Raw genomic sequence first — 72,089 nt, 5'->3', positions numbered from 1 at the left:
AGTAAAAATCCCAACAGAGAAATAAAACTATAAAAATGGAAATAAAAAAACTCAAAAATACAGTAATGGAATTGAAAATTCACTAGATGTGTTCAATAACAGGTGGAGATGGCAAAAAATATATAGTGAACTTGAAGATAGATGAAATTAAAATTATACAATCCAAGGGAGAGAGAGAAAAAAATAATGAAAAATAGAGACTTAGAGAATTCTGGAACAAAATGAAGAGGGGGGAGAAGAGGGAGAAAATTATTAGGAGATATAATTGCCAAAAGCTTCCCAAAGTTGTTGAAAAAAATTAATTTTCATTTCCAAGATGCTCAGTGAAAGTAAGCAAGTACAAAAGCACACACACACACACACACACACACACACACACACAAAACTATACCCAGGCACCTTCAATATTCAGGTTGCTTAATGCCAAAGGTGAAGTGTAAATCTTGGTAATAGAGAAAAATCTTTTCATTACACACAGGGAAACAAAAACACAACTAATAACTAATTTTCCCACAGACATCATGGAGACTAGAAGACATTAGAACAACATATTCAAAGTGCTTGAAGTAAAAAAACAAACAAACAACATAGAATTAAAAACATAAAAGCAAAAATCCTATTAGCCAAGAATTCTATTTCAGCAAAAATAACTTCCAAAAATTCAGAGAAAATAAATACATTTTTAGGTAAACAAAAATTTACAGAATTTCGCCAGCAAACCTGCATTACAAGAAATGTTAACAAAAGTTCTTTAGGTTGAAGAGAAATGACAACAGAGGCCAACTCCAATTTATAGAATTTAATAGATATACAAATCTATATATACATATTTTTTTCTCTTAACATGTTTCAAAGACATATGACTATTTGAAGCAAAAATTATAAAAATGTATTTTTGGGGCTAATAATGTTTATATATAATCTATATATATGATACATATATGAAAAGTATATACATACACATATACATATATAACACAACTATATCACTAAAAATATGGAATGATAAATAGAAATATATCATGGGAAGTTAATACATTTTACCTGAGGTGATTCAAAATTTACTCAGAAAAGACTATGATAGAATAAAATGCATGATGTAATCACCAGAGCACCTATTTAAAAAAAATAGTGCAAAAACATATATCTTACATGATAATATGGGAATGAAAATAGGATAAAAATATGAACACAAAAGAATGCAGGAAAGGAGGAAGAAAAATCAAGCATAACTACTTGAAACCAATAGTAACATGGTAGACTCAAGTGCAAACATATCAATAATTACTTCAAATATAAACACACTAAATATTTCTATTAAAAAGTAAAAATTTGAGGCTGGATACAAGAAAGAACTATGTACTATCTATAAGATATATGCATTAAATACAAAGATACAAACAGGTTGAAAATTAGTGGGTGGGAAATGGTATACAATGTAATTATAAAACAAAAAATCCTGATGTGAAATTGAATTAGTAAATTCATTTTTGAGATTGAATTAGCAAACCAAAAATCTCACATAAAAGTCCAGGACTTGATTGCTTCAATGATGAATTTTCATCTATCATTTAAGAATTAAAATTGATCACTCACAAACTCATCTAAAAATTAAAACAGGAACAAACACTTCCTTTTTTTATGATGCCAGTATTCCCCTGATATTAAAACTAGATGAAGCTAGCACAAGAAAACTACAGACCAATAGTCTTTATGAATACAGACACAAAAATCCTTAATAAAATACTAACAAACAATATGCATCATTGTATAAAAGAGTGTGATATAAATTGATTGTGTGTATACACCACAATCAAGTGGGGTTTGTCCCAGGTTGCAAAGGTGGTTAAATATGCAAAAAGAAATCCATAAAATGCACCATATTTATAGAATAAAGTACAGAAACCACATGAGTTTCTCAATAAATGTAGGAAAACATTTGACAAAATCCAACACTTTTTCATAATAACAAAAAACTAAACACCTAGAAATGGAAAGGACTTTCTCTACCTGATAAAGAGTGTCTATGCTATCCCACAGGTAATATCATACTTAATAGTGAAAGACTGGATGTTTACCCCTTAAGATCAGGAAGAAGACAAAGGTGTCCATTCTCACCACTTCTATTCAACATCGTACTAGAGGTTCTAGGCAGGGCAATTCAGCAAGAAAAATAAATAAAATATATCCAAATTGGAAAGGAGGAATTAAAACTATCTCTATTTTAAGATGTTATTTTGCATAAAAAAAAGCTACGGAATCCACATATGTGCAAAAAATTGGAGCTAATAAGTGAGTTTAGTAAGTTGCAGGAAACAAGATCAATATACAAAAATAAACTGTATTTCTATTCATTAGCAATAAGCAGTCTGAAAATGAAATTAAAAAAGAATTCCATTCATAATATTAAAAAGAATAAAATACTTCAGAGCACATCCAATCAAAGTGGTGCAAGACTTGCATGTTGAAAACTACAAAACATTATTAAAAGTACTTTAAGAAAACTTAATGGAAGGACATGTTCATGGATTGGAAGATTTAATATTGTTAAGATGGCTTTACTCCCCTAATTTATCTCCAGAGTCAATGTAATCCGTGTAAAAATCCCAGCTGTGTATTTGGGAGAAATTGATAAGCAGATACTAAATTTCACATGGAGCTATAAGGAATTCATACCTTCACATATTTCTCAAATGATTTTTTTCAAACGTGCCATGACAATTCAATTAAGAAATAATAGTCCTTTCAAGAAATGGTGCTGGGTCTACTGGAAAGCCACATCTCAGTGTAAAATGGAACTTATATACAAAAACTCACATACCTCACATCACACACAAAAACTTATTCAAAGTGGACCAACAATCCAAATGTAAGAGCTAAAACTATAAAAGTATCTGAGAAAAATATGCACATAAATCTTTGTGACTTTGGGGTGCCTGGGTGGCTCAATCAGTTAAGCATCTGACTTTGGCTCAGGTCATGATCTCACTGTTGATGGGCTCAAGCTCCACATCAGGCTCTGTGCTGACAGCTTAGAGCCTGGAGTCTGCTTCAGATTCTGTGTCTCCCTCTCTTTCTGCCTCTCCTCTGCTCTCTTTCTCTCTCTTTCTCTCTCTCTCTCAAAAATAAATATTAAATTTTTTAAAAAAATTTTTGTGACTTTTTTAAGGTAATGGTTTCTTAGATATGACACCAAAAACACAAGCAACAAAAGAAAAAAATGGATAATTTTTACTTTAAAAATATTTTCGTGTTGTAAAGGTAACTAACAAAGAAGTGAGAAGATGATCCACAGAATGGGAGAATATAATTGCAAATTATATCTCTGATAAGAGATAAGAGACTCTGATAAGAGTCTAATAACCAGCATATAGAAATAACTCCTACAGGGGCACCTGGGTGCGTTTGACTTTGGCTCAGGTCATGATCTCACAGTTCGTGGCTTTGAGCCCCATGTCAGGCTGTGTGCTGATAGGTCAGAGCCTGCAGCCTGCTTCAAATTCTGTGTCTCCCTCTCTCTCTGCCCTCCCCTGCTCATACTCTGTCTGTCTCTTTCTCTCTCAAAAATAAATAAAACATAAAAAAAGAAAGAATTCCTACAACTCAACAGTAATAAAGTAAAAAAACTCAGTTAACAAAATGTCAAGGAACTTGAACAGACCTTTTTTCAAAAAAAGATATGCAAATGACCATTTAGTCAATCCATGAATAGATGCTCAATATCATTAGTCATTAGGGAAATGCAAATTAAGACTACAATGTGATAATACCACTTCATCCCCATAAGTATAATTACGGTGATAAAGACAGGCAATAAGAAATGTGGCAAGGATGTAGAGAAATTTGAACCCGCAAATATTACTGGTGTGAATTTAAAATGATGCAGCTGGTTTGGAAAATAAGTTGGCAGTTTCTCAACAAAAGTAAACATAGATCTACCATATAATCCAACAATTCCACTTAGATATATACTCAAGAGAATTAAAAACATATGTTTGCACAAAAACTGGTACATACATGTTCCTAGCAGCATTATTCATAATAGTAAAAAATCAGAAACAGCCCTTAATGTCTGTTAACTGATAAATAGATAAAGAAAATGTGATATATTTATACAATGGAATATTATCCAGGCATGAAAGTGAATGAAAACCTTATTCAGGCCACAATTTGGAAAAACCTTGAAAGCATTATGCTAATTGAAATAAGCCACACAAAATGCCACATGTCATGTGATTCCATTTATATGAAATATCCAGAATTGGGACATGTCATTCTTTTTTTTTTTCTCATTGTAGACTGTAAGACTGTAAACTTCTGAACCTGCTGATGGTCATTTTGATGGTCAAAGTACATCTGAGTATCAAACTGAGTCTTGACAATATTTTGGGAAGTTCTGATTCCAGCTATTCTTAAAGCAAGATATTGCTTGTAAGATACTCTAGTCATATGAACCAATCAATTCCTTTCCTTAAATTTATTTTTAAATGTATTGCTGTCATTTACAAAGGTTAACACAAAAATAAAGTTAATTCATCCAGTTTTGACATTTGCCACAGTTGTAAATTGTCACATTTTGCAGAAATGACCTAAATCACATTGATAAAATAATCTTCCCTCCTACTACCTGACAACTATGATGAAGAATTTATAAGCCTACAGAAAAAAAAAAAAACAGAATTGGGGAATCATGTGACATATAAATCCTTTTGAATATTTTAAAATTCATAAAAATAAAATTGGAAGTATACTAAACAATATATCAATGGTATTTTTTACTGTGTAGTAAAGAATTTGTCATTGCCCAAAGTGAGGTCTGGCCTTAGTCCCTGTCTCCTAGGAAGTAACCTCTAAAACCTTGGAATTTTATGAGTGATAGTAATGTCTTTGGTATTAATGGTGGATCACTTGGCCACACCTTATAGTTTATGCTAATGAAATGACTTATGGTGAGCTCCTCAAACCATGTGGTATCAGCTTGATCTCTGTGGACAGGAGGAAGTTGCTGGAGATTGAGTTTAACCACACAGGCAATCAATCAATCAATCAATTATGCCTATACAATGAAACTCAAAATCTCTGGACACAAAGCTTATGTGAGCTTCCCTGTCTGTCAATACTTCATATATATTGTGACACGTGGATAATGACAGAGTAATGCATTCTGAAAACAATGGAAGCTTTGCATTTGGAAACCTCCCATACCCTGCCCTGAGTCCCTTCCTGTGCCGGGGACCAGCTCCAGCAACCAGGGGTTCCCGAAGGAAGAACGGCGTCGGTGAAAATAAAATAAAACTAAAATAAAAAACTGGAAAATAAAAAAATAAAATAAAAAACTAAAACTAAAATAAAAATGGACACAGACAACAGCAGTGTGTTGAACTGGCCAATTTATTGCAGTAAACATGGCATTATATATGCTAGTGATTTCCTTGTATTACGTCAACTATGCTTTTCTAACATTACCTAATTTTGAAAATGTTCCTATGTATAAACGACCTTTAAGAAATAACATGGTGATTTTCCCCTAACTTTCCTGCATACCCTTTGATTAAAGATTAATTTCTTACATTATTCCATTATGCACCTGCGTTTATCTATAATCTACAAAGCATTTGCTTTGCTGTTCTCGTGAAAGGCCCTCCATTTCTCAACACCTCAAGTGGAACAGTTACAGGGACATGACCTCCTAACCACATGAGGCCAAAAGAACAGTGTGTTTGCCACTGTCCGAGGTGCCAGAAAGGGGCTGAAAAGGCCTTAGAAACCCATGCCTCATACATTCTGAGAGAGACAATGCACTTAGGAACCAATAAACCATTCTGTACCTTAACCAACTAGGTTCAGTCATCATCTGGAATGCCTCCAGGGATCCAGGTGGGCCTAGGGGTTGAAGTCACCTGTGCCCAGAGATACACTCCTTCGTTGCCCTAGTGAGGCTTTCAAAATCCATATGTCTCTCCTTTACAGGCCCTCTTTGCTGGCAAATCCTTCCTGTAAGTAGAGGAGTCTCCATAGGGGATGGCAAGAGTTAAACATAAGGCCGCACAATTTCTTTCAGAACCTTATTTTCTTCCCTAATGGTTCTTTTCCCAGGGGGCGGGCCGAGGGCAATTGCCCAACAGACAATACCCCAGGTAGTTTTAAGGCCGAATTACCTAAAAGTGGGGGAGTACAAGAAGCTTCACTGTCTGCGGGCCTCCCTGCAGTCACCAATCTGTCCACAGCCCGGGCCCTGCCACTCAGGCTGCGATAGCTCGGCTTCCAGCATTCCTGGATCTGTGCCCCTTTTTCATAATAAACCATAACTGTGAGTGTAATAGCTTTCAAGGAGTTCTATGAGTCTTTGCAGTGAATTAACAAACGAGAAAATTTTTTGGGAACTCCCAACAACTTGCAGTTTTCAAAAGTAAGGCAGTCTTGGGGACTGTGCCATCTAAGTTTATAATTAGACCATCGCTCCCTTGCAGTTGGTATCAGAAATCATGGGCAGATTAGGCAATCTGAGAGACTATGCCCACAAATTTCAGATTTTGGCTACCTCTGCTATGCACAGTTAATAATAAATGATTCTACATAGTTAATTTATATCTATCATTACTTACTTTCTGCTAATGTAAAGAATTACCTTCCTCAGAGGTCACTAAATTTACCATGAAGCTAATAAATCTTATGTTTCCAGGCTCCTCATTTTTAGGCAAAACTTCCAAATCTTGGAAGGGGCCACAGCAATGTGTTTGTTCACATAATTATACTTTTTTTTTTAGGATTTGTACAAGCAGGCTATTTATTTGCATTTGATTCAGAGTGCTGTGCATTTTATATCCAATTTCATATTTATAATTTTTTTGTTCTTTTTCTAAAACAGGCAATTCCAAACCTCAGGCCAGTAAAATTTGGCTCTACCCCTTGTCTTTCTTCAAAGTTATTAGACACTTGTAGATTCATTTTGCTTTTGTAGATAATATTCCTACTAAGTGACAATTTGATGTGTGTGTACACATTTCCCTGCAACTAAATGTTATGTGCATTTCTTATTTTAAGATTCTTAAAACTCATTGTGGTTGCTTCCTTGTATCAAGATGCCATTATGATCCTAAAGAAAATTTGCATATATCTCAATTCCTTTCTTGCAAACTAAAGCAGCTCCAAGTTCAGGTTTCAAGTTCTTTCCTTTATGGCTGCACTTTAAAACCCTTTATCTTCCTCCAATAACCATTTGCAACTTTTTTCTCAATTCCACATTCCCTTCTTTTAAATTATCTTCAACAAAAGTGACTAACATAACTCAAACCAAATCCTTGTGGCTGTAGAAGTTATACCAAAGTAAATCCTTGCATGGTAGCATTTTACTTAAGGAAACTTTGTGGTTAGTGAGGGATATTACATACAGAACGCTTCCAAGATTTCTTTTGGACAGCCCTAATTTCATCTTATTTCATTCTTTTACAGAAAGGGTAATTATTATTTTTTTTTACTTAAAAAAAATTAATATGAATTTTTTTTGTCAAATTGGTTTCCATACAACACCCAGTGCTCATCCCAAAATGTGCTCTCCTCAATACCCATCACCAACCCTCCCCTCCGTCCCACCCCCCATCAACCCTCAGTTTGTTCTCAGTTTTTAAGAGTCTCTTATCCTTTGGCTCCCTCCCTCTCTAACCTCTTTTTTTTTCTTCCCCTCCCCCATAGACTTCTGTTAAGTTTCTCAGGATCCACGTAAGAGTGAAACCATATGGTATCTGTCTTTCTCTGGATTACTTATTTCACTTAACATAACACTCTCCAGTTCCATCCACGTTGCTACAAAAGGCCAGATTTCATTCTTTCTCATTGCCATTGTATATATAAACCACAATTTCTTTATCCATTCGTAGTATTCCATTGTGTATATAAACCATAATTTCTTTATCTATTCGTCAGTTGATGGACATTTAGGCTCTTTCCATAATTTGGCTATTGTTGAGAGTGCTGCTATAAACATTGGGGTACAAGTGCCCCTATGCATCAAGCACTCCTGTATCCCTTGGGTAAATTCCTAGCAGTGCTACTGCTGGGTCATAGGGAGGGTCTAGTTTTAATTTTTTGAGGAACTTCCACACTGTTTTCCAGAGCGGCTGCATCAGTTTGCATTCCCACCAACAGTGGAAGAGGGTTCCCGTTTCTCCACATCCTTTCTGTCATCTATACTCTCCTGATTTGGTCATTTTAGCCACTCTGACTGGAGTGAGGTGATATCTGAGTGTGGTTTTGATTTGTATTTCCCTGATAAGGAGCGACGTTGAACATCTTTTCATGTGCCTGTTGGCCATCTGGATGGCTTCCTTAGAGAAGTGTCTCTATTCATGTTTTCTGCCCATTTCTTCACTGGGTTATTTGTTTTTCGGGTGTGGAATTTGGTGAGCTCTTTATAGATTTTGGATACTAGCCCTTTGTCCGATATGTCATTTGCAAATATCTTTTCCCATTCCGTTGGTTGCCTATTAGTTTTGTTGATTGTTTCCTTTGCTGTGCAGAAGCTTTTTATCTTCATGAGGCCTCAATAGTTCATTTTTGCTTTTAATTCCCTTGCCTTTGGGGATGGGTAAGAAATTGGGGTCAAGTAAGAAATTGCTGGGGCTAAGGTCAGAGAGGTCTTTTCCTGCTTTCTCCTCTAGGGTTTTGATGGTTTCCTGTCTCACATTCAGGTCCTTTATCCATTTCAAGTTTATTTTTGTGAATGGTGTAAGAAAGTGGTCTAGTTTCAACCTTCTGCATGTTGCTGTCCAGTTCTCCCAGCACCATTTGTTAAAGAGACTTTTTTCCATTGGATATTCTTTCCTGCTTTGTCAAAGATTAGTTGGCCATACGTTTGTGGGTCTAATTCTGGAATTTCTATTCTATTCCATTGGTCTATGTGTCTGTTTTTGTGCCAATACCATGCTGTCTTGATGATGACAGCTTTGGAGTAGAGGCTAAAGTCTGGGATTGTGATGCCTCCTATTTGGTCTTCTTCTTCAAAATTACTTTGACTATTCGGGGCCTTTTGTGGTTCCATATGAATTTTAGGATTGCTTGTTCTAGCTTTGAGAAGAATGCTGGTGCAATTTTGATTGGGATTGCATTGAATGTGTAGATAGCTTCGGGTAGTATTGATATTTTAACAATATTTATTCTTCCAATCCATGAGAATGGAATGTTTTTCCATTTCTTTATATCTTCTTCAGTTTCCTTCATAAGCTTTCTATAGTATTCAGCATACAGATCTTTTACATCTTTGGTTAGATTTATTCCTAGGTATTTTATGCTTCTTGGTGCAATTGTGAATGGGATCAGTTTCTTTATTTGTCTTTCTGTTGCCTCGTTATTAGTGTATAAGAATGCAACTGATGTCTGTACATTGATTTTGTATCTTGCAACTTTGCTAAAGTCATGTATCAGTTCTAGCAGACTTTTGGTGGAGTCTATCAGATTTTCCATGTATAATATCATGTCATCTGCAAAAAGTGAAAGCTTAACTTCATCTTTGCCAATTTTGATGCCTTTGATTTCCTTTTGTTGTCTGATTGCTGATGCTAGCACTTCCAACAATATGTTAAACAACAGCGGTGAGAGTGGACATCCCTGTCACGTTCCTGATCTCACGGAGAAAGCTCTCAGTTTTTCCCCATTGAGGATAATATCAGCTGTGGGCTTTTCATAAATGGCTTTTATGATGTTTAAGTATGTGCCTTCTATCCCGACTTTCTCGAGGGTTTTTGTTAAGAAAGGATGCTGAATTTTGTCAAATGCTTTCTCTGCATCGATTGACAGATCATATGGTTCTTATATTTTCTTTTCTTAATGTGATGTATCACATTGATTGTTTTGTGAATGTTGAACCAGCCCTGCAGCCCAGGAATGAATCCCACTTGATCATGGTGAATAATTCTTTTATATGCTGTTGAATTCGATTTGCTAGTATCTGAGAATTTTTTGCATCCATATTCATCAAGGATATTGGCCTGTAGTTCTCTTTTTTTACTGGGTCTCTGTCTGGTTTAGGAATCAAAGCAATGCTGGCTTCATAGAATGAATCTGGAAGTTTTCCTTCGCTTTCTATTTTTTGGAATAGCTTGAGAAGGATGGGTATTATTTCTGCTTTAAATGTCTGGTAGAATTCCCCTGGGAAGCTATCTGGTCCTGGATTCTTATTTGTTGGGAGATTTTTGATAACTGATTCAATTTCTTCACTGGTTATGGGTCTGTGCAAGCTTTCTATTTCTTCCTTTTGAGTTTTGGGAGTGTGTGGGTGTTTAGGAATTTGTCCATTTCTTCTAGGTTGTCCAGTTTGTTGGCATATAATTTTTCATAGTATTCCCTGAGAATTGCTTGTATTTCTGAGGGATTGGTTGTAATAATTCCATTTTCATTCATGATTTTATCTATTTTGGTCATCTCACTTTTGTTTTTGAGAAGCCTGGCTAGAAGTTTATCAGTTTTTTTTAGTTTTTCAAAAAAAAACAACTTTGGTTTCATTGATCTGGTTTACAGTTTTTTTTAGATTCTTTATTGTTTATTTCTGCTCTGTTCTTTATTATTTCTCTTCTTCTTCTGGGTTCGGGGTGTCTTTGCTGTTCTGCTTCTAGTTCCTTTAGGTGTGCTGTTAGATTTTGTATTTGGGATTTTTCTTGTTTCTCGAGATAGGCCTGGACTGCAATGTATTTTCCTTCAGGACTGCCTTCGCTGCATCCCAAAGCTTTTGGATTGTTGTATTTTCATTTTCATTTGTGTCCATATATTTTTAAATTTCTTCTCTAATTGCCTGGTTGACCATTCATTCTTTAGTAGGGTGTTCTTCAACCTCCATGCTTTTGGAGATTTTCCAGACTTTTTCCTGTGGTTGATTTCAAGCTTCATAGCATTGTGGTCTGAAAGTATGCATGGTATGATCCTAATTCTTGTGTACTTATGAAGGGCTGTTTTGTGACCCAGTATATGATCTATCTTGGAGAATGGTCCATGTGCTGTTGAGAAGAAAGTATATTCTGTTGCTTTGGGATGCAGAGTTCTAAATATATCTGTCAAGTCCATCTGATCCAATGTATCATTCAGGGCCCTTGTTTCTTTATTGACCGTGTGTCTAGATGATCTATCCATTGTTGTAAGTGGAGTATTAAAGTCCCCTGCAATTACCACATTCTTATCAATAAGGTTGCTTCTGTTTGTGATTAATTTTTGTCTATATTTGTGGGCTCCTATATTCGGTCCATAGACATTTATAATTGTTAGCTCTTCCTGATGGATAGACCCTGTAGTTATTATAAAATGCCCTTTTTCATCTCTGTTACAGCCTTAAATTTAAAGTCTAGTTTGTCTGCTATAAGTATGGCTACTCCAGCTTTCTTTTGGCTTCCAGTAGCATGATAAATAGTTCTCCATCCCCTCACTTTCAATCTGAAGGTGTCTTCAAGTCTAAAATGAGTCTCTTCCAGACAGCAAATAGATGGGTCTTGTTTTTTTATCCATTCTTGTACCCTATGTCTTTTGGTTGGCACATTTAGTCCATTTACATTCAGTGTTATTATAGAAAGATATGGGTTTAGAGTCATTGTGTTGTCTGTATGTTTCATGCTTGTAGTGATGTCTCTGGTACCTTTTCTCACAGGATCCCCCTTAGGATCTCTTGTAGGGCTGGTTTAGTGGTGACGAATTCCTTCAGTTTTTGTTTGGGAAGACCTTTATCTCTCTTTCTATTCTAAATGACAGGCGTGCTGGATCAAGGATTCTCAGCTGCATATTTTTTTCTGTTCAGCACATTGATGATTTCCTGCCATTCCTTTCTGGCCTGCCAAGTTTCAGTGGATAGATCCATCACTAGTCTTATTGGTCTCCCTTTATATGTTAGAGCATGTGTATACCTAGCTGCTTTCAGAATTTTCTCTTTATCCTTGTATTTTGCCAGTTTCACTATGATATGTCATGCACAAGATCAAGTTACGTCTGAAGGGAGTTCTCTGTGCCTCTTGGATTTCAATGCCCTTTTCCTTCCCCAGATCAGGGAAGTTCTCAGCTATGATTTTTTCAAGTAAACCTTTAGCACCTTTCCCTCTCTCTTCCTCCTCTGGAATCCCAATTATGCATATGTTATTACATTTAATTGTGTCACTTAGTTCTCTAGTTCTCCCCTCATACTCCTGAATTTTTTTATCTGTCTTTTTCTCAGCTTCCTCTTTTTCCATAATTGTATCTTCTAATTCACCTATTCTCTCCTCTCCCTCTTCAATCCAAGCTGTGGTCGCCTCCATTTTATTTTGCAGCTCATTTATAGCATTTTTTAGCTCCTCCTGACTGTTTCTTAGCCCCTTGATCTCTGTACGAATAGATTCTCTGTGGTCCTCTATACTTTTTCAAGCCCAGCAATTAATTTTATGACTATTATATTAATTTTTTTAATGTTTATTTATTTTTGAGACAGAGAGAGACAGAGCATGAACAGGGGAGGTGCAGAGAGAGAGGGAGACACAGAATATGAAACAGGCTCCAGGCTTTGAGTTGTCAGCACAGAGCCCAACACGGGGCTCGAACTCACGGACTGTGAGATCATGACCTGAGCTGAAGTTGGACTCTTAACCGACTGAGCCACCCAGGCGCCCCTAAAATTCATTTTCTGTTACATTGCTTAAATCGTTTTTGATCAGTTCGTTAGCTGTCGCTACTTCCTGGAGTTTCTTTTGAGGAGAATTCTTCCATTTCCTCATTTTGGATAGTCCCTGGAGTGACATGGAACTGCAGGTTCTTCCTCTGTGCTGTCTGGAGTAACTTGCATTGGTGGGCGGGGCCACAGTCAGACTTCATGTCTGCCCCCAGCCCACCGCTGGGGCCACAGTCAGGCTGGTGTGTACCTTATCTTTCCCTCTCCCAGAGACAGGACTTACTGTGGAGTGGCATGGTCCCTGTCTGGGCTACTTGCACACTGCTAGGCTTGTGGTGCTGCTTCGATGGGATCTGGCCTATTAGCCAGGGTGGATCCGCAAGGTGCACAGGGGCGGGAGGGGCAGACTCAGCTCACTTTGCCTTCGGTGGTCTGCTTCTGGAGGGGCCCTGTGGCATTGGGAGTGAGGCAGACCCGTGGGAGGGATGGATCCACAGAAATACAGCATTGGGTGTTTGCATGGTGCAAGCAAATTCCATGACAGGAACTGGGTCCCTTTGGGATTTTGGCTGGGTGAGGGGCAAGGGAGATGGCGCTGGTGAGGGCCTTTGCTCCCTGCCAAGCTGAGCTCTGTCCTCATGGGCTCAACAATTCTCCCTCCCATTGTCCTCTAACCCTCCCGCTCTCAGAGCAGAGCTGTTGACTTATAGCATTCCAGATATTCTTTCCTGCTGGCTGTCAGAACACATTCCATCTGGCCCCTCCGCTTTTGCAAGCCAGACTCGGGGGCTCTGCCTTGCCAAGCGGGCTGCCACTCCACTGCCCCGTTCCCTCCCGCCAGTCCGTGTAGTGCGCACCACCTCTCCACCCTTCCTACCCTCTTCCATGGGCCTTTTGTCTACCCTTGGCTTGGGAGAGTCTGTTCTGCTAGTCTTCTGGTGGTTTTCTGGGTTATTTAGGAAGATATGGGTGGAATTTAAGTGGTCAGCAGGACGCAGTGAACCCAGCATCCTCCTACACCACCATCTTCCTCCAAAATCTCATTAATTATTTTGTTTTTATGCATTTGCAAGAATATTCACATAAATACATTTGTGAATTGGAGGAAAATCTTCTATTAGATTCTATGACCTAATTTATACTTGAAAATGAAGTCATTTTTTTAAATATAGCATCATCTTAACAACTCTTTTGTTTGTAAATGATGTTCTACATAAATGATTTTTTTCAGCAGATACACACACACACACACACACACACTCACAAATTGTCATTTTATAAGCATGGTATCCACAAGAAAGAAAAGTGGGTTTATAAGTATCTTATATACTTAGCTCCTAATATATGTCAAAATTATGTTATTTGTTATAACTGAAGTGAACTATATTTCTTTGACTTAATTCTTTGAGAAGAAATACTTCTAAAATATATAGCATAGCTATATGTCCTCTTAAATAAATGTTACTGAACATAATTTAACTTTCAGGTTAATCAGGCTTATCAAATTGAATACCAGTGATTGCATTATGCTATGCATAATACTGTATTGCTTTCAGAGTCAATTCTTATATATGAGCTTCTCTGGCTCAATGATAATGCTGTCGTTTCTGAGTCTATCTCTCTTTTGTTTCTCAGTCTCTCTTTCTCCCTTCCTCTCTCTCCCCCTTTCTTCCAGTGCTTAGTTCTAACAATACCACCTCCACACACACTTCTTATTTGTTACTTCTAAATTTTATGGTCCAATAAATAGGTTTTGTTCAAATTCTGTACAAAATAAAAGTAAACAGCTCTAAGGACCTAAGGGTGGGTCCTCTCATAAAAGCAATGCACATTTTGGCAAGAACTTTATTATATGTAATTGGTCTTCACAGAAAGATCTTTTTGTGTTTTCCTGATCTTTTATCTATATTTCATGTTCTTAGAGCTGCCAAAAATAATTCTTTACATAAGAGATAAATTCCTGGATAGAAAAATATCCTATATAAGTAGATTACTTGCCAATGCAGTTATATACATTCTTTTTTCTCACAATGAAAGAATAAGCCTATAAATTATCTAATACAAACTTTGGAGATTCGATTAATATACTTGATCTCAAATGTTAAATTTTTATAAAAGAGATGTGACTAGTCATGTGTAGACAAATCAAGAAGTTGACTGTGAGGGCTAAAGAGTTTGGGATGATACAAAAGTTTAATTCAGGTGAATTAGGCAAATCATAATGGTAAGACTAAAAAGTGGGATTCAGTAAGTGAACATTAATATTACTATATCTTGTAGTTTACAGTAGTAATTCTTAACTTTTTTTCTTCCTTAGGATTTCTAAAGGACTTGTCACATTCTTGTGACAATATCTTTACTAGATATTCTATTTGGGATAAAAAACAGTAAGTAAAGACAAAATATATTGGGAGTTGGAGGAGCCAGTTATGGGAAGGTATCACAAAAAGCACAATAAACAAGTATATGGCTGTTATGCAGATTTAAGTGGCTGAGTTCTTCATTCATAAGTTTCTAGAAATTTAGTTACCTAAATAGTCTGGCACAGAGAGGAAGACAGCCTTATAAGTGGAGATTTCCCTTATAAATGTAAATTTCCCAGCAAAGGGCAACTTCTCTGTTTCTCAAAAGTAATCAACCCAAAATAATACTTTGGCCAAAAATAATACCTTGGGGGTGGTGTATTGTGCTCCCCTTTACACCCAGTTCAAACTGGTTTAAATAATAATGCCTATGTACTTGAAGATTCCAGTGTAGCTTTAGTTAAGGATTGATCTTGCAGCTGTATGAAGTCCCAAAGGACCCTATTAGTATCTCTGCTGTCTTCTTTGGTATAGTTTGCCATCATAAGACTTGCTTTCCTTACAGTCCCAGAATGGCTGTCAACAGCATCCAGACATGCATTTCTCCTTTGTTATATCCAGCAGAAAAAAAAAGTGAGTACCTTTGCCCCAGTATTCCCAGAAAAACTCCTGAGATTCACTTTAGTTACATTGACTTTGATAGGGAAAAATTATGTTATAAGATGGCCGACAGGACTGATAGGGGAATTCCAGTCCCTACCCAATGACTCTTCTTCAGCGTTCTTCTTCCTGTCCTGCTTGCTTCTCACGCCAAATTGCCATTAATGCAGAAGTAACAGACTATAAATTGTCCCCCATACTTATGCTCGGGGTTCAGACCTCTGGAGAATGATCTCTTCTGAGTCCACTGGTGTGAAATACAGCTCCTGCCTTCCAAGATCTCTGAGTGCTGATTGGTTCTTCTGCTGGGTGATTCAGACCAGGTTCTGCAACAACTTCACTTACATTTTCACTGTTGAACCAATCTGTGTGGCTAGGGGGAAGGAATGAACTTATTGTTTTCATATTTAGCTTTTCTTTCTAAAAGTATCAAACTCAAATGCCTGTGTAAACCAGGAAAGGGATATAAATGAAAATAAGGAACTGATAAACATTTTAGCATATTGGAGAGTCCATGTCCCATACAAAGGGCTCAGGTCCTACTCAGATTCAGGCAATTGATGCCATGTTAGAAGGAACCAATATTGATACATATTTTGTATCAATATTTGTCTAGATTTTTATGTAAAGTTCAGTGACTTGTTCACATTGATATCTAATTCCAAACTTTATATATACTATACCACAGGCATGCAAAAAACATATATGGGCTAAATCAAGATTCAGGATTTAAATTTCTGCCCTCAAGAACAGAATGCAAAGATCTGATGGTACAAGGATTTTGGTCCAATGGATGAGTGTCTTTCTTATTGTTTATTAATTATTTGGCATTTTTGTTTTCTATTTTAGTCTTTGAGGGTTTACTTAATAGCAGTCCTTCCCTAAGGGACAGATCCTATCTTAATGCACTAACTAAATTAAATTTCTAAACCTACAAGGGTAAGAATTAAACCCAGGAAATAACAAAATCACTAAAGCCATTGTTATCTTTCCAGGGTCATGAAAACCAGCTGTGTAGCTTTCCCAGGGTCACTGAGTTACTTATACCAATTTGTTTGGTTTATAATGTCTTTCTTTAAAAACAAAACAAAACAAGACAACTTTACCATGAAAGATTCCCAACAAATCTCCTTTTCACAATGTGTTATTTTTGATACAGTTCTTCCTCAACTGATGGGGTTATGTCCTGATAAACCCATCCTAAATTGAAACTATTCTCAGTAGAAAATGCACTTAATACACCTAACTTACCGAACATTGTAGCTTAGCCTAGACTGCCTTAAAAGTGTTCAGAACACTTACATAGCCTACATTTGGGCAAAATCATCTAACACAAAGCCTATTTTATACATAAAATGTTATAAAATGTTGACTGTTTCATATAATTTATTAAATACTGTACTGAACATGAGAAACAGAATGAATGTGAGTGTATTGGTTCTGTACTCTTATGATCATGTGGCTGATTGGGATCTGTGGATCATTGCCACTGCCCAGCATCATAAGAGAATATTTTACCTCTTTTTCTGATTTTCTGAGCCTGGGAAAAGATCAAGATTCAAAACTCAAAATACAATTTCTACTGAATACGTATTGCTTTTGCACCATTGTAAAGTCAAAAATGTATACTTAAAACCACTGTAAGTTGGTGATTGTCTGTTGTATGTATAGGAGAAGAAAAATAATTTTCCTTATAAACTTCTAGGTTCTTGGCTGAGACAACACGTCCCAAGTAATAAAAAGGTTAACAGAAAAAACAGAAACTGTATGCACATAAGTATGTATGGAGATCCACTAAGATATAAGACTCAAAAAGGCAATTGAAGATTATACACCATTCTAAAGTAAGAAAAGTAATAGAGTTCTGGAGCTTCAAAGGGAGAAAGACAATTGTCAGGAATGCCAGAAAAGAAAGTGTATGGTAAACAAAGTTTGCACAAAATAATCCTTATGCCAAAGGCATATTTTGGGTTGGCATATTCTACTGCCCTTAATATGATTTTATTCATAAAAATTATTTACTTCTCACTTCTGAAAAGATACCAATTGCATAAAATAAGGTATTTCTCTATATTTAATTAATTTTTCCTATATAAAACATGGAAATGTGTTATTTGGAAATATTTTGGTTACAAGTATCAGAAACCCAATACAAACTAACCTAAGGGGAGGGGGAAATAATATATCTTCTTATGTATCTGTGAAGTTGAAGAAGGATTTTAATAACTCCAGGCACAACTAGATCTAGGTGTGACTCTTTTCATGCACTACTTCTGTTTTCTTTCATTCTCATACAGCAACCCTTCACAGGCTTGGCAGGATGACCATCAGACACCCAAGACTTGCATGCAGTAATTTAAACTGAAACACCTTGACCAGCCTAGTTTGAATCATGTGCTCATCCTTGGACCAGTCACTGGGACCAGAGAGATAGTATTCTCACTGGCCAGACTTGGGACATAAGACCACTACTGCATCACAAGACCACCCCTATGCCCAGGGCAATATCAAAACCATATGGACTGTGTCTCCCCATAGGAAAGAAGAGCCTAAATGTCCATCAACTGATGAATGGATAAAGAAATTGTGGTTTATATACACAATGGGATACTACATGGCAATGAGAAAGAATGAAATATGGCCTTTTGTAGCAACGTGGATGGAACTCGAGAGTGTTATGCTAAGTGAAATAAGTCATACAGAGAAAGACAGATACCATATGTTTTCACTCTTATGTGGATCCTGAGAAACTTAACAGAAGACAATGGGGGAGGGGAAGGAAGAAAAAAAGGGGGAGGGAGCCAAACCATAAGAGACTCTTAAAACCTGAGAATAAACTGAGGGTTGATGGGGGGTGGGAGGGAGGGGAAAGTGGGTGATGGGCATTGAGGAGGGCACTTGTTGGGAGAAGCACTGAGTGTTGTATGGAAACCAATTTGACAATAAATTTTATATTAAAAAAAAAAGATTCTACTCTTAAGTGAAGGAGGCAAAAGGTGTTGGACAGACAAAAGCAACAGAGTTTCATTATACTAACTCACAGCCTTAGGAATTAATCGTTCATCTAGTTTTGATAGAAACACTATTTGGCTGATGAAAAGGACATTCAAATATGTTCTATATTAAACCCAAATTAAAACTCAGTGAAAGAGAATCTTCTATGAGATTGTGAAATTCCTTGGAAAGTATAGTGCTACTTTATTTTATAAAACATAGAAGAGATCCAGTAATGATTCAGGCCATCCATCAAGTGGTATATTTTAAGCCCTTACTCTGCATTTCTGTTTCTCAGTCTAGTCTGGCTTGAGTCTTAAATTATGCTACTTATGCCACATTTGTTAACTTAATAATTCTCTCAGTCAGGAAATTTTTAGCTTATTAAACAGAATTCTAAGCTCATGCAAGTCCAAATTGAGCTATCAGGAAGATATAAAAGGACAAGGAGGAAAGTACAGGTGGTATATATAATGTGGGAAACAAAGGCAGAAGGAAATGGCAGACAAAATTAAATTTCCTTATAACCTGCAATCCATTGGCAAATACTTGAGGCAAGCAGAGTAAAACGTTTCTCCAGGAACTCCCTACTGTCTTTTTTTTTTTTTAACATGAAATGTATTGTCAAATTGGTTTCATACAACACCCAGTGCTCATTCCAACAGGTGTCCTCCTCAATACCCATCACCCACCCTCCCCTCCCTCCCACCCCCCATCAACCTTCAGTTTGTTCTCAGTTTTTAAGAGTCCCTTATTGTTTGGCTCCCTCCCTCTCTAACCTCTTTTTTTTTTTTCTTCCCCTCCCCCATGGTCTTCTGTTAAGTTTCTCAGGATCCACATAGGAGTGAAACCATATGGTATCTGTCTTTCTCTGTATGGCTTATTTCACTTAGCATAACACTCTCCAGTTCCATCCATGTGGCTACAAAGGGCCATATTTCATTCTTTCTCATTGCCACATAGTACTCCATTGTGTATATAAACCACAATTTCTTTATCCATTCATCAGTTGATGGACATTTAGGCTTTTTCCACAATTTGGCTATTGTTGGCAGTGCTGCTATAAACATTGGGGTACCAGTGCCCCTATGCATCAGTACTCCTGTATCCCTTGGGTAAATTCCTAGCAGTGCTACTGCTGGGTCATAGGGTAGGTCTATTTTTAACTTTTTGAGGAACCTCCACACTGTTTTCCAGAGTGGCTGCACCAGTTTGCATTCCCACCAACAGTGCAAGAGGATTCCTGTTTCTCCACATCCTCGCCAGCATCTATAGTCTCTTGATTTGTTCATTTTAGCCACTCTGACTGGCTACTGTCTTAATGCTAATGTTTTGTTAGAGGGAAAAACAACCTTAGCTTGACAATAGCTAGGCCTCCAGTTTCCTGAGTCTTCTTTAAGATATGAAAATCTCCTTGGAATCTTCTCCTGGATTTTACCTCCCCAAACTCCATAGTATATAACCAGTCTCTCTTCATGGTCCTGGGGCAGCTCTTTCTCCCCTCCCCATGGGGGGTCCTGTCCCCGTGTTTTAATAAAATCACCTTTTTGCACCAAAGACATCTACAAGAATTCTTTCTTGGCCATCAGCTTCAGACCCTGTGAACCCCACTATCACCCAAAAGCCCTCAGCATATATGAATTGTTATTTAAATCTGAATAAAAGTTTGAGCATCTAAAGTTGCAAACTGTTATTCTGCAATGACATTCCTTTATAGTAAGTGGGCTCTGTCAGTAAATCACTCAAAGGTTAATGTTTCTGAATTGTCAGAAAGAAGAAGGTAGCATTGCTCCAATATCCTGGTATTCTCAGGTCTCATTTATCAGTGTGGGATTTGGAAGCAGCAATTTAGAGTCACTAATGTGGGGAAGGAAAGCAGAATGTGTCACCTCAAAATAAGCCTTTTTGGCATGAGCATTATTTTTGGGCTGATTATTTTTGAGAAGCTGCAGATACAGGAGAATCTCTGAAAATAGAGTAGCAGCTACACTTTGCTAGGGAAATTTACATTTAGAAGGGAAATCTCCATTTGTAAGATTGTCTCTCTCTACCAGGAAGAGAAAGAAGAGTATAAATCACAAAAGAATTTTATGAGTGGATAAGGCACCAACTTAAGTCTGCATAATAACCTTACCCTTGTCTACTTGCTTTTCCTAGTAACCTCTCATAGCTGGCCTCCCTCTATCCCAACATTTTTTTTTTGTCTTTAGCTAGTAATTGTATTTAAGTTGGCAGATTGGGCCATTTGGGGCAGTTACAGTTTTCCTGGCTCCCATTTTTACAGGAGGTGTATATGTTATTACATTTCTGTTTGTTTTTCATTTGTTAATTTGTCTTTTATAATGGGGGGTGGGTCTCAGCCAAGAACCTAAAAGTGAAGAGGGAAAATTATTTTTCTTACTCTACAGAGTGACTAACGTGGTGAACCGAAATTCACTGATGGTGTTCCTCTTCCTTCAAAGAGCTCAGCACTCAGATGCTCCAGTGTCTAAAATTCTAACTGCATAATTATTTTATTTGACTTAAGCTTTTTTCTTTCTCCACAGTGCTCTTTTAAAATGATCACCATCCTTCAGATCTAACATATTAAGACATTCCATATATGATGCTGTTTATTAGACCCCTTTTTCATCTTACAGGAAGGACTTATATATTCTGAGATGTCTGGGATTCTGGACCTGAGGATGGAACAGAATGGTTGCCAAAGAAAAATTTTACAACTGTCAGTTTGGCCAGAGTGTGACCCTGCTGCCAATCAATTTCTCAGCTCCTCAAAATGGATGTCTCTCAGCTCCAGTGTAGATTCTTCTATAATGTTCTTAAGGTATTAAGGCCACTAGACCTACAGGCTTTCACATAGGGGAGTGGGAGTCTAGGCTGTAATTTTGGAAAGGACATAGAAGTCATGACAGGCACACTGGCCTGGGTAACTCCCAGGAGGTGGAGGGGAGGAAAAATAATTTTTCCTCTATCCTTCTAGGGTCTTGGCTGAGATATCTCTGTAATAAAAGATAGATTAATAAAAGAAAGAACAAGGGCTCCTGGGTGGCTCAGTGAGTTAAGCATCCAACTCTTGATTTCAGCCAAGGTCATGATCTCAGGGTTCCTGAGATCAAGCTTTGTAATGGGCTCAGCGCTGACAGAAAGAAGCTTGCTTGGGATCCTTTCCCTCTCTCTCTCCATCCCTCCCTTGTTTGTGCTCTCTCTCTCTCTCTCTTTCAAAATAAATAAACATTTAAAAATTAAGCATAAAAACAACAAAAGTTTGATAACATGTATACTTCCTGTATATACAAGGGGCAAGACCCAGGAACAGCAAGTAAAACCCCCCAAAATGGCCCAAGCTACCCCTTTAATATCATCTTTATCTAAAGACAAGAAGAAATATCAGGGTGGGTGGGAAAGCAGTTATGGGAGGTTATAGGGATAAGTGCAGTAAACAAGCATAAGGTTTATTATGTAGATTTAAATTGTGCCTTCTCCATTGGTAAAATTCTCTTGTGATTTATAGTCATACTGCTCTTCCTGGTAGAGAGAGGAAGACACCCTTACAAATGGAGATTTCCCTTATAAATGTAAATTCCGCTAACAAAAGCTCAACTTCTACTCTGTTTTCAGAGATTCTCCTGTGCCCTCAAGGCTCAAAAATAATCAGCTCAAAATAATCCTTATGTTAGAGAGACACATTTTTCAGGTGGCATACTGTGTTCCCCTTCAGAAGACTGTGCATGAACAAAGACATAAACGTTAGAGTGATGATCAGGCCTCTTTTGGGGAGGGGAAGATGAGAGGATATCCCTTGGGGCAAAAGGTGCACACAGTATGCAGAGCAGAAATGCTTTGGTTGAGTTACATGGAATGAGAATTTGGTCAATTACATTCTCTAAATGTCTAATTATCCCTCCTTGTTCTTACTTAGCAAATTCCTCCTCCTCTTTTTAGTATATGATTCAAACATTTTGTAAACTGCTACCACACCCCTGCTTAGTGATCATTTAGTAAAGCCACATTTTAAATTCCTTTCACCTTTTCTTGTAAATCAGTCCCTTTCTTCCTTGAATTTTTTGTTCTTTCTTGCTGGATTCTTTTTCTCTCTCTCCCTTTCTTTCTTTCATGCTTGCTTTCTTGCTTTGCTTTCCTCTTTCTGATATGTTTTCTTTCTTTCTTTCTTTCTTTCTTTCTTTCTTTCTTTCTTTCCTTCCTTCTTTCTTTCCTTCCTCTTTCTGATATTGAAATGCTCCAATTAAATGCAGTGCTTATCTCCCAGGCTACAGCCTCACTCTTTTGGTCTGGGGCAGATTACCTCCTTCAGCTAAATTCTTCTTTTACTTTTTCTTTCTGATTTTCTATATCTACACAGTTGCCATAGAGGTGGCTTTCACTTTCTTCAATAACTGCTATAATATAGCCCTGGTCATCAATGTTATTGTGCAGCTGTTGGAGAAGTGAATAAAGTACTCCAAAGATGGCCGATGTGTCTAAAACAAACTGTGGTCTCTAGCATAGAGACCTGTCCTCCAGGTTCTCCTTCCTTTATTTGCTGAGCGCACAACCCCCACCCCCAAATATGGAGGCTTACAACTATAAATTATCCTTCCTGCTCGCATTAAGGGCTCAGATCTTTGGAGAAATGGTCTTCTCTGAGCCCGATGGTGTTAAACAAATCTCTGATCCACCAAGATCTCTGAGTGCCGCTTGGTTTTTCCGCCAGCTTTTCAGCCTGATTCAGTAAGAAATTTGGTTCCCTGACTGGGAAACACAAATGCGCTGGCCCATTGTTGCCACCGGTTTGGGAGAATGGCACGGCGGTGACAGAGTGAGGGATCACAAGGGAGAAGGCCTGCCTGCCTGAATTTCGACAGTCTCCTGCTCAGTTGACTCAGGCCAGCCCCCGCTGTGCCATTCCCGCTGGACTCCAGTAGACTTGGCAGGTGAGGACCTGGACCCGACATCAGAACTGGTAAGGCTGGGGCCCAATCTAGTCAGGCCCACTTGCAAGAATGAAAGGGGGACTTGATCACTCCCCGAGACTTCAGAAGTCTCACAGGTAGGAATTCTGTGGGAGGGAATGTAATAACCTCTGGTGTGTATGCGAGTGTGAATGTGTGACTTGGTGTAGCTTGCCTGCCGAGTTTGATTCTGTGGCTGGATGGGCAGGCACCCAAGGGTCCATAGAGTCTGAGTGGGTCCATCTGCAATTCCATGATGAATGGTGTTCGGTCTGTGGCAATATCAGAGTGTTTTCTGATCATGGATTGCAGGGCTGGGACCTGTGGGGCTGAGCGTTGCCTGGGTTCCTTCAGGAAACGGCCAGGCAGACATCTGGCTGGTCTCCTCATTGGAGGGGGTGCCCCTGTCCCTCTGTCTCTGCGACTCTGCCTCAGGGAAGGATTGTGGGGTTGGGATGGAACAAGGAGAACCAGGCAAAGGTTTTAGCCACTTTATCCGGAGACTCACCCAGGGAGCCAAAGAAAAGACCCACTGCTCCCCAAGTGTTCTGCCTCCCCATGACTCATTAGGCTCCCTCCCCCATCCCCTGAGCTTGAAAGTCCTCCCTGTCTGTCTTGCCTCTGCAGCCACCATGGCACCTGCCACAGCAGCCGCCCATCTCTCCTCCCCTTCCAGGCCAGAGAACCCTCCCCACAAGGCCAAGTGGCAGACGGTGCCCTCGGCCAGGCGCAGGTGCTCTCCAGAAGTGGGTCCACATCCACAGATATCAAGAGGCCCTCTGGGGATCAGAACAGGGGCTGAGAAGGACATAAATATGAATCTACTGCAAGGGGAAAGGACATTAAGAAGAATAGGTGTCCCAACCAGGGAAAGTCCCAAAAACCCAGCCGAAATCAGGAGGAACCTCGAGAAGGGGACCTTATTGGTCTAGCCAAGATAGAACCAGACTAAAAGGGGGCACTGACTCTCTCTCCCTGTTCCTCTGCTTAATACATGTGAGGGTTCTCCCTCATTTCCCAGGTTAACGGCTAGAATTAGAACTAACTGTGGTTAGTCTACCTCAGGACAGGGACTTTAAGGAATATTCCCAAGCAGTTGCTGCTTCTGCCTTCCCCTCCCTCCTCATGTTTCTGCACCAACTTGGGTGTGGTTCTATACCATCCTCTGTGTCTCAGGCACGATTGCTTCCTCCTCCCACCCTCCAAGTCAAGGAGCAAAATGCACCCCCCCATTGGACCACCCACTTCAGATATCTCCACTGGTGCCCCAAATGAATATTGACAATGGGGAAAAATTGAATGACTTTTAGGTGGACGCAGGTGAAACATATTTGATGTTTAAACTAATTTAAGTTTATTGGACCTGTCTTTAAAGTTATGGACAAAGGTCAAATAAGCTCATGTTATCTCTGTTGCAATTTGTTAATGATAGTTAATTTTGTCTGTCTCAAAGTTTTCATGGGTAATTGTTAAGATAGCTTCCAAGGTCCTTGGTAACCTGAAACTTTCCAAATAGGCTGGAATGCTAAAGCTTTGATTATTGAACATAGGTTTGTGTTTCCAAATTCTTATTGCTGAGAAATTAAGGCCATTCGGACCTATTGGAAAACATGCTTTGTACTTAGTTGGTTCATGAATTTACCATCTAAAAAAATTCTGATGTAAATACCTCTCAATTGGTTACTAAGTCTTCAATTGGAGACTAAGGTTTCCTAAGAGTTAAAATTCTGCTAAATGTACTTAAGACTGATGAAAATAAAGAAAGCAACTCTGTATGTAGGAAAATAGGAGGTATATAAGAAAGATATAAGGAATGGAAATACAGTTTCGTTGAGGGTAGAAGAAGGTAATTTTGTCCTAAATGAGACAGGTTATTTGGAAAGAAAAGGCTTTGGGACAAAATTTAGAAGCAAAAGAAAGTTGTAGAAGGTTGAGATGAATGGAATCTTAAAAGTACACTAGTATAAGGTTGAAATCCTGCTTTTTTCTCTGCTCAAATGACAGTTTTCTTGACTGTTGAACTCCTCTTGATAAGACAATGCAAACAAAGGTTTATCCTCCGGGAAAATCAAAGTTTTAGGTGTCATCTCTATCAGGTCTTTGATTACTTAGTTAAAACTTCTGAATGTTAAAGGAGCTAGGTTTTGATAACAACTGTATAATGCTATACATTCACCTTTGGGATCTTTTATTGCCACTTTGGTTGAATACATAAAATTGTAAGATTTTTAATGATCTGTAATCCTATTTAGGATGCACTTATGACTTATGGGGTTTTAACAAACTTCTCAGGATTTAAATGGTAAATGAAGTCTTTTTGACCAATTAGGTCCTTTTATTTGGGATGTTAAGTTATTTGGAAAAGCTGTCATACGATAGTAAACCTTAGATTGTATTGCACAGGTAAATGTTGTAACTGCCTCAATATATGCAATTCCTAAAATTTTAATGTTTTGATATAAGGTCATCACTTAATATTCTGATTACTTGAGATGTTATGTGTCACAGAAATAACTGAATTTCTTTGTCAATTGCATCATAATGAACTCTCATCAGATCTTTAACGATGTCTATTTCTGAGATTTTGTCATTTATAATTGTTCTTATTCTCTCACAAAATGTGTTTCGTCTTCAAAGAGATTTATAAAAAGGACTTTGGGGACAAATACAGATATTTGACATCTTTACAATTAATACTAAAATGGGTAAGAATTTCCAGAACTAAAAAGCTGCATTCAAATTGAACAAGAATTAGGAACATGGGATTAAATGAACTGAGGAAGATTATAGTTTTGTGATTCTTGTTGAAAATATTGCTGGTTCCCTAATGTTTCCTCTTCCAGATTAAGGTAACTTTCTCTTAAGATATCGATGACATACAAAAATGTCATAAAGTATGCATTTGTAAACTGAAGCATTTATCTTTTCTCTCTACATTATTCCCCTGAAATTCAAAACTCTCAATGAGTATTCTTTCTTTCGTGGCAATTACAATTGTTTGCATAAATTCAATAAGAATCTATTCATCTTGTAACAGGTGACCATTGGAAATACCGGTTATTTTACCAAGGCTTTGACTGGAATGTCATATTTGAGGATGACATTCATAGACTCAGATATGACCAGACAGCTTTAAGGAATTAGGGTTGGCTTTATAAAACGTGGAGCCATAAAGCCTCTTGGAAATGTTGGCTTGGTGCCTTGCTTACAGAGTTCCCAGCAGCCTCACCAGGTAAGTAAAGGAGGTCACTTCCTGGCAGGTGCGGGAACCTCACGATATCTTGGGGACCTCATGAAGAGGAATTTGCCCAATTCTACAAGTATTGCAGGCCTTTCTGATGGCAAATATTTGCTTTGGCTTCTGGCCTGGAGAGGCTACTAAAAGTTCAACCCAGAGATTCCTTATAAAAGGTTCCAGCAAAGCAAACTTTAAAAGATCTTCATGATCAATCGCTATTCTTACTGAGCTTATATAAATAATTAGGCCAGATTTGTTAAGACTGGATTTGTTCTACAAATACATTGGTCTCAATTTGTCTATCTCTGGAAAGAGGGGTTTTAGAGAGAACAACTATGTTTCAACAATGAACTGTTATGATTGTTAAATTCTAGTTACGATTGCCTTTAAATGTTTGTCGTTTGCCTAAACTAGATACTTGAGGTAAACGTCAGAAAATTGTCACAGTATTTCATGTATAGGCAATCTTCTGTGCTTGTTATTCTATGGGGATAATAATAAGACCCCACGGGCATATGATTATTTAAACAACTGGAAAACAGGATGGATCTTTAAATATGCAAACCATATCTTCCCTAAACCTGATCTGACAGTTCCCAGAAACCCGCCCCTTTCGAAGACTTGGAGGTGGACTTTACAGACATACAACCAAATAGAGGATTCAGTTTCAGGTATCACCCCATGCGTCCATAACTCCAGAGTTAAGAAGGCCAACTCAGAGTAACCCTCAACCTGGCAAAGTGATCCAGATCCATTCAACCCGCTTAAACTGATCTTCAAAAAGACACTGGCCCCTGAGATCTCCAGCCCTGCTCCACACCCCGGAAGCTGGCTGGCCTGCACATAGCAGAAGCTTGAGGATTCAACATATGGACCGAGCCCAGGGATTTGGATGCAACTCTGCCAGCCCTTGTCCTTTACTGGTGTCATAGCCCGGATCTTACTTCTTGTGCTTGGGCTGATAGAGACTGCACCAACAAGCTGGACATGGGACAAAAGATGCATGCCGGGTCTCACATACCTCCTCTGGATGGGAGGATTATTAAGTATTGCCTGTATATTATGATAACCTCTTTCACCCTCACAACTGCCGCTTACCCACTTTTTCCCCAGGATTGTTATATGACAATAAGGGGTGTCAAGGGCATTCAATGCCAAAGGCTAGCCTTATGGCATTTCCCTGGTATGTAATAATTTGTTTTTCTCTTGCTGTTTTTAAAATTCTTTCTTCATCTATAACTTTTCCATTTTAATGGTAATGTGTCTTGGTTTGGATCTTTGGGCTCATCTTATTTGGAGCTCTCTAGACTTCTTGGATTTGTATGTCTGTTTTCTTCACTAGATTGGGAAATTCTCAGTCATTATTTCCTCAAGTAACTTTTCTGGACCTTCTCTCTTCTCCTTCTGGGACTCCTATAATGTAAATGGATATTCTGCTTGATGTCTTAAAGGTCTCTTAAGTTATCTTCATTTTTTTTAAGTTATTTTTTTTTTCTTTTTGCTGCTCCATGTGTCTGGGTGAGTTCTGGGTGAACTCTGGGTCTTCCAGAGCTCTGATATTCAGTTTTATTCAGTCTGCCATTCAGCCCCCATGGTATACTTGTTCAGTTTAGTTTTTGTATTCTTCAACTCTATAACTTCTGTTTGGAACTTTCCTACATTTTCTTTTTTTTATTTAGAGAGAGAGAGAGAGAGAGAGAAAGAGAGAGAGAGAGAGTAGTAGAGAGGGGCAGAGGGAGAAAGAGACAGAATTCCCAGCAGGTTCCATGCCTAATGTGGCACAGAGCCCTATGTAGGGCTTAATACCACAACCCTGAGATCATGACTTAGGCCAAAACCAAGAGTCGTAAGATGCTTAACTGACTGAGCCACACGGGCACCCCTCCCATATTTTGTATCTTTTTCTTGCGGATCTCATTATGTTTATCCTTTTTTCTTCCAAGTTCAGTGAACATCTTTATGACCATTACTTTGAACTCTTTATTAGGTAGAATTCTTATCTCCATTTCATTAATTTTTTTTTCTGATGTTTTGTCTTGTTCTTTCATTTGGAATATATTCCTGGCTCCTCATATTTTCTGACTCTTTATGTTTGTTTCTATGTATTAGGCAAACCAATGATCTCCCCAGTATTCAAGGTATGGCCTTGTGTACAAGATGTCATTTGGACCCCAGAAGTTCAATCCCCTCTGAGCTAGGTGCTCAAGAAAAATCCTTTGTGTAGGCTGAGACAGAGCTGCATCTGTAGCATGGGGTTGGATGGGCTTGGCACCTGGCCCAGTTGCATAGTGTGGCTCCAGTGTGGAGGTCAATGGGGCTCTCAGCCAGCCTGGGTATAACATGTATCTTTGCATGGGGATTGGTAGGGATGTTGCCTGGGCAACTACAACATTTGATTCAACTGGGGCATAGTAGTGGGCTGGGCTGTAACCTGGCCTGGCTGTGATGCATGGTGGTGATATGGGGGCAGGTAGGGTTTTCAGGTATGTGTGTCCACCCCAGCTCTAGTAGGTTAGAGGGATAGTTTTAAATGGCACCCACCAGTATCAATATTAGCAAGGTAGAATGAGTTTGCAAATATTTTGCTCTCCAGAGTCTCCATCCCTGGAGAAAATCCCAATAGTTTCCTGTCTCTCTAACAGGCACTTTAATATTAATAAGTGTCTCCTTCACATATAGTTTAGATGCTTCTCAAATAAGGTTTTTGCCTGAGTCCTAAGGAAGTGATTCTGTGTGCAGGCCCTTTAAAATTAGGTTCTCTATTCCCTACCATTCTATAGTTTTCTACATAATTCTGGTCGTTTTCAAAGTCTGGCATTTAGACAGCTCATTCCTCTCATGCAGGATCCAAGGGTTGGGGTGCTTGATGTGGAGCACAAACCCCTCACTCCTCAGGGAAAAGTTCAATATTTTTTAGGTCCTTCCCAATTGTGGCTTTCTATATCTGGGGTGGGTTTGTTTATTTGGCAAGATGATGTCTGTGCCTCTCCTACCCATCTTGATGTGGCCCTTTTTGTTCTTTGTTATAGAGGCTAGATTCACCCAACATTCTGTTCTTTTTCAGGAGGAATTATTCCATATGTTAGTTGTATATTTGTTATATTTATGGGAAGGAGTGAGTTCAGTATCTTCCTATGCCACCATCTTGAAACCATCTCATGAATGTATTTTTGTTTCATGACATTTTTAGCTTATCCAAAAAGAAAGATTTAACATAAATGACCAACAATAAAGAAATGCTTAAATTATTATACACCTATATGACAGAATATGATGTGGCCATTATAACAAGTGCTTTAAGAGAATATTTAATAGCAGAAATTCTTCATAAAATAGTTGAATAAAAATAGCAGAATACACAACTATAAGAGTATGAACTAAGTTTAAAATATATAACTAAGAAAAGATAAACATTAATGTTAACAAGTATCTGTGGTGGTAGTTTTATTTGATCCTTTATGCATGTCTCTATTTCCCAAATATCCTACAATAAACATATATTTGTTTTGCAATTAGAAAACAAACATTTTTTTAAAGTCTTAGTTAAAAACTTCTGCTTATTTTCAGATGAGTAACATATGCTAATATTTATCATTTACTTTTATTTTTCTGGAGAAAACAAAAATTATTTTGTCATAAGGCCAAGAGTGACAGAATTCTTCATTTTAACTCTCTTTCAAAGTATATGACCCTTATACTTTAGAGTTCTGTAAACCTAAACTTGAGATCTCCCATTTCACATTGTTTTCCTTTTCTTTGTAAAGAAATCCATTGTGTGTATAATTGTTAAATGTTAATGTTTGTATAACCATTTATTCATTTATTCACTCAACATCATCTTATTGAGGAATACAAGCATAACAATACCTTAGTGTGGGGGAATAAATTAGAGGAGTGAAAACTAAAGATTGGAGAACTGTTAGGCAAGGAAAGATGCATGCTTCCAACAGGGTAGTTAACATGAGAATGTGAAGAAATGAATAGAGTCAAGAGAGGTCCTGAGAGTATAAAAAACAGAATTTGATGACTTCTTGTGTGTAGTTATAGCTAATAAGTACCAGTAGTGTGCTAATGTAGATTGTACAACCTTAAAGAAAACACACCTCCTCATTCTTCAAACCTCCAACACAACCTCACTCCTTACCCTTAACTGATGGTCCAGGAAAACAGAAACAATCCAAAGAGAACTTAATCACAATTCACCTCCAAATTTACCATCTCTCTATACCCTATACTATATATTCTTGTTTTCTTCCTTTTAAAATTGAAGGCCTGTCCACCTTTTCACGTGTGTCCTGAATTCCATCCTTTTTCACCTCCTCAAGGACTTCACTCTCACAATTTCCCAGCTATTCTGCATCATCAAAATTAACCCCTCTAATGGATTGTTTTAATTAGCATACAGATATTCTGTTATTCTCTCATCTTAAACATTCCAAGGGTACCTGGGTGACTCAGTTTGTTGAACATCTGACTCTTGATTTCAGCTCAGGTCATGATCCCAGAGTCATGGGATCAAGCCCATGTCAAGATCCATACTGAGCATGGAGCCTGCTTGAGATTCTCTCTCTCTCTCTCTCTCTCTCTCTCTCTCACTGTCTGTATCTCTTAAAAAAATTAATTAATTAATTAATTAATTAATTAAAAATTCCTTGAGCTCAACACTATTTCCAGCCATCATCCCATATCTTTGCTAAAATTTTAAAAAGCAAGAAGAAGGAAAAGAAAAAAAGAAAAGGAAAGGAAAAGAAAGGAAAGGAAAGAAAAAGACAGGAAAAAAAGCCAGAGAGTCACTTACTTTGATATGTACATTCCCTCTCCTTTTGTGACATGCAACCTGCACTGAGCTCACATGCTTAGAGGAGCTAAATGCTTGTCTTAATGCTCTGTTTTGCCATCCTGAAATTCTTGATAACTTTTGAACAAGAGAACTCACATTTTTTTTTCACTAGACTCAGAACATTTTATAGCTGGTTCTATCCAAAGACCATTTTGAGTTCTTATTTTTCTGCTTATCAATAGCATTTGGCTCAATTGACCACATACTTCCAGAAACCTTTTCTTCACATGGCTTCATGAATACCATGCTGTTGGTTCTCCTATATCTCAGGGACTCTTTGCTGGTTTGTTCTTGTCTTCTTCACTTCTAAAATGTAGAGTATTCCAGAGCTCAGATATCAGTGTTTTCATCTCTATCTACATTCCTTTTCTGAGTGGTTTTATTTATTTCCATGACATTAAGTACTATTTAAATACAAATGTCCTTCATGCAAATTTATATCTCCAGGCTAGAACTCTTTCTTGAACTTTAACCTATAAGCAAATTGTCCACTCAATATCTATACTTGAATGTTCAATAGCTAACGTGACTGGGACAGTCTTGATTTATATCTTTATAAATAGGTCTGTCTTTCACACTAATAGTATAATGGTTTGGATATACAATATTGTAGTTGCCCTACCTGTAGACATCTCAGATTGAACTTGTCTAAAAAATGAAATCCTGGTGCTCTTTCCCATGCCTCCCACACTTTTCTTCATCTCAGTAAACAACCTCACTATTCATGTAGTTTCTCAGAAACAGTTTTGGACTTACTGTATAGTTAATAAAGACTTCATGGCTCCTTACTTTTATGAGTCCTCCTAAGACTCTAACAGCAGGCCTTAACAATGTTTTCACACAGTCATATGGTTTTGTGAAATGTATGAAGATAGAAATCATTCTAATGCTGAGAAGCAAATTTGAAAAGATGCCTTGGAACATTTCTGTAAACAAGTAAAAATTTAGACTTCTGATTTGTCTAAATACAAAAAGTACTCCTTCTGTCATCTTTAAATTTATTTTTGAACTACAGAGAGAAAATTCAGATTAAAAATTAAGAAAATATGAAGCAAAATTGATAGAGGAGTGATGAAATCAATAGAAAGTATTCTGACATTGAGAAGTGAATGGAAACATTTTTTTCCAGATTATGCTCAAACCAGTACTTCATTAAGAGGAAAAGATAAATGTTGGATAGAAGTAATGAATAGGTTCTTGGATTAAGAATCCAAAGGTTGAAGATAAGGAAATCATGTGAATATATCAGGAAAATATTTAACCAATTGAGCCACCTAGGTACCCCTATCAGGAAAATATTTAAATTGCTTGTGTATTTGATACAAAATACTGATATTGGTAAAGATAACATAAAACTCATAATAATGTCATGATTACCCTGATGCAAAAATGGTTAATGAGTGTCATCAATTCAAACAATATTTAATATTAGTCATTGTACAGGAAAATTTTAAATACTCTGAAATCTTATAACGCATAAAAGTTTCCCAACTTTACAAAAATCCTAAAGCTGTACATGACATTACCAATAACATGTTGAGAAGATGAAAGAAATGTATAAAGAATATAATTCATTAAAAAATTGATCAAGCACCTGGGTGGCTCAGTCAGTTAAGTGGTGGACTCTTGATTTTACTTCATGTCATGGTTTCACAGTTTGCAAGTTCAAACCTTGCTTTGGTTCTGGACTGACAGTGTGGAACCTGCTTGGAATTCTCTCTCTCATTCTCTCTCTGCACCTTCCTGCCTCTCTCTCTCTCTCTCTCAAAATAAGAAAATAAACTTTGAAAAATTGATCAATCATTCTAGAGAAGATTGACTTCTCAAAGAGTTTGCAGACAAAACCATAGGGAAAAAAAAGGTAGTATAGCAATGTACCAGGCAGTTAATTAAGAAAAGTGTATTGTTATTTTCCTGGATTTGTGTCATGTTTGTGATATTTGTTAGTTTTTTTTAATAAGTGATTTATTATGGTATCTCTTCTTATTCTACAACAGTTGTCTATTACTGCATAACTAATTACCTTAAAACCTAGTGGCTTAAATAATAACACATATTATTTTACAATATCTGTGGGTCAAAAATTCAGAAGTGCCTTAGCTTGGTAGTTCTTGTTCAGGACTTTTATGAGGTTACAATTAATATGTTGGTTAAGGCTACAGTCATGTGAAGACTTGACTGAGGCTGGAGGATCCACACTCACATGGTTGGCAAATTATGCTGGCTGTGGGTGGGAAACCTCAGTTTCTCCGCATCTGGACCTTTCAATAGGGTTTCTCATAATATGACAGCTGACTTCTCCTAGAGTGAATTATCCAAGAAAGAGCAAGGTAAAAGCCTCAATGACTTCTATAATTTAGCCTTAGAAGTTACACACCACCCTTTCTGCACTCTTACTGGTTACACCGGTCAACCCTGTCTAGTTAGTGTACAAAGGGACTATAGAAAAGCATAAATATCAAGAAGCAAGTATCAGTAAAGATAATCTTGGAGCTTGCTACCATAGTCCTCCCACCGGCCACCAAAGATTCATGCATTTCCTGTACAAAAAAAATACACTCCCCCTCCCCCAGGTCCCCAAGAGCTTAATATCATTCCAACATTAGGTTAGAGTTTAGAACGTCATCATCTAAATCATGTTCTAGTGTGGAAGAAGCTCCTTTATTTTAGTTTCAGAAGCAGAGCTCTCAAAAACAGTTCCTTTTGGTCCAAAGACCTGTTAAATAAAGCGATGTCTTACTTGCTTTTCACACACCTAATGTACAACAGTGGGAGAGGCATAGCTATGATAACCATTATAGACATTCTCATTCAAGAAGGGAGGAAATGGAAGGCAAACTGGTACAAAAAATCTTGAAATTCAGGTAGATAAATATTGGAAGTTCTCTGATTAGGCCTAAGTCCTACTCCTTCCCAGGAATTATTCTGCATAGGCTTTTACTCTGTATCCTGTGTTATTGGTTCTACCTTCTGAGTCCATGTGTGAAGATCCATAGTTTACTCAATCTGCTTCTAGCTTGTAAATATTTTAGGGTCCAAAGTCTTCTTTTCATTTTCTGCTTTTCTGTCCTTTTCAATACAAGTTATCGGTATTTCTTCCAATATAATTCATTTTAAAACTTTGTGAAAATACTATGAATCTCATTGAGAGTTCACTCCATCAAAATCTCCTTGAGATATGCTTTTTTCTAATGTGGACTTCTGCTGAGATCGCTGAGAGACAACATTCTTATGCTTCTTACAAGTCTTATTGTTTAACTAAATGTATCCACTTATTTAGTGTTTTCCACAGTCTCCAACATAATCACATACTGTCTTACACCTGTCTTTGCAAGAGAGAAAACTTTGAAAGTTCCTTTTTAAAAGATGGTGCTCATAATCTGGTAGGTATATATGTACAAAGTGTGAATTGCTCAGAATGCATCTCAAAAATAATTTTAAGACGTTTTTGGACCTTTCATACCAGGTTATTGATACATATATCATAAATGGATAGTTAGGTCATTGGTCATTGCACTGCAATATGGTGATTGTCTGGCAAACATTTTCTATTTTGGTTTGGCAAATTAGTCTACTTACAACTTTGTTGTTTGTTTTCTGTTAGGGAAAGGGGTTTCTTTTGGATTGAGATTGGAAGAGGATTAAAAGCAGAGGGTACACTTGCTAGGCTGCTCAAATTTATAGTAGAGTAGTCACACTGAAATAATCACACTCGATAGAGCTGCCAGTCTACCATGTGGCAATGAAGGTTGGTTAAAAAAATAATAATAACAGCATTTAGAGCTTCCTGGTGGCAATACTTCACTCCAAAATTGGGTAGTTCTGTTTGTAGCTTTGTTTAAACTGAGGGAGTTAAGAGAGATTTAAGGGGAGAAATGGTGGATCAGTCTTTAGAATTTAAAATGGTTTGGGGTCTAAAAACACTATCAAATCAACAATAACAAACATTTGTAGAGTACTTACTACTTTGGGAGTAGTTCTAAGTTCAGAGGAATGACTTTGAATGTCACTGCTTATTGTTGGGAGATTTATCAAGAGAAAAAGAAGACACCACTTGGAAATTACTTGGATGGCATTTTAGAAGACAACTGAGTTGTCTAAGTCATTCCCTCATGTCTTTTCTAAATTCTAAGAATCCAAGAAAATATCATTAATTTAATGTGGAACATGTATGCTTTCACACCTTTGATTTAGATAAGATAATAATAGTTACATTTTTTACATGTTAAACATATCCTTCCAAAATCATTTTGAAGACATAAGTATTGATTAAGTGTCATCACTTAAAGCTATCACTTTTTTGCTATTGAATCATTAGTGAAGTTACTGAACCCCAATAATTGTTCTTATAGAAAATTTAATTGGTTTTATAATAGTTTTAAGGAACACAATGCAACAAATGATAAGGATAGCATATAATGTGTTTCTCTTTCAAAATTTGTCCTAAAATCCACACCTTAAAGTTACCAGACCAAATTTCTTGATTGGAATCAGCTGAAGAATGGTGCCCTCCATGCAAGCAGAGAAGAGGCAAATCCTAGACAAATATAGGCTTGTTATAAGTTCAGGTACTTAAGATATTTGTTTTGAAAACCTGCTGCTAAGAGACTCTTGGAGTGAAGCACAATAATGGCAAAAAAAGAAAAAAGGCTAGAAAGGAGGTTATATTAAAAAGAAAATGGATTCTTGAAAAGAGGGGCACTTCAGATGTTCCAGGAAGAGATTATTCTGAAACCTTGTAGAAGCTGCTGACATTTCTGAATGAATCTCAAAAGAGTGGTGAAAAGGTAAGTAGTATTAAACGGACATCCTAAGAGAAATTTGAGTTGCTGAACCACCCAAAGCATGTTCTGTACAGTGAAGTGATCCAAAGTATATATGTTATACAGTATTTGACTTACACTTCAGTTTTGTTTCCTATTTTTTGGCTCTGTATTTTAGTGTTGTTTAATTTAATTTACTCACTTTGGGTTTCTAAAGTGAGTGAAAGAGAACTAGTATAACTAATTCAATAAAAGTTTCAGTGAAGAGAAATATTGGGTTGGAGTAGAAATTGGTAAACCAAGGGGCGCCTGGGTGGCTCAGTCGGTTAAGCGTCCGACTTCAGCTCAGGTCATGATCTCACGGTCTGTGAATTCGAGCCCCGCGTCGGGCTCTGTGCTGACAGCTCGGAGCCTGGAGCCTGCTTCGGATTCTGTGTCTCCCTCTCTCTCTGACCCTCCCCCATTCATGCTCTGTCTCTCTCTGTCTCAAAAGTAAATAAACATTTTTAAAAATTTTTTTAAAAAGAAATTGGTAAACCTTTCTACAGGGAATTTTCATTGAATTTCAAGAACCTTAAAAACACTTATAGGCACTGCGGGCTCCTGCATGGCTCAGTTGGTTAGGCAGCTGACTCTTGGTCTTGGTTCAGGTCATGATCTCAGTTTGCAAGTTCAAGCCCCATGTCAGGCTCTATGCTGACAGTATGTAGCCTGCTTGGGATTCTCTCTCTCTCTCTCTCTCTCTCTCTCTCTCCCTCCTTCCCTCTCTCAAAGATAAATAAATAAACTTAAAAAAATTTATAGGCTTTGATTCAATAATTCCAGTTCAAGAAATCTTCAAGAAGGACTTCTTAGAAGTGGATACATTCCTAGAAAAATATAACATACAAAAACTGAAGCAGGAAGTAATAGAAAATTGAACAGACTGATTACAGTAATGAAATTGAAGCAGTAATCTAAAGTCTCCCAATAAACAAAAGTCCAAGACATGGCTTCACAGGTGAATTCTGCCAATTATTTAAAGAAGAGTTAATACCTATTCTTCTCAAACTATTCCAAAAAATAGAAGAGGGAGGAAAACTTCCAAATTTATTCTATGAGGCCAGTATTACTCTGATTGTGAAACCAGACAAAGAGTCCACTAAAAAAGAGAAAAACAAGCCAATGTCCTGATAAACATAGGTCCAAAAATCCTCAAAAAAAAATAGTAGCAAATCAAATCCGACAATACATTTAAAAAATCATTCACCACAACCAACTGGAATTTACTGCCAGGATGCAGAGTGATTCAATATTTGTAAAACAATAAGTGTGATATATCACATCAATAAGACAAAAGACAAAAACCATATGATTTTTTCAATAGATGCAGAAAAAGCATTTGATGAAGTGCAACATCCATACATGATAAAAACCTTCAACAAAGTAGGTCTACAGGGAACATGATAAAGTCCTTATATGAAACATCCACAGCAAACGTCATCCTTAATGAGGAAAAACGGATTTTCCCCTAAGGTTAGGAACAAGACAAAGATGTCCACTCTTGTCACTTTATTTAACAGAGTACTGCAAGTCTTAGCCACAGCAATGATACAACAAAAATAAATAAAAGGAATCCAAATTGGTAAGGAAGAAGTAAAACTGTCACTATTTGCAGATGACATGATACCCTACAGGGAAAACTGTAAAGACTCCACCAAAAAACTACTAGAACTGATAAATGAATTCAGCCATGTCTTAGGTTATAAAATCAATATACAGAAATTAGCTGCATTCCTAAACACTAATAATGAAGCAGCACAAAGAGTGAATAAGAAGATAATCTGATTGAAAATTGCACCAAAAATAAAAAAATACTTAGAAATAAAACTAACCAAAGAGATGAAAAACCTGTACCCTGAAAACTATAACACATCGATGAAAGAAATTCAAGGCAACATGAAGAAATCAAAAGACATTCCATGCTTGTAGTTTGATAGAACTAATATAGTTAAATGTCCATATTATCCAAAGCAATCTACAAATTTAGGGCAATCTTTATCAGAATACCAACAGAATTTTTTTACAGAAATAGAACACACAATCTTAACGTTTGTATGGAACCACAAAAGACTCTGAATAACCAAAACAATCTTGAAAAAGAAAAGCAAAGTTGGAGGCATGACAATTCCAGACTTTAAGTTATATTACAAAGCTGTAGTGATCAAAACAAGGTGATACTGGCACAAAAACAGACACATAGGTCAATGGAACAGAACAGAAAACCCAGAAATAAACCCATAATTATATGGTCAATTGATTTTTGACAAAGTAGGAAAGAATATCAAATGGGAAAAAGACAGTATGTTCAAAAAATGGTGTTGGGGGAACTGGCCAGAAATATCCAAAGAAAGTAACTGTACCACTTTCTTACATCATACACATAACAAAATTCAAAATCGATTAAAGAATTAAATGTGAGACCTGAAACTTTAAAAATCCTAGAAGAGAGCACAGGCAGTAATATATCTGACAGTGGCCATAGCAACATATTTCTAAATATGTCTCCTGCCGAAGAGAAATAAAAACAAAAAATAAACTTTTGGGATTGCATAAAAATAAAAAGCTTCTGCATAGTCAAGGAAACAATCAACAAAACTAAAAGGCAACCTCCTAAATGGGAGAAAATATTAACAAATGATAATTCTGGTAAGGGGTTGGTATCTGAAATATATGAAGAACTCCTACAATTCAACACCCAACACATAAATAATCCAATTAAAAATGGACAGAAGACATGAATAGACATGTCTCCAAAAAAAGTCATCCAGATGGCCAACAGACACATGAAAAGATACTCAAGATCACTCATCATTAGGGAAATGCAAATCAAAACCACAATGAGATATCACCTCACACCTGTCAGAATGGCTAAAATCAAAACACAAGAAAGAACAAGTGTTGCTGAGGATGTGGAGAAAAAGAAACCCTCCTGTACTTTCGGTGGGAATGCAAACTGGTGCAGCCACTATGGAAAAGAATATAGAGGGTCCTCAAAAAGTTTAATTAGAACAACCCAGTAATCACTCTACTAGGTATTTTCAAAAAACTATAAAAAAACTAACTCAAAGGAAAATGTGCACCCCAATGTTTATGTCAGCATTTATTTACAATAGCCAAATTATGGAAGTAGCCCAAGTGTCCACCAATAAGTGAATGGATAAAGAATGGGTACATATATATGCAATGGAATGCTATTCAGACATGAAAAGGAATGAAATCTTGCTCTTTGCAACAGTATGGATGGAGCAAGAGAGTATAATGCTAAGTGAAATAAGTCAGAGGAAGACCAATACAATATAATTTCACTCATGTGTGGAGTTTCAGAAACAAAACAAATGAGAAAAGAGAGAGACAAAGAGAAAAACCAAGAAACAGACTTGACTACAGAAGAAAAATCTGATGGTTACCAGAGGGGAGGTGGGTGAAATACGTGATGGGGATTAAAGGGTAAACTTATCATGATGAGCACTGAGTAATGTATAGAACTGTTTAATCACGATATTGTACACCTGAAAATAATACAACATTTTATGTCAAGTATACAGGTTAAAGAACACCCTAAAAAAGAATGAATGGGTCAACCAGGCAATTAGAGAAGAAATTAAGAAATATATGGAAATAAATGAAAATAAAAATACAACAATCCAAACGTTTTGGGATGCAGGGAAGGCAGTCTTGAGAGGAAAATACATTACAATCCAGGCCTATCTCAAGAAACAAGAAAAATCCCAAATACAAAATCTAACAACATACCTAAAGTAAATAGAAGCAGAACAGCAAAGAAAGCCCAAACCCAGCAGAAGAAGAGAAATAATAAAGATCAGAGCATAAATAAACAATAAAGAAACTTAAAAAAATGTAGAGCAGATCAATGAAACCAAGAGTTGTTTTTTTTTTGAAAAACTAAACAAAATTGATAAACCTCTAGCCAGGCTTCTCAAAAAGAAAAGGGAGATGACCCAAATAGATAAAATCATGAATGAAAATGGAATGATCACATCCAATCACTCAGAAATACAAGCAATTCTCAGGGAATACTATGAAAAATTACATGCCAACAAACTGGACAACCTGGAAGAAATGGACAAATTCCTAAACACCCACACACTCCCAAAACTCAAACAGGAAGAAATAGAAAGCTTGAACAGACCCATAACCAGCGAAGAAATGGAAACAGTTATCAAAAATCCCCCAACAAATAAGAGCCCAGGACCAGATAGCTTCCCAGGGGAATTCTACCAGACATTTAAAGCAGAAATAATACCTATCCTTCTCAAGCTATTCCAAGAAATAGAAAGGGAAGGAAAACTTCCAGACTCTTTCGATGAAGCCAGCATTCCTTTGATTCCTAAACCAGACAGAGACCGAGTAAAAAAGAGAACTACAGGCCAATATCCCTGATGAATATGGATGCAAAAATTCTCAATAAGATACTAGCAAATCGAATTCAACAGCATATAAAAGAATTATTCACCATGATCAAGGGGGATTCATTCCTGGGATGCAGGTGGTTCAACATTCTCAAATCAACCACCCTGATACATCACATTAAGAAAACAAAAGAACCATATGACCTGTCAATCGATGCAGAGAAAGCACTTGACAAATTTCAGCATCCTTTCTTAACAAAAACCCTCAAGAAAGTCGGGATAGAAGGCACATACTTAAACATCATAAAAGCCATTTATGAAAAGCCCAGAGCTAATATCATCCTCAATGTGGAAAAACTAAGAGCTTTCCCCCTGAGGTCAGGAACACGACATGGATGTCCTCTCACCACTCTTGTTTAACATAGTGTTGGAAGTGCTAGCATCAGCAATCAGACAACAAAAGGAAATCAAAGGCATCAAAATTGGCAAAGATGAAGTTAAGCTTTCACTTTTTGCAGATGACATGATATTATACATGGAAAATCCGATAGACTCCACCAGAAGTCTGCTAGAACTGATACATGAATTTTGCAAAGTTGCAGGATACAAAATCAATATACAGAAATCAGTTGCATTCTTATACACTAATAATGAAGCCACAGAAAGACAAATAAAGAAACTGACCCCATTCACAATTGCACCAAGAAGCATAAAATACCTAGGAATAAATCTAACCAAAGATGTAAAAGATCTGGATGCTGAAAACTATAGAAAGCTTATGAAGGTAATTGAAGAAGATATAAAGAAATGGAAAGACATTCCATGCTCATGGATTGGAAGAATAAATATTGTCAAAATGTCAATACTACCCAAAGCTATCTACACATTCAATGCAATCTCAATCAAAATGGCACCAGCATTCTTCTCGAAACTAGAACAAGGCATCCTAAAATTCATATGGAACCACAAAAGGCCCCGAATAGCCAAAGTAATTTTGAAGAAGAAGACCAAAGCAGGAGGCATCACAATCCCAGACTTTAGCCTCTACTACAAAGCTGTCATCATCAACACAGCATGGTATTGGCACAAAAACAGACACACAGACAAATGCAATAGAATAGAGACTCCAGAATTGGACCCACAAATGTATGGCCAACTAATCCTTGACAAAGCAGGAGAGAATATCCAGTGGAAAAAAGACAGTCTCTTTAACAAATGGTGCTGGGAGAACTGGACAGCAACATGCAGAAGGTTGAAACTAGACCACTTTCTCACACCATTCACAAAAATAAACTTGAAATGGATAAAGGACCTGAATGTGAGACAGGAAACCATCAAAACCCTAGAGGAGAAAGCAGGAAAAGACCTCTATGACTTCAGCCGTAGCAATCTCTTACTGGACACATCCCCAAAGGCAAGGAAATTAAAAGCAAAAAGGAACTATTGGGACCTCATGAAGATAAAACCTTCTGCACAACAAAGGAAACAACCAAGAAAACTAAAAGGCAACCAACGAAATGGGAAAAGATATTTGCAAATGACATATCGGACAAAGGGCTAGTATCCAAAATCTATAAAGAGCTCACCAAACTCCACACCCGAAAAACAAATAACCCAGTGAAGAAATGGGCAGAAAACATGAATAGACACTTCTCTAAAGAAGACATCCGGATGGCCAACAGGCACATGAAAAGATGCTCAATGTTGCTCCTCATCAGGGAAATACAAATCAAAACCACACTCAGATATGACCTCACGCCAGTCAGAGTGGCCAAAATGAACAAATCAGGAGACTATAGATGCTGGAGAGGATGTGGAGAAACAGGAACCCTCTTGCACTGTTGGTGGGAATGCAAACTCGTGCAGCCACTCTGGAAAACACTGTGGAGGTTCCTCAGAAAATTAAAAATAGACCTACCCTATGACCCAGCAATAGCACTGCTAGGAATTTACCCAAGGGATACAGGAGTACTGATGCATAGGGGCACTGGTACCCCAATGTTTATAGCAGCACTCTCAACAATAGCCAAATTATGGAAAGAGCCTAAATGTCCATCAACTGATGAATGGATAAAAAAATTGTGGTTTATATACACAATGGAATACTACGTGGCAATGAGAAAGAATGAAATATAGCCCTTTGTAGCAACATGGATGGAACTGGAGAGTGTTATGCTAAGTGAAATAAGCCATACAGAGAAAGACAGATACCATATGTTTTCACTCTTATGTGGATCCTGAGAAACTTAACAAGAACCCATCGGGGAGGGGAAGGGAAAAAAAAAAGAGGTTAGAATGGGAAAGAGCCAAAGTATAAGAGACTCTTAAAAACTGAGAACAGACTGAGGGCTGATGGGGGGTGGGAGGGAGGGGAGGTCGGGTGATGGGTATTGAAGAGGGAATCTTTTGGCATGAGCACTGGGTGTTGTATGGCAACCAAATTGACAATAAATTTCATATATTTAGGGGCGCCTGGGTGGCTCAGTCGGTTGAGCGGCCGACTTCGGCTCAGGTCATGATCTCGCGGTCCGTGAGTTCGAGCCCCGCGTCGGGCTCTGTGCTGACAGCTCAGAGCCTGGAGCCTGTTTCAGATTCTGTGTCTCCTTCTCTCTCTGACCCTCCCCCATTCATGCTCTGTCTCTCTCTGTCCCAAAAATAAATTTAAAAAACTTAAAAAAAATATTTAAAAAAATTTCATATATTTAAAAAATAAATAAATAAAATCTTATAAGTAAGTAAGTAAATAAATAAATAAATAAATAAATAAATAAATAAAAGAAAACATCTCCTTGAAGTATAGACTAGGTCTTTTTCTTTAAGTTTTATTGGGCTAATTTAGGTTAGGTACCAACTGCTAGACAAATATCAATCAACAAAGGGATGCCACACACTGGTTAGCTGAAACAAAATAGATTCTCCTGAACATCCAGAGACAAGATTGAATATCTGGCAAAATTGAAGCTACAATCAGAATAAGAAAGGGATAAGTGGATGCTGAGGAGGTAATTAACAGTATCTACTATGAATGCTACTACCTTCTTTCTCAAATCCTGATCTTTGCACACTTTCCTCTGCCTGAAATACTCTTTGCCTCCCTGTTTACATAACTTTTGCTTTTCCTTCAGCTCTCATCTCTTCCCCCAGATTTATTGAGATATAATTGATATCTAGCACTGTATAAGTTTAAGATACGCAACATAATGATTTGACTTACATATATTGTGAAATGATTACCACAAATTTAGTTAACATCCACTGTCTCATACAGATATAAAATTTTGAAAAAGAAATTTTTTTTCCTTGTGTGAGGACACAGGATTACTCTTAACAACTTTCATATAGAACATATAGCAATGTTAACTATAGTCATCACAGTGTACATTACAATGCCAGGGCTTGTTTTTGTCTTATAACTGGAAGTTTGTACCTTTTGACCACCTTCATTGATTCCTCTAAACCTCACTACCTCAATTCTGGTAATCATAAGTCTGATCTCTTTTTCTATAAGTTTGTTTTTTTCTTCTTTTTTTCAGATTCCACATATAAGTGAGGTCATACAGCATTTATCCTTTTCTGTCTGATTTATTTCACTAAACATAATGTCCTCAAGTTCCATCCATATTGTCACATATAACAGGATTTCCTTCTTTTTTAAGTATGAATAATATCACATTGTGTATATGTACCACAATTTCTTTATCCATTAATCCATTGGTAAACACTTAGGTTGTTTTCATGTCTTGACTATTATAAATAATGCTGGTATAAACATGGGGGGTGCTGATATCTCTTTAACATAGTATTTTCATTCCCTTTGGACATATTTCCCCAGGTGGATTTGCTGGATCCTATGGTACCTCTATTTTTAATTTTTTGACAAATATCCATACTGTTTTCCATAGTGGCTGTACCAATTTACACTTCCATCAATAGCACACAAGTGTTCCCTTTCCTCTATATCCTTGCAGACACTTGTTGCTTCTTGTCCTTTTGATGATTACTATTCTAACAGGCATGAAGTGATTCTCATTGTAGTTTTGATTTGCATTTCCCTAATGGTTAATAATGTTGACCACGTTTTCATGTACCTGTTGGTTATTCATATATCTTCTTTGTAATAATGCCTATTCATGCCCTTTGCCCATTTTAAAATTAAATTATTTATTTATTTATTGTTTACTATTGAATTGTATGAGTTCTTTATATATATTGGATATGAACTCCTTATCAGATATATGTTTTTTTTCACATTCTGTACATTGTCTTTTTATTTTGTTGATCATTTCTTTTTCTGTGCAGAAGCTTTTTTGTTATAGTCTCACTTGCTATTTTTTATTTTGTTGCTTGTGCTTTAAGTGTCATATTAAAAAAATCATTGCCAAGTCCCATTTTGATGAGCTGATTTCTTTTTTTTATTCTAGGACTTTTATGGTTTCTACTCTTTTTTAAAAAAATATAATTTATTGTCAGATTGGTTTCCATACAACATCCAGTGCTCATACCAACAAGTGCCCTCCTCCATGCCCATCACCCACTTTCCCCTCTCCCACACCTCCCATCAACCCTCAGTTTGTTCTCAGTCCTTAGGAATCTCTCATGGCTTGCCTACCTCCCTCTCTATAACTTTTTCCCCCTTCCCCTCTACTCTTAAGTCTTTAATCCATTTAGAGTTAATTTTTATGAGTGGTATAAGGTAGGGTTTTTTTTTTCTTTTACATATTAATATCTTATTTTTCCCAGCACAATCTATTGATGAGATTGATTTTTCAACATTAAGTATTCTTGGCCCCCTTGTCAAATATTAGTTAACTGAGTTCTCATCTTAAACATAATTTTCTGACCCATGCAAACTGTATTAGAGATGTTGGGGTCTATATAGATTTTGTAGATTAAATGATTTTGTGGTGGAGGTAAGATTAACATAACTCCAGTTTTAAAAATAGTTTTTCCCAGAACATATCCTAGGGTAGAGGGAAAATGGTACTGTGTGTACTCACAGGCTGTGTGGCACAATTCAATGATGCTTCCCTGACTAAGGCCAGGAGCTCAGCAAACTATGGCCAATGGACCAAATCTAGCTCATCACCTCCTTTTGTAAGTAAAGTTTTATTTGAGCACAAGCATATTTATTTATGTAGGGCCTATAAAGCTAAAAATATTTACTATGTGTCACTTTATAGGAAAAAAATGCTATCCTTTGACTTGAACAACAGACACCCTGTCTTTAGACTTTGTCTTGATGAAGGTTGCTATACCCAGGATATTTACTTGAGATTACCTACACTCACCATAAACAATAGAAATATAGCAGGGTTCTTTTTCCCCTTTTCCTTGTACTTGGTGAGTACCAGGCAAGTAACCAGTCTTCATAAATATTGTGAGGGAGAGTAAGTGAGTGAAACAGGAATGCAAAGAAACAATCATGAAATTGACAAAGATGACCAGCTCACACTTGAGTCCTCATACCATGCTGTCATCAGCAGTTGTAAGTCATTGTAGAAAACTGGGAGAACTAAGTCTCTATATATCCATCTAGGTTCATGCTGTTTCATCTTCTGTTTTATGCAGTAGTCTGAATAGATGGACTTCTATATCTGTTGCCCTTAAACAAACTTAACATCCTTTGAGTATACATGTGTAGCCATCAATCATATTACTGAACTATAGTATAAAGCAGATTGGTCAATCTATATTGATGGCTAAGTGTCTTAAGGGGATGTACGGTATGAAAGTATTTACTTAGAAAGTTGTACCTGATTTCTTTTTCCAAATGGTGAGCTTACTGGTCAGGGACCGAATTTTATACTACTTTTAGCCAGAAGAGGAGTAAGTGCTAGGTTGTTCAATAAGTGCTTGTGAATGTGAAAAATAACATTGTCTAGATGGGTAATCAAACAAGATTGAATGTTTTGGTTAATTTTTTAACCTGTTTTAAGGAGGGAGAAATTCAAAACACGTTCTACTTCTTATAGTTTTCTGTTCTGAAACAGTGTAAGTGAAATAGTGATAGACCCAAAATAATTGAAACTAGAATGGTGTATTTGCTGTTAAAAGCACACATAAGGACTATTATGGTAGACTGTATCCTTGATCTGTAGACATAGCCATATTCATAAAAGGCTCAGGAACGTAAGCATACTTGAGCTTCCCCAGACTAACAAGGAAACCCTGCATTCTATTTTTTGCAAAAGACATTTTAAAAAAATTACAGCCTGTCACTATCAGAAAGCTCAAAGTCCAATTGCTCAGAAAGATTCAGCCTTTTAATAAATCCAAAAATGCTTACAACTGAAGGTCAATTGTGATTCCAGTATATAAGTTTGGCTCATGAAAGGTAGTAAAACTAGCATAATGTCAACTATATGACTGAAATGAAGCCCTAGCTATACTTTCCTTCCTGACTCATTTGCAAAATACATAGAACTAAAAGATGAATGCAATTATTATTTCTTCCTACCATGTGCCAGACACCACTCAAGGCACTATAAGTACAGCATTCAATAATACAAGCAATGTCTATGCCCTCAGTAAGCTTTTGTTCCACTGGGACAACACATATAAGTGATCAGATGCATTGTAATACAGTGATCCTATAAGTGATAGGCTAGGTAAAGTAATTTATGTTCTTAGAGTACAGATTAAAATGTTGAAACCAGAATTATGAACCAAACAACATCTCCCTGAAAAATTACACTAATATTTATACAGTGGGTTGATGTTAAATCAGTAGGGAGAGAGGTGGAGAGTTGGTGAGAGTAGTGGTGAAAAACATCCCCCCCCCAAAAAAAGTGCAAAAGTGTGTGTGGCAGAAACAATTGTTGGGGAGAGGAAGTGGAATTTTAGAAGAAATGGGTGATTTTTTTAGAAAATGTATTTACCAAAAGTAATTCAAGAATAGTATGACTAACATGACATTAGGCTTAAGAGGTAAGCAAGGGTGACGTTATGCACAGCTTTGTTGATTGTGCTAAATCTACTTCTACAATCTACTTCTTTCCCTCCCCATGCTTTCATTTGTAGGGAGCATTTGCAGTGTAACAACTACTACCTATGATAAGTCAATAATTTATTTTATCCTTCCAATTAGTCAGGAAATGTTGGTATGCTTCAGTAACAACAAAAACAACAAGAGCAACAAAAAAACAAAGCTTCATGACTTAAAACAACAAAAGTTTGTTTTTTGCTAATGATACATATTCATCTTGGGTCGACTGATAGACTCTGCTTCATGTTGTCCTCATTCCAGGACTCAAGCTGACAGAGAATCCATACTCTAGAGTGTTACTTATTGCTGCAGAATTCACTTGGGATTACCTAGGTCAAATAGCAGACTAGCTCCTAGAGCTTCTACCAGGCAGTGATGCTTATCAATTCTCACATCAAGAAATAATCGAGAAATGTAGCCCTACAATATGATTGAAAAGAGAATAAAATTATGCCAAAAGACAATCTATGTAATGGGAAAAATATTTTCAAATCATATATCGATGAGTCCAGGATCCAGAATATATAAAGAGCTCTTAAAACTCAAAAACAAAAAAGACAACACACATTTTAAAGTGGGCAAAGGATTTTGATAAACATTTCTCCAAAAATATCTAGGAATAAACTTAAACAAAGAGGTGAAAGACCTATACTCTGAAAATGATAAAACATTGTTGAAAGAAATTCAAGACAACACAAAGAAATGGAAAGACATTCCATGCTCATGTGTTGGAAGAACAAATGTTAAAATGTCTATACTACCCAAAGCAATCTACATGTTTAATGTAATCCCTATCAAAACACCAACAGTATTTTTTACAGAACTAGAACAAACAATTCTAAAATTCATACGCAATCACAAAAAGCTCTGAATAACCAAAGCAATCTTGAGAAAAAAGAAATAAAACTGGAGGTATCACATTGCCAGACTTCAAATTATATTACAAAGCTGTACTAATCAAAACAGTATGCTATTAGCATGAAAATAGACACATAGATCAAGGGAAAAGAGCAGAAAACCCAGAAATAAACCTACAATTATATGTTCAATTAAACTTTGACAAAGGGGGAAAGACTATCCGATCGGAAAAAGATAGTCTCCAACAAATGGTGTTGGGAAAATTGTACAGTACATGTAAAGAAAGAAACTAGGCCACTTGCTTATACCATACACAAAAATAAATTCAAAATGGATGAAAGGCCTAAATGTGACATCTAAAACCATGAAAAAAAAAAAAAAGAGGTTAGAGTGGGAGAGAGCCAAAGCATAGGAGACTGTTAAAAACTGAGAACTGAGGGTTGATGGGGGGTGGGAGGGAGGGGAGGGTGGGTGATGGGTATTGAGGAGGGCACCTTTTGGGATGAGCACTGGGTGTTGTATGGAAACCAATTTGACAATAAATTTCATATATTGAAAAAAAAATAAAAATAAAAAAAATAAAACCATAAAAGTCCTACAAGAGAACACAAGCAGTAACCCCTTTGACATCGGCTGTAGTAACTTTTTTCTGGATATGTCTCCTGAGGCAAGGGAAACTTAAGCAAAAATAAACTATTGGGATTTCATTAAAATGAAAAGCTTCTGATAGTGAAGGAAACAATTAAAAAACCAAAAAGCAACCTTTGGAATGGGAGAAGATATTTGCAAATGACATATCAGATACAGGGTTAGTATTCAAAATACATAAAGAACTCATACAACTCAACACCAACCCCCCCTCCCCCCAAATAATCCGATGTAAAATGAGAAGAAGACATGAAAAGACATTTCTCCAAAGAAGACATCCAGATGGCCAACAGACACATGAAAAGGTGCTCAACATCATTCATTATCAGGGAAACGCAAATCAAAATTACAATGAGATATCTCCTCACACCTATCATAATGGCTACAATCAAAAACACAAGAAACAACAAATGTTGGTGGGATGTGAAGGAATAGGAACCCTCCTGCACTGCTGGTGGGAATGCAAACTCGTCCTTCCACTCTGGAAAAGAGTAGGGAGTATCCTCAAAAAGTTAAAAATAGAACTACCCTATGATCCAACAATTTTACTACTGAGCACTTACCCCCAAAATGCAAAAACACTAATTCAAAGGGATACATGCACCCTGATGTTTATAGCAACATTATTTACCATAGCCAAATTATGGAAGCAGCCCAAGTGTCTATCAATAGGTGAATAGAGAAAGAATAAGTGGTGTATATATATACAATGTAATAGTATTCCACCATAGAAAGGAGTGAAATCTTGCCACTTCCAACATGGATGAAGCTCTGGAGTATAATGTTAAGAGAAATAAGTCAGTCAGAGAAGACTGATACCATATGATTTCATTCTTGCATGGAATTTAAGAAACAATACAAACTAGCAAAGGAAAAAAAAAAGAGAGAGAGAGAGACAAACTATGAAACATACTCTTAACTATTGATAACAAACTGATGATTACCAGAGGGGAGGTGGAGAGGGATGGGTGAAATAGGTGATGGGAATTAAACAGTACATTTATTATGATGAGTCCTGAGTAATGTAGGGTTGTTGAATCACTAAATTGTACACCTGAAATTAATATAACACTGTATGTTAACTCTACTGGAATTAAAATTAAAACTTAATTAAAAAATAGATATTTGTCCCAAACGGCTATACAAATGGCCAACATAAATATGAAAATATGCTCAATGTCATTAGTCATTAGGAAATCAAAATCAAAACCACAATGAGATAGAAGCTCACACCCACTAAGATGGTTAGAATCTAATAACAAAAACAAAAATGGAAAATAATCAGTGTTAATGAGGATATGGATAAATTGAAAACCTCATACATTACTGATAAGAATGTAGAATTGTTCAGCGACTGTGGTTCCTCAAAAAGTTAAACACAGAATTACATCACCTAGCAATTGCACTATTAGCTTTACACTCCAAAGAATTGAAAACAAGTACTCAAATACATGTATATACACATTCATAGAAGCACCCATCATAAAAAATAATAATGGACATATAAATGACATATAAAAATAATGGAATATTATTTAGCCATAAAAAGAAATGAAATACTGACTAATGTTACAATGTAGATGAACCTTGAAAACTTGCTAAATGAAAGAAGCCAAACAGAAAAGGACACATATTGTATTATTCCAATTATATGAAATATCCAGAACAAGTAAATCCAAAAAAGATAAAAAGCAATTGGTTGTTGCCCAGAGCTGGAATATGGGGGAATGTGGAATAATGGTTTAATGGGTATAGGGTTTCTTTTTGAGATGGTGAAAATATTTTCAAACTAGATAGAGGTTGTGGTTGCACAACACTGGAATGTACTAAATGCCACTGAATTGTTAATTTTGAAATAATTAATTTTATGTTACATGAATTTCATCTTAATTAAAAAATTATTTATGATAAATAATGACTATCACAACTCTTTCTGAAAATCTGTCATGAAGGAGCTTATGGAATGTTTTTAAATACTTATTTAACATTAGAATTTTAGAATTCTAGAAACTTTAGAATATAATGTGACTTGAGCTGTTTTTTTTTAAATTTTTTAAAGTTTTTATTTAAATTCCAGTTAACATACAGTGTAATATTAGTTTCAGGTGTACAATTTAGTGATTCAACACTTCCATACCCATACCCAATGCTCATCCCAACAAATATACTCCTTAATCCCCATCGCCTATTTAACCCATTCCCCCCACTAGCCTCCCCTCTGGTAACCATGGAGTTTGTTCTCTATAGTTAAGAATCTGTTTCTTGGTTCGCCTCTCTCTCTCTCTTTTTCCATTGCTCATTTGTTTTGGTTCTTAGATTCCACATATGAGTGAAATTATATGGTATTTGTCTTTTTTCTGACTGCCTTAGTTTTGGAAGTGTTTATATATATATATATATATTATATATATATATTATATATATAAATATATATATATATTATATATATAATATATATAATTATATATAAATATATATTTATATATAATTATATATATATAAATATAATTATATAATATATATATATAATTATAATCCCTATCTTCCTTTATAGTTCTTTTGCCTTCTATAACAACATCAGATATCTTTCTACACAATTATGTATTTTCAATTTTTCTCCATAAAGATCATAATCAACAAGGAACTTTGACCAAATATCCACTCTTTAAAGATCATTAGGTTTTCTCTTGTCTCTATGTATACAGATCAGGCATGGTTGCCATCTGAAAATGTAAACTCCAAAGTTAGTGGAGCATCAGCTATAATTCATAAGGAAAACTTCACTTTTAGTAGGGTCAAAATTATCAGAATTCTCAGATCTGGCTCAAAGTGTTTGTTCTCAGTTTTTTAATGACATATTGGCCAGCCATGAAAATAATCAATCAAAGTAGCTAAGAAATAAACAAGGTTAGGATATTTACCAAGGAAAGGAAACAGGCACCATGACCATTTCAGGCTGCAGAGGGTTCACGCTATTCAGACCTTAATATATCTGTTGATTAAGAGCATATTGATAAAATTCTAATAATATAAGGTCACTTGGGACTGTACTTTCTATCCAGTGATGGTATGGTCAAGTCATGAAATTCAATTTTTTTAACTTGCAAAACAAAATGAAAGATATTTAAATTGTTAGAGCAGGTCAAAAAAACATTTGTCTAATCTTTACCCAGTCACTGTCCTTTGTAATCTGAGTTGACACTGCTGACAATGATGTTTTCTATATCAGACCTCTCCACCTCAGCAAGCAATACACAGAGAATCATTCAAATGATATGGCCTGTGCAATACCTGCTCTTTCATCTCTGACCAGCCTAATGCAAAGCATTATGGATGTTCAAGAGCAATGGGTCCAAAAGGCGTAGATAAAGCAATAGGTAATGATTTCTTTTTGGTGTAGGACACTAAAGGCATGAAGATAGATGGGTATACACTATGGTATAAGAAAAGGGAAGTAAAAAGAGACAGAGATAGCTGGTCTTAAGAAATTTTTGAAATTTTGAAAATTTTAAAATGGGTTCAAAATCCTATTTCCATTCGTTACTAGGTGTATAAACTTACATAGTTACTTTACTTTTCTGTGCTTCAGTTTCTTCATCTATAAAATAGAGATTATAACAGTATCTACCTCATCAGTTTGTTATGTGAAATAAATGAAGTCCATTCATGTGAAATGCTTAAAATAGTGGTTCTCAAACTTTTGTGTACATCAGAATCACCTAGAGGGGCTTGTTAAAACAGTGCTGGCTCTCACCTCCCAAGTTTCTGATTCAGCAGGTCTGGGATGGGGTTTGAGACCGTGCATTTCTAACAAGTTCCCAGATGATCTTATGCCGCTGGCATGGGTAACCACATTTTGCAAACCACTACATTACAGTAAGTTAGGAATTACTATTTTATAAAATTATAACAACTATAATTTATTAATCACTTACTGTATGCCAGGCACCATGGAAATTACTTTATGTGTATTGCCTCACTTAAGCATCATTGCAACTGTCTGAAAAAGGTGCTGTGACCAGTACCTGATCACAGATGAAGAATGAATACCCACAAAGGTTGGGGAAATTGGCTAAGTTCTCACAGCTTGTAAGTGGCAAAAATGAAATTTAACTGTCTGACTCCAGAAATTATGCAGGTGATTGCTTGAATCTGTTACTGCCTTCCATCTCAGTAGTGCCTTGACCTTGTCTTAGGTATTTTTGTGCTGTTCTCTTTGGCACCAAGGAACCACTTTCCTTGTCAGGTTGTACTAAACCTTTAAAAAAATGTCTTTATTTTCTCCCATTATCTCACCCTTATCTTCTCCACATGCTAAACCCAAACAGGGAGCACTTGCCCAGTGATCATAGCCTATATCATGGCCTGTATATCCCTTCTCCTAACACAAATAATTCCTATTTTTTTTATTTTTCATCAGTACCTAAAATGTCATTTTTAGAAATTTTTCCCTGATCATCTCTTTCTTTCCCTTGATCTTTCTCTTTCTCTTTCTGTCTTGCTCTCCCTCAACCCAAAAGAATTGATAACACTCTTTTAAGAATGTAGTACAGTGGCTAAGACCACAGGACGGGGCTTGATTTATAAACCTTCCTTGCTCCTTACTATCTGTATGGCCTTGAACAAGTTATTTAACCTCTCTGGGTCTGTTTCTTTATAATGGAAAAAATAATACTGCCTACCTCAGGATTTTTGTGAGAAGTGAATGAGTTTATCTATATAAAATACTAAACACAGTTTAGAGGACATATACAGTAATATTTTAAAAGCACTCAAAACATTAGCTATTATTTTTTCAGGCTATCTTTATAATATTGTCCATATCTAAAGTCTATAGACAACATATCACCTTATCACGTTGTATTATAATGTGGTGTCCTTACCCATGTCTTTGCTAGTCTAAGAGCTCCCTGAGGAGCTCTTGGCCCCTGTAGTCTCTATACCAGTCAAAGTGTGGTCCCCTGCTCATAACCCATTGCTTGAGTTTGTGGTCTAGGTCATGGGCCTGAGTTCACCACACACTGGGACTCTATTCCTTTGACTCCAGGCCATATACTTCAATCAGCTCCCTCAGCACAGTGTGATTTTCTAGGGATCCTGGGATGGGGAGATACTTTTTTTTCTTTTTAAATTATTTATATTAGTGATTCTCATAGTGTGGTCCTGGGAACTCCGATCAGAAACTCTGGGAGGGGGGCTCAGCAATCTTTTTCACAAGCCCTGAGCTAAAGTTTGAGAACAACTGCTCTCCTATGTCTGGCGTAAGAAATGTCTCATTTCCTAAGGGCCGATTTACTCTCTATTTGCTTTCCCTTTTTTTCACAAGGCATATTGCTTTTGAGATTTTTCTAGGGTCATGCTCTAGTAAAATCATAGTGAGATAGACATTTACTGGATTTGGAGTTCATATCAAGGTTATAAGGAGAAGAAAATATGGATCTCAATATTGTATTAATATTCTTAAACTCACTGAATGTTGATAAAGCTGAAATTTTATAAGACTATGCCATTCCTAGGAGGAAAATATCATTTTTAACCATCCTTATTGCAATTAATAAAGCATCAAAAGACTTAAGGAAACACGCCTCTCTCAACAACAGCAACAACAAAAACCTTTTCTTTATGCTAAGCTAATTTCCCATTGATTTCAAGATGTCTCTTAATCACATATTTAACTCCTCTATTGAATTGTACTGCCTATTTATGAATATACACAATTACTGACAATTGCAGACAATTTAAACTCCTTGAGAGGGTTCCAGAGGCATATCCTTAGTGCAAGAACAAAAGTGGCAGCTTTATTAAAATACAGTAGACTTCATTTCCACACTGAAATGTGTTCAGTACTGACTATATCTACTCAAAACCACTAAAACCTGCTTTGTTTGCTTAGATCTAAGCAGAAATCTGGACTGGCACAGCTACCGGACTTCACTTTTGGGGGTACTTTAGAAAACACTGAATGGGGAGTTAGGGCACCTGGATTCTAGCCCAGACCCCTCTGTGGACTAGCTATGTGACCTTGAACAAATCACTCCTCCCTCTCTCTCCCTTCTGCATTTCCCTGTCCATAAAATACAGAAGTTTGGACTGGGTGATGTTTAAAACATACTGCTTCTCTGAAGTTTCTAGGTGGCCTGTAGGTCAAGATTTAGAGTTAAAGTGATAGTGAATACCAAGCTCACCTTCTTGTAAATGGAACTATAGTAACATGATTCTAAACAGGTCTTCCTAAGTGTTGTGTAGAAGCCACTGGAGAACAGCATAGACATTACCAGATTGATGCTGGAAATGGATTCTCTCTGAGCTTAACCTACTTCCTGAGAGCAGACTAGACAAACACTAGGCTGAGGGCCTCTTAGATTCACCTTTTCTATTAAGGACCATCCAGGCTCATGCTGTTTTCTTTTTCTCTTTTTTTCTTCATATTTTTTGGTGAACTACAAAACATTCTTTAGAGCCCCATAGAAATCCAAGAGTGAGCAGGAAAATTTGTTTGAATCTGGAAAACTTTTCAATCACTGAGTATTTAAAGTGAAACTTTCACCTATTTTACCCACTTATCTTGATGAACACTGAGTAATATATGGAATCATTGAATCACTATATTATAAACCTGAAACTAATATTAACATTAGTATGTTAGTATTAACATTGTATGTTAACTACACTGGAACTAAAATAAAATAATAAAAAATAAAGTGAAGCCTTATATTGCTAAGATATTAATCTATTTGTCTTATAACATCCATTCTTAATACATTTTTCAAAAACAATGACCAAAATAAGAGAGAGCTTGCGCTTCACTCCTAAGAAATGAAGTAATGATACATTAAGCCATTCTTCACAAAAGTGAACATTTAAAAGCATTGTATTGGGTCATGAGCCTGTCTCAGTCAGTTAAGCACCTGACTTCCGCTCAGGTCATGATCTCGCGATGAAAGTTTGAGCATGCATCAGGCTCTGTGCTGACAGCTTGGAGCCTGGAGACTGCTTCGGATTTTGTGTCTCCCTCTCTGCCCCTCCCTTGCTTCTCTCTCCTCTCTCTCTCTCTCTCTCTCTCTCTCTCCTCAAAAACAGACATTAAAAATAATTTAAAAGCATTGCATTGATATTACTGATAAAACTATGCTACAGATATGTAAGAAATTACAGTTTGCTGCCCATGGCAGTGTTAATTGTCTCATTCTGTAGAATTTTTTTTAACGTTTATTTATTTTTGACACAGAGAGAGACAGAGCATGAATGGGGGAGAGTCAGAGAGAGGGAGACACAGAATCTGAAACAGGCTCCAGGCTCTGAGCTGTCAGCACAGAGCCTGACGCGGGGCTTGAACTCACGGACCGCGGGATCATGACCGGGCCGAAGTCAGCCGCTTAACTGACTGAGCCACCCAGGCGCCCCTCTGTAGAATTTTCTATTGCTACCTTAACTTTTAAATGTTTGGGCACACAGTTGTAAGTTTGATGCCTCCTGAATTTTGCATGGCTGATTTTGGATCATTACCCTTGTTTTACTGTTGGTTTTCATATTTAAATTCCAAGGATTTTTCTTAAGCTAGTAAATACTAAAACAGCTTCAAGATGAACATAAGCATCTGAGTGCCCCGGGATCTGGCAGTTAGACAAACAAATACAGTCTAAGCAGATGCTTGAACAGCCAGGGGAGGCCGTAGGCAGAACAGAGTACTCAGACTACAGGAGATGTTGGCAGAGCCCAGAGACCATCATTTCCTAGCTTGTAAGCAGCCTGAAACCTCAATGTTATGCCTCCAGCTTGGGGAGTTTATTTCAGGCTTCAAAGTAGGTTCCAGTAGTTTTGCTGCATTTCTCACAATTCTCTGCCTGAAATGCCCCATTCCCCAGAGACCTATGCCAAGAAAATCAAATGGATAAACACAAACTCTAAGCAACAGCAAATAAATCCCAAAAGTTCTAAAAACACTTCCATGAATTTTAAAATGAGAGTTAACATTTGTAGACCACTTCTTATTTGCCAGCCACCATGCCAAGTGCTTTACCTGGATTATCTAATGTAATCCCCTCGACAATTGAGGAGTATAGACAGTATTATTTCCTCCCATGATATAAACAGGGAAACTTGGGAAGTTAAGTGACTTGCCAAGGTACCGGGGTAATAAAGGATGGAACAAGAATTTGGAGTCAGTCTGACATTAGAGCCCATGCTCTTAACACCTACGTTACATTGTCTGTGTGTCGCATATGGGTGACGTAGTTGCGAGGGCTACTTGTGCAGGACAACTAATGCTGAAAACTGTCCCAGGTGTGCCCTGCAGCAGACAAATTGTATGTGAGCCGTGACTGTGCATGACACTCAAGCACATGGCTATGGTCCTGCAGTCCATTGCCCAAGTGTTTATGTCATTATCTCTAAGCATAGCTGTGCTGGGAAAGGTAATTCTGCCAGGCACATCCTTGCAGATAAAAACCATTGCAATCAAAAATTGGCCTGACAGGACACCAGGTGGAAAGAAATAAGAATGGGAATAGCAAAGGCATGGATGATTTGAGGGGAGCCTGAGGGTCCATGGGAGGCAGAAAATAAATAGCTTCTATACATCATTTGCCAAATACACCTAATAAAAGTCTCATTTAAAAATATCCAGCCAACATACCAATGAACAGGTGAAGTAGTTGCTAGCAGGTGCACAAACCCATAACAAAAATCCAGATTTTGCTGCATAGTCTCATCCTCGATGGCTGTTCTCATTGATTCTATCCTAGCATTCCAAGATTGCTTCTGTGACTTCCCTTTGAAATACAATTATCCTCCTCTGAGGAGTCCAGAGACTCTGGGTCAGGGAGAGTTCTATGGGTCACCAAGCTATCCTCCTCATGACCAAAGAAGCAGTGCAAACAGAAGTGCCTTCCAGAGGCTGGAAGAAAATGCACCAGGAGGGAAGAGTGGGTCAAATGGAAAAAGAACGCTTCAGAGAACCCAAGGTGACAGTACCTCCCAAGAGGGCCCATGTTTTTTCCACACATTCCATATAGCACATTGAATTTCATCCCATGAGCATTAGATCTAGTTTACTTTAGTCATGAACACATACATTATTAGTCAGTGGCATCATGGAACTGCATTATTATCTCCAGGTTTATCTTGTTTTAACCTGAAATATTTTCTCACTTTCACTCTGCCCCACACCCCTCAGTTGTTACAACTGGAGAACATAGGTAAAAGAGCTCAATTCTCTCTTCTGGAATATATGCTCTCTGCCACGTATGCTATGCTCCATTCATTCACTTGTTGAGTGCCTACTCTGAGCCAAGCTCTGTAGTAAGGAACCGCCAAGAATACAAAGGGCAATTAGACACTGACCTACCCTCAAAGAGGAGAGAAAGCTGTAAAGAAATGTTTCTCAACTTTGAATTTTCTCCAGCCTCGGGAGCTACAAGTATAGATAAGACCACTTAATGGCAATGGCCATGTTCTCTGCTGCTTACTCCCACATGCTGATGTAGGCACTTTAGGCTCTGTGCCAGTGATGTTTGCATTTTCAGCAAAAATGTGCTTACAGTTTTTACCTATGGCCCAGCCTCTGTTCTCCATGAGACTTAGTTAGACATGAGCTAAATGGGGAGCTGAACTGGGAGCTAACTCCAAGCAGCATGCATTAGATAGGGGATACAAACTCAGGTCTGTTTAATTTCAGAACCTGAAATCTTAACAACCATACTATTATTATCTCATACATTTAGAGTTTAGCTTATTTGTCAATGCAAATTTTCCCAAGGAAATCCTTTTGTTCTTCCATTTACACATTCTAAACTTGAGTTAGGAGTGTGGGTATAGGGATCACTGGAGACTTCAGCAAAAAAAAATAATAAAGCTCTATGCCCTTTTGCTTTAGCAAAGCTTACAATCTCTCTCAGCTGTGGAAACTTAGACTTTTTACAAAGCACTTCCCGATTCTGAGGGTAGAAAATTCCCAGAATTTGTCAGCAGAAACACTAGACTGACAAGGCAGGCGGTAAGCTACTGAGTACAAAGTACTCCACAGACTGTTCTCCACTTTTATTTTTAGATTACATTCTGTGTAACAGTGGTAACTGAAGCTGCCTGCAATCCTGTCTTGGAATACATTCTGCCTTACTTTTCTCCCCAAGACTATGGTTTCAAATGCATCTAATTACTTCCCCATGCAGTATTAAATCAAGGTGCCTTCAAAATGGAGATGACCCAGTGAGTTTAATTATTCTCTAATGTGCCTCACTGTGACAAAAGTGAGTTTACTACATAAATAACCATTCTAGAAGACAGCAAAGGGTTTTGTTTGTTTTTGTTTTGTTTTATAAAGATGGAGGTATAAGGTTTGCCTGGGTTTTAAACCTTGAGTGCCATATTTTTCTTTTTTTAATTTTTTTAACTTTTTTTTTTTTATTTTCAAGAGACAGAGAGAGACACAGTGTGAGGGGGGAGGTGCAGAGAGAGAAGGAGACACAGAATCTGAAGCAGGCTCCAGGCTCTGAGCTGTCAGTGCAGAGCCTGACGCAGGACTTGAACCCACCAACAGTGAGATCATGACCTGAGCTGAAGTCGGAGGCTTAACTGACTAAGCCACCCAGGCGCCCCAAGTGCCATCTTTTTTAAGTACACTGGAGCAAAACAGTTCACACTGACTCACTCAGAATCTTTTTCCTTTTTTTTTTTAAGGAAGACAGTAAGTCTTATTTTTAGTGAAATTAAATTGTATGTCGCTCTGATGAGTCTTGTTTTTCCACAAAAATCATTGATGTGTTGATAAGTATTGGCACTATTTATCATAGGGTTAAGCTAGAACGTAACAAAGCATGTAAGCAAGACAAATTAAAGTGTAGGAAAATAATGTTTGTTGGTCTTCTAGCCTTTGACTCATGTCTATTTGATAATGACAATTTTATTTCTCTTTGTGTCCTTCTGCTTAATTTCCCTTTTATTTTTTCCTGCTAAAACACAATGTACTATGGCTTAGAAAAGAAGATGCTTAATTCTCTCTAAAACAAGATGGACATTTCTTAATTATTAGGTATTATTTCAGTCCCACATGTGGAAATGAATTCACAGCTAGAAAGGTTTTGTTGTTGCTTGTTTGTTAATTCTGTTAACAACACATAGACTTTCTTGAAGTGTTTTTGCTGTTGGTGGTGGTGGTGGTGGTTTTTTTGTTTTTTGTTTTTTGTTTACTTGTTTGTTTTTTTGCAAGCTTCATGAGGAAATGGAACCAGTTGCTCTGAGACAGCTTTGAGTCAAGGCATAGCATCAGGCTTTAGGAACCATTTTTGTTAGCAACCACTTTACACTGAAAAGAGCATGCAAAAGATATTCTAGGAGTCCCTGGAAGGAAGGCCTCACTATTCAAGAAGTATTTGCTCATTTCATTCTTTATTCATCCAACCTTTCATCCTTGAGCAAATCTGTAATCTACTCATACCAAAATAGAGTATAGCAAAGGAGTTATGTTGAATTAATCCATTTAAATTCATGGCTCTTCTGAGGACCAAAGAGAACTGGAGTCAGAAGGTAGGCAGTACACAGTAGACCACATTCATTTGTGCTGCACTCTCTGCTCCACACACCGGAGGCCCTGGATACTTCTGCTATTTTGTGTCTTTTCAACTGAAATGCCAGAATTTCCCAGCCCTGACAAAAGCAACAAAAGAGATCCTATGAGACTACGGGTTCCTATATAGATTAAGAATTGTTACCAGATCAATTAGTGCCACAGAACAGTAGTGTCCTACAAGCTGGAGACCCGAGTTCTAGGTCAAAATTTGTTTACCTAGGGGCACTTGGGTGGCTCAATCAGTTGGGCAGCCAACTTTGGCTTAGGTCATGATCTCACAGCTTGTGAGTTAGAGCCCCGCATTGGGCTCTGTGCTGACAGCTCAGAGCCTGAAGCCTGCTTTGGATTCTCTGTCTCCCTCTCTTTCTACATCCTCCCATGCTTGAGCCCTGTCTCTCTCTGTCTCAAAAAATGAATAAGCATTTAAAAAAAAACTAAAAAAAAAGATTTGTTCATCTATAATTTAGGGACTTTTCATCCTCAAATTACTCATTTTTAAAATGAGAAAGATGGATAAAAGATCATTTCTATGGTAGCTTTTAGCTCTAGCATTATGTGATATTTCCCTTCTTCATCTCCTCTTCTTCCTTTGGCTTAAAGCAAACCACTGAGCTCACAAGACTGTGTTGTTCTTTTGCCTCTGCCAAAAGACATCAGTGTTATATGAAGCTCTGCACATAAGACCTGAACATATGTGTGGCCAGATCCATCTTTATTTCCTAAGCAATGAACCATTATTTTAACCAAAACTCTATGTAAATATATTTGTCCTCTGGGACCCAGGGCTATAAACCATGTTAGGTCATTCTCCGATTCTGCTTTATGATCTTTTCTACTTTTTGGAAGGGAGGGGCAGGTAATGGTGGTCACATGTTCCTTTTTCATAGGCCTTCAGTTCAATAAGTACTAATTAAATATCTGCCAAGTTCCAATTACTGGGACTGTAATTATGGTGGGTTGAAGATTTTATATATATATATATATATATATATATATATATATAATATTAATATATATTGCATATAAATATATAATAATATAATATTAATATATAATATATATTAATACATATATAATATATTAATACATATATATAATATATGATATATATTATATATATCATATATATTAAATAATATAAACACACACTCCTTAGGAAAGAAGTGGGCTAAATCCAAGATAATTAAATGTCATCTTATATAACGGAGGCTATATGAACCATGGACCATCAATAAAGAGAGAGGGTATTGTAATGATTTAAAGAAAACTTTATCAAGGAAATAAGTTAATAATTGAATTTTGAATGATGGGTGGGGTCTGAATAGGTAAAAAAAGGGAAGGCCTTACAAGATAGAGTTGCAATCTGAGAAAAGGTACTGTATTAATTAATATTCTTTTGGTTTCAAGCAACAAAAACCATGCAGAGCTTTGCTATGTAAATGTCACCCTTAGACCAGTGGCATTGACATAATCTAAGAAGTTGCTGAAAACAAAGCATCTTGGGCTCCACCATAAACCTACTGAATCAGAATGCACAATTTAACAATATCTTTAGGTGAGTCATATGAAATTAAAGTTTACCTAACACTGGAGTAGAGTAACTCTTCTCAGCCAATGCATATTTGTGTCAAAAATCCAGAAATAGTGATATTAAGACCATTGAATCAATAAGTAGTATTTCATAAGAGTTTATTGTGCATATAAGAATGATTTGCAAACTGAGTGCTTTCAAATTCAAAGACTGATGTGAAGCTTAGGAGCATGAAGTTACAGGATGGCTTACAAAGGGAAAATGAAGAAGTCATTTATTGTTTACAGTGATTAGTTATTACAATGGAAGTTTCCAGATACCAGAGGATTGTTTAAAAGTGATTATCTCATACCATTTTTAAGAAGATGACTTAAGTTTCTTTTATGATTGTCAGAGGTATTCACAGGAAATAACCTAAGTTAAGTCTTGCTTATGTTCATGAAATATGATAGATTTAGTTTTGCTTATGCAGCTTAAATGGTTTTGTCTGCTAAGGGAATTCTCAAATCCAGTCTCATTCTGTATTTAATTTTAACATTGGGATCACCTGGAGAACTTAAAAAAAATACTGGGTCTCACTCCCATTGACTTGAAGCTACCTTAAATAGTGGGCACTGAAGGGATGTGTGTATTGAAATGTCACTAGAATGTTTTAGAATTACTGAAGAACCAACTCAAGGAGGCCAGGAACAAAAGGAGCTGCAGAGAAATTTCAGGTGTATTTTATGAATCTTCCTTGTAGAGCAGTTCTTCTCAAAATTTAACATCTACCCCTAAATCAGTCAGCTTTGGACAGAATAAGATAGGAATGACTAATTTATTATGGAGTCATTTTCAGAGAAGGGAAAATTCTAAGCTAGACAGCTGCCCTACAAAGTGTTTACTATTACCACCAGGGTAAAAACGAGCATGGAACAAACAACTGAAGAATATAGAGCAAGAGTAGTTGCCTCCTCTCAGTTGAAAGCTTCTTAGCTTTGATAACTATAAACATGCTAATGTATACTTTTATTGCTTCTTTGTTTCATTTGTTTCCTTTTAAATATTTTGTAAGTAGTTAATTAAAAAACATCTAACAATACAAAACAGAATGCAATGAAAAGTAAATCTGCCTTTCACCCTGTATTAACCCCCTCACTGTCTTCTCCGGTTCCCTGCACATAGACTACCACAGTTAAGTCTCTCACACTTGCATCTTTGCAAAGACCAAATTTCCTAGATGAGTTTGATGCAACAAGCCAATGTCATTTGGAGAGTTTTCATAATCATATTATAAATTGTATGCTATCCACTTGAAATGGAAACTTAAGTAGATCAAATTAACATCATAATACCACCTTACCCTTGTATCACAGGACTTTAAATTTTACAAGGCACTTTTGTATGTATTATCTCATTTGATCTTCTTATTGATTTTTTGAACTTCTGCAGGGCAGATATTCTCCCCTAATTAAGTGATTTCTGAGGCTCAGAGAGGTTAATTTGTCCCATAATCATGTTTCTCACCAAAATAAAAGGACTTCTCAGGGTCCTTTGAATATATCATAGGTAAAATTGAAATATAGTGAAATATTTATTTTCAACACTTCTCTTAAAAGCCTTCTTTCCCCTGACTGCAAAATCTTACTTGGGTTACTCACTAGAGTAGGGTGTCCAACCCCTTTCACCAAATAAACATTCCCTGATTTTCCCAGGCCCAGCACTATTATTAACTAACCAAGCTCAGGTAATGATAACAATAACTGGCATTTAATTAAAATTTTTCAGTCTACCATGGAGTTTCATGCCCAGAAAAGTATCAATTCACTCAACAAATATTCCATCCTGCTCTGTGCCAAGCACTCTTCTAGACACTGGGGACACAGTACTACATAAGACAGGCAGGCAAGGCCCCTGCTCTTATAGAACTTACATTCCATTGGAAGAAGAGAATCAAAGAAGAAAACAAATGAATATGAATTTTAGATGATGATGACCACTATAAAGAAAATAAAACAGGGAAGGGGCACCAGCGTGGCTCAGTTGGTTAAACATCTGACTTCGGCTCAGGTCATGATCTCACGGTTCATGAGTTCGAGCCCTGCATCAGGCTCTGTGCTGATAGCTCAGAGCCTGGAGCCTGTTTCAGATTCTGTGTCTCCCTCTCTGTCTCTACCCCTCCCTGCTCGTACTCTGTCTTTTTCTCTCAAAAATAAATAAACATGAATAAAGAAAATAAAACAAAATGATGAGTGATATGACAGAGAATGACATGTGCAGGATCCTCACTACTTTAGATTAAAGATGTCCAGAAGATTGAGGAGTTGACTTTGAGCTGAGAATTGAATTCTAGTCCTGAAACTATACCCTTTTCTAGCTGTTTGAACCTCAGGCAAGTTAGTTAACTTATTTAAGTATTAGTTTATTCTTCTGTAAAACATGGGATGGATATAGATTAGATATAGATATAGATATAGATATAGATATAGATATAGATAGATATAGATATAGATATAGATAGATATAGATAGATAGCATCTACCTCATGGTATCATTTTGAGCGTTAAGTGAGGTAATATATACAGAGAATTGCAAAGTTTAATACCTAAGTGCCAAAACAAAGATTAGTGTGTAGCTCTCCATGATTTCACTCTGCCCATGTAAACAACTCATTAAATTGGGTTGGGGATTATTATGTCTATTTTTTAGTTAAGTAAAATGAGATTTAGAGAGGTGAAATTGTAATGGGTCTCTCAATGAAAACTCATCCAGATTATCTATTTGCAGTTGGAGAGTTCTACTAGCAATGTTATCTTTGAGATACTTTGATAGACTGAAGATTGGGGAGGTTTTTGGACAGGCAACCGTTTTATGCTGCTCACATCAGAACAGGGCTTGCTATCTCATTCTCAGACTTCTAGAAAGGTATGAAACAATCATTTTAATGGTCTCTAGAAAGAAAGCATTATTATGGGGGATCAGTGATACTAAATACTGTTGGCATAAAGCATCTTCATTGGGTTAATTGAAAGTGTGCACCATCACTTGCTCCTGAATAATAAACAATACTCCTTCATTAAAATGGATACTCTCCTGTAAGAACTCTAGCCTATTTTTTTGCTTATCCTGGTGCATTTTTAATCTAATAGAGTTAGAAAAAATTAATTCACATGTGCTCAAATCATTACATTTTTATATTCAACAGTGTCTGATATATAGAATTTATAAAACTTGTGTTATTGCAAATTGATAGGTTGTGATGTTGCATAATAAAGTTAAACTGATGTTCGCAAGAATGATTCACAACCATAGGACAAAAAGCAAACTTCTTAGTGAAATAACTTGCTCTAAAGGGGAATGTTGAGGGGCACCTGGGTGGCTCAGTTGGTTATGTTGCATCCACAGGACTCCTGAAACAGAATGCTACGGGCACCAGTGACAGTCGCAACAAAGTTTATTACAATGAGAGGCAAGGCTGACCGATCAGGACCAACACTCTTGATAAGAGTGTGGCCCCGAACAGCCGGGGTACAGAGTTTTTAAAGCTGATCACATCGTTTTATCATTATCTGGGAACAGAACAGAGAAACAGTTCCCAGATGAGTTAGAAACAGTTGCCAGATGAGCCAGAAACAGTTATCGAATGAGGTGATTATTTTAGACTTTCTGCTGCAACCAGTGGATCTCTTTGGCCTTGTCTCTGATGCTCTTTTTTTTTGAGCTTTTGTTTCCTTCATTGGTAAAGCCTGATTCACAAGAGTATGAAGTATGATTTACAACAGTGAAAGCAAGGCAGTTATCTTTTGACCTTCAGTGTCAGAACAAAGTTGTTATCTTTCAAGCTAAGCATTATCCCTACACTACAATTTAACCCTTACAGTTAAGCGTCTGACTTCGGCTCAGGTCACGATCTCATGGTCCGTGACTTCGAGCCCTGCATCGGGCTCTGTGCTGACAGCTCAGAGCCTGGAGCCTGCTTCCGATTCTGTGTCTCCCTCTCTCTCTCTCTGCCCTTCCCCCATTCATGCTCTGTCTCTCTCTGTCTCAAAAATAAATAAACATTAAAAAAAAAATAAAGGGGAATGTTGAACATGTATTCTTATGCCTACCAGAGACCCAGTCACAAAATTTCTATCAGGACCCCTAGAATCTGAAATCCCCTTCAGGACATAATCTAGGAGCTACTTTCATCCATATCTTTAGCAAAATGAACAGGAGGAGGCCAGATTACCTGTCCCAAATAAGGTCAGGGGATAATGGGCTGATGGCTTTAAATTACACTATATATTGCAAAGACTGTCCCCTTTTGATTGTTCCACTTAATAGCTAACATACAGTGTCATATGCCATCCTTCATTTGGGGCATTTTATATGGATTAACTAATTAAATGCTCATAACAATCTTATAAGAATAAGTACTATGTATTAGTTTGTTAGGGCGTCATAACAAAATATCACAGAGTGGGTGGCTTAAACAACAGAAATTAATTTTCTCAAAGTTCTGAAGACTAAAAGTTCAAGTTCAAGGTATTGGCAGGGTTAGTTTCCTCTGAGACCTCTCTCCTTGGCTTGCAAGTGACCTCCTTCTTACTGCCTCTTCATATGGTCTCTCCTCTGCCCAAGCACACCCCTGGTGTTTTCTTCCTCTTCTTATAAGGACTAGAGTCTTATTGGATTAGGGCCCCACCCTAATGGCTCTATTTTAACTTAATCACTTCTTTAAAGACCTTATCTCTGGAGCACCTGGGTGGTTCAGTCAGTTAAACATTGACTCTTGATTTTGGCTCGAGTCATAATCTCAGGGTTCCTGAGATCGGGCCCTGCATCAAACTGTGCTGACAGTGCCAAGCCTGTTTGGTATTCTCTCTCTCCTTCTCTCTCTGCTCCTCCTCCACTCATGCTCTCTCTCTGTCTCTCAAAATAAATAAATATACATTTAAAAAAGAAATAAATGGGGCATCTGGGTGGCTCAGTTGGTTAAGCGTCCTACTTCGGCTCAGGTCATGATCTCAAGGTTCCTGAGTTCGAGCTCCAGGTTGGGTTCTATGCTGACAGCTAGCTCAGAGCCTGGAGCCTGTCTTCAGATTATGTGTCTCCTTCTCTCTCTGTCCCTCTCCTGCTCACTCTCTCTCTCTCTCTCTCTCTCTCTCAAAAATAAATAAATAAAAATTTCAAAAAATTTTTTAAAGAAATAAAGATCTTATCTACAAATGAAGTTACATTCTGAGGTACCAAGTGTTGGAACTCCAGTATATGAATATGAGGGACAGGGAATAGGCACAATTTAGCCCATAACATACTATTATTTTCTTTGCTTTAAAAATGGGGAAACTGAGGCACTAGGAGATTAGGTATCTTGTCCCAGGCAACACAATAGTAAGTGACAGAGCTGAGAATTTAACCTGAGCAATTTGGCTCCTAAGCTACATGACTTTAGTTACTAACCTAGGGTACTTTGTGTGTCAGGAAGGTATGGTTCTCTGACCCCTCCCTAAATACTCCCTAGTAAACTGGTTTCTCTGCACAGTTTTTAATTCTATGTGGAATGGAGACAGAGTTATAACAGTTATTACTAACCGAATTTTATTATTTTGAATTAAGGGGAGGGAAGGATAGAATTTGTTTACCCAAAGAACAGTTTATAATGAGTATGTATTCCCTGGAAGAGGACATCTTTGAGGGACAACTAACCCTATCTTTCTTGTATCATAATGCTTCCATGTGGGATACAAGAAATTCTGTGAAAAATAAAACCAGGGAATCTTGGCTTCTCTCCCAGGTCCCCAATGTCAAGCCTCCTAAGACCTTTTAGTGCCTGGGTATGTTCCACATTGGACTTACTTCCTGTTTTCAGTAAGGGAGAATGAAAAAAGTGAGGACAAGCCTTATCAGATCAGGCTATAAAGGTGGCTTGAACTCCATGAAAACTGCTCTAGCAGATTTAATAGATCATATCCTGCCTTGCTTTTCAGAGTTACTTGAGCTAATTGTTACCAATATGGTCTGCCTTCATCTTTTTTGAAGAGTTGTTTTAAATAGAATCTTTCTTTTCTTTTTCAAAATAGAATCAGGAGGTTGAAGAACAGTATAGTTCGAAAGATGAAATTTGCATATGCCATAACTCTAAGACGTATGCTTTATTCAGGTATTCCAACACTGATGAGATGATTTTGAGAAATATTTGTCAGTGGCTTCTAACGGACACATGCCTCCAGGTTTGTAGGATAAATCCATGATTATTAAGCGTTTTCAAACCACAAAGTCCTTTTAGATTTCTAAATGTCACACCTAAAATATTTTAAAATGGCCGATTTTCCAAACATTGACTTTTTTTGCACAAAGAAGTGAAGAAGCTAAGAAATTACCATTAATAAGATCTACCTTTTGGTTAGACTTAGAACTAGCTTTTTCTAAGGTATCCTCCCTCTGCCATTGACAAGAAATGACCTTGCCAATCTATTTTGGAATGTTCAAGCTGAAAGAATACTAGAGATTACTAAATCCAGGTCCTTCATAAACCATAGGGAACAACTTAATAAGCTTAATAATGTGGGGATGTTTTCTTCTTGTTCACTGCTGTCTTTCCAAAGCCTAGCACAATGTTTTGCCTATGATAGGTATTCAATAAGTAGTTTCAAACAGGGAAATGATTAAAGAATCCTATAGCTGAAAAAGACCTTTAAAAGACCATATAATTAATTTCTCTAAATTTTTAAAAGCCATATCAAATCCTCTAAAGAATACACATTTATCCTGTTGCTGAGGGCTATCAAAGAAGGAAATTTTACAACCTCTGTAGTAGAGTATTCCAAACACTAATGACCTTCACTGATCAGAAACCTCTTTCTGTTAGATTCTCTGTCCCTCATTTGAACTATTCCCAAGTTGATTGTTTCTTTGAAGGCCAATGTTCAGCTGCCCCTCTGTCATTTTTTTTTTCTATCCTGGATAGTCTTTACCATTTTTACTTAGTCATCTCCTTGTTTCTCCTTTTAGGACCTCTAAGCTTTTCTTGCCCCTCTTAATTACTAAAATCACTCTGAATATACAGAGGTCAAATATTAAAATGGTCACAAAAATGTAAGTGGGATATTGAATAGATAAAATCTATTTCAAATGCAAGTACACACAAAAATGCTAAGAATAAGACTATTTTCTTTATTACAACAGGACTTTTGAATGGAAAGTTGGGTTTGACAAGAAGGGTGGAGGAAAGAGGAAAGATTTTTTTGGTGTTCTTCCATTTTCCCATGTGAATTTTTTTTCAGTCCCCCTTATAGTCTATACCTGACAATTCTGTAGGAGACTGCTATTTCAAATGCATTGTCATGCCTGTTAGCTGGACTGCAAATTGTCGTTTCTCTTTCATGGGAGTACTAGCAGGCCTGAAGAAAAATCAAGAAAATCACTTCTAATTATTGCAGTACAAAAACTGACCAGAAACATCACAAATCCAACCTATTTATCACTGGAGTGGCAGGTCCTCAACATTGCTGGCTGCTTCCTTGACTAGCCACAATAGTTGATTTTTAAGAATATACTATGGTTTCCCAGAATAAGGTTGTAGATTGCAGGTAGGTTGGAGGGATTAAAGGTTTCATACCTTAATGATAAACTGTCATAAGATTTTGTTTATTTATACAGCTTGAATGCTTCAGAAAATTGAATTTTTATTATGCTTTTATACCTTTAGTTCCTAAGCCTCAACCCATTTCTATGGGGAAAAAAATAAAGCATAGCTTGCTAGCTAATGCACACACTGAGGTGGCACTGTGGACACATCTTCTGTCAGTACTGGGTAGTTTCTTGGCATTTGGTTCTTTTGAAAACATTATTTGTGATATTTTCTTATCTCCAAAGAACAACATCAAATGAAAATGAAAATAAGTATAGTCTTGTGAAACTGCAAAAATATTAAGAAATTGTTTTTTTCTTTGTTAACACTATATATGCACAAAGATTAAAGATTCAAATAATACAACATAATTCTATAGTAACAAAATAATACTTCCATAATATCATATAATATGATTCGATAATATCATGAAAAACAACAGTTCCTTGACCTCTTCCATATCCTAGTTATGGCTTTCTGGAAATAACTTTCATTTGTTTTAGTGATTTTTTTTATTTTTTATTTTTTGATATTTAATGTTGTAATGAAAGTAGTTTAAATCAGCTTTGTCCAATAGAAGTATAATGAGAACCATATATGTGAATTATAAATGTTTTAGCATTGTTAAAAAGTTTCAAAAGGGTAAAAAAATATTTAATACATCCAAAATATTACCATTTAAAGATACACTCAATATAAAAAAATTAATGAGATATTTTACATTCTTTTCTTTTTCACGCTAATCTTTGAAATCCAGTTTAGTTTACATTTACAGTGCATCTCTAGACATTAAGTTTTCATCAGAAATGTTTGATCTGTGTTTAGATTCTCTGTAATTTGAAAAAGATTCACATCCTTACATTGCACCAGGTACATTCTAAAAATTTACAATAACTAAATTGAGTATAATTTTTTGGCATTTTAATGGTTAAAATTAAATTAATAAAAAAAAAATTAATTCCTCAATCGGACTAGCCACACTTCAAATAGCCCATAGCCACATGTGAATAGTACCTATTGCATTGGATAATGTAGGTCTAAATAACAATTATGTTGTTTCTTTGGTAGTTTTTAGTTTTCTACTAATATCTTACTGTTGAAAATAAGATTTAACTCTTATTATCCCCAGCTTAACACAAACATGTAAGCAAACTCTCTTCCTATCTTCCTATTGTTACCTAATAATCACATCATTTGATTAAATCAACATTTACAGTTAATAGTTGTCGTTTTTTCCCTTAGTTTTCTATATATATATATATATATATATCCTTTGCCATTTAAAAATCTCCTTTAATATATTAAGATATATCAAGTATTCTGTCAATTTTATCTTTTTGTTAAAAAGCTTTCCTGCAACCTTAATAGTAGAGTGTGCCAAGACTGTCACTATCATTCTTGGAATTCCCTTTGCCTCTCTTCTAAGTTGCAGCCCACGTGATTTTTATTACCAGCCTTCTTCTTCATGGTTTATTCCCCCACTTTGGTGGAAGATATGCTCTATTTTCTGGAAAAGTTTGCATGGGAAAGGGGGATTTAAAAAATTATTTGAGTATAGTTGACACACAATGTTACATTAGTTTTAGGTGTACAGCATAATGATTCAACAAGTTTATACATTATGCTATGCTTACCACAAGTGGAGTTACCATCAATCATGATACCACACTATTACAATATCATTGACTATATTCCCTATGCTGTGCCTTTTATTCCCATGACTTATTCATTCCAGGGAAGCTTGTACCTTCCACTCAAAGGGGGATATTTTTGAGATTTTTCAAGTTTGAAAATTTATTATACCCTCACACTTGATTAACAGTTTGGTTGGATATAGCTTTCTAGGTTCAAAATAATTTTCTGTTGGGGCTCCTGGGTGGCTAAGTCAGTTGAATGACAGACTCCTGATTTTGGCTCAGGTTATTATCTCAGAATTTGTGAGATCAAACCCTGCATTGGGCTCTCCACTGACATTGCAGAACCTGCTTGGGATTCTCTTTCTTCCCCTCCTCTGCTTGCCATCTCCCTCAAAATAAATACATACATACATGCATACATATATACATACATACATAAATACATAAATACATGAATAAGCAAGCAAGCTGGTGGCAGCATACCTAATTTGAAATTTG

This window comes from Panthera tigris, chromosome X (genome assembly GCF_018350195.1).
Source record: "Panthera tigris isolate Pti1 chromosome X, P.tigris_Pti1_mat1.1, whole genome shotgun sequence".
In the NCBI taxonomy this organism is placed as follows: Eukaryota; Metazoa; Chordata; class Mammalia; order Carnivora; family Felidae; genus Panthera; species Panthera tigris.
Note: the sequence above shows the minus strand (reverse complement) of the source record.